The following is a 72,089-nucleotide window of genomic DNA, read 5'->3' as shown; positions in this document are numbered from 1 at the left end:
GTTGAATTATTGGTTATACCTGAATAAGTACTAAAAGCAGACATATATCTCAATGTGAACATTCTAAGTGATTTACTGAATAACATACGGGGGAAATACTATCTACTCAGTGGGAAAATTGTATCATCATAAAACTACAAAAGAAAGGTAACCTTACAGATTGTAACAACAGGCGTGGAATTACTTTATTATCAGTGCCTGGTAAGATACTTTGTAGAATAATTCTAGAAAGAATAAAAAACAAAATAGATTCTATTCTACGGGAAGAACAAAGTTGATTTAGAACAAAACGTGCATGTATAGATAAAATCCTCATACTGAGAAATATTATAGAACAGGCATTAGAATGGAGATCACCAATATATATATATATATTATGTGGACTTCGAAAAAGCATTTGATAGCGTCCATAAAGAGTCACTTTGGTACAGCATGAGTATGTATGGAATTCAACAGAAAATAGTCATGGAAATGTATGATGGTTTTAGATGTGCAGTCAGACATGATGGAAAACAATCAGATTGGTTTTTAATTACATCGGTAGTAAGAAAGGGATTCATAATATCTGCTTTTCTCTTTATCTTGGTGGTTGACTGGGTAATGAAGAAGGCAACAACTAAAAATCATGGTATACAGTGGGCACTAACAACATTTTTAGAGGACTTTGCTGATGATATCAGCCTCTTTTCACATACACATGAACATCAGAGGCAGCGAAAGTAGGATTGAAGATAAATGCAAAGAAAATGACGTGATGGAGATAGCTACAAAGAACAAAAAAAGCAATAACACTGAACGGAAAGAACTGGAACAAGTAAATGCATTCAACTGTCTTGGTAGTAGAGTATAAGTAGAGTAATGCAGAAGTAAATATTGAAGAAGAAGTCAACATCCGTATTGGCAAGGCAGCTGCTACATTCAAGAACCTGAATTACATATGCAAAACAACAAAATTTCTAGAAAGACAAATATTTAATTGTATGTGAGCAATGTTAGATCAGTTCTGCTGTATGGTTAAAACAAGTAGAAACTCGTATTAGAGGATTCGAAGGACGCTGTTTCAGACGAATTATTAACATCAGATGGCCAAATCTAATTTCAAACAGTGAACTATTAAAAAGAACAGGTGTGAAGAATATAGTAAAGAGGATCATGAGAAGGCGATGGACAATTTATGGACATATATTGTCAATGGATAACAACCGGCCTGTGAAAAAGGTGTTGACATAAACACAACAAGGGACAAGAAAGCCTGGTAAACCTAAAGGCACATGGAGAAAAGAAATAGCAGCAGAGATAAAAAAAAAAAAAAAAAAAGACATGGTTACACCTGAAATCAGATAGACAAAATCGTGAAAGATAGAACGAGTTGGAGGTCCCTTGTTGATGCCTTATGTGTTCAAAGAACATGAAGAGGATTAAGTAAAAGTATTGGTTATAAATGCTTAACACGACAAAAAGGTAAATTCCTCACCTTAAAATAGCTCAGCTGCTAAAATCATGTCATCATAAACATATATACATCATATTTATTAGTTTACCTTCATCAATACAGTTAAAATTATATTTCTTTCTGAACGATTGTTTTCCCATATTGATAAATCAGTTTGAACACTTGCTATTTTAAATTGTAAACAACAGAAATGACAGTACTCACCCAACGACAAGTTCTTCCATCTAGTGCACATTTCAATGCAATTTGCACACTCGTCGCATGATTGTTTATCTTTCGAAAGTGCCTGCAAAAGATTTGCTAACCTGCATACATTAATTTCGAAAAGGACCATATTAAGTTCAAATTAACATGAATGCATAGTTGTATATTCAAATTTTAGCTAAGATATTTTTGTATTGCGAAGAGCAGAAACAAATTAGATACAAACACAATAAACTGATGTATTTGTTTTTACAGTATCATAAAGTAAATAAAGGTAATTACCATTAACATGCATTAAATAGTTTTCATTCAAACAGATATTTTTACCAAGCTACAGAAGATGAAATATCAGAGGAAAAAGGCGACAGTAAAAAGTAAAAACTAGGGATGGCAACGAGTACTCGAGTACTCGGGTACTCGCTCGGAAGGCCGAGTACTCGAGTACAGTTTTAGTACTCGGATACTCATTTGCCTGTTATACATTTTGAGATATTTTTTCTTCACATTTCCACTCACTTTAGTTCCGTTGAAATATCCCCTTCGTAATACAAAAACAACTCAATTAAGAACACAAATATGTTAATCTTGAGGCTACTATTTGTTATAGTGATACCAGCAACGTCCGTTCCTTCCGAGGGAATGTTTTTATGTGCACTACTTGTAACAAAAAATAGAAAGTCAAACAGGCTTTCGTTTGTAATTGTTGACCAGATCATATTTCAAACAAGAACAAAATCAAAATGACCTGCGGTGAACCCTTCGCAACTGATTAGAGACATTTTAGCGGTGTTTGTACACGACTCAACACTTTCATGGATTAATAATTAATTCATCACAAGCTGTAAAAACTTACCTTTGTTTGTAAATCAAGACTTTTATGTAAACGTGATTGGTATGAGATGTATATTTACATTAATTCTGTATTTGAAACTTATCTATTTGTTGAATTTACAATTGAAAGATTGGCGAAAGTTCGAGAGCGACATTCTACGGAAGCCGATAAGGGCCATTCAAAAACAAAATGTCGTAATTACGACAAAGCATGTCGTAATTTCGACATAACATGTCGTTATTACGACATCGCTATGTCGTAATTTCGACATAACATGTTGTTATAACGACATCGCTATGTCCTAAATTTGACATAACATGTCGTACTAACGACATCTAAAACGACATAGGGATGTCGTAATAACGACATTGCTATGTATAAAAGAATATGTATTATGATTACCAAGAGACTAAATAACACAGAAATGAACAAAGATAGGTCATCATAATGCGCCCCAAATAATTAGAAAAAGACCCCGCATAGTCAGCTATAAAATAGGGACGAAAGATACCAGAGGGAGAGTCACCGATATGCTGTGTGTTATTAATTAATTATTAGCTCGCTTGGCTAAACTCCAAATTTCAGATTTAATGTATTTTATTGTTAAATAATTTACATGAAGCTTAATAAGTATATATTTGTTAATTGCATAGCTTTTGCTTTTTAAAAGATATTATTAAAGATATTTATTTATATTGTAAAGTTTAATATTTGCATCGTCGTAAAATCTTTGGTTACTTTCTATGGTTACCTTCTGTGAGAAAGTTATATATTTTAAAGATACCCATTTAGCTTAATATGTTACCAGGGAGACGGCTGTGCGGTGGAAGGGCTGTACGGCCTTTCAAAGTCGATATTAATCTGTAGTTATTGGAAGAATAATACGTGGAATGATTTGAGGACTGACATTCAGTCCTACCAAGGCAAGTCAAGCTTTCTACCTCTTATTTAATAAGCGCAAACTACATGCTTTCTTATAATAAGGGTAAATTGAAGTATTAATTGCTCTATTTCTACTTTCAAACGTTTGGCACGATGTTCCTACAACCCCTATGAATTAAACAGAATCTTCAAAATTTCATCCGCAAAACAATATAAAAATGTTAGAAAACACGAACCATTATTAAAACAAATTCAATATATGTTTTTAATTATGTTTGTACAGCTCTTGATCATATACTAAGTAATATCTGGTATATTTGAGGATTACAATAACAAAACTATGTGAAAAAAAACGGATATCCAACGTTACATTTATGAAAAACTGTTATAACTCTTATGTATAGTGATCCTATTTCTTATTCTCTGATCTTCTTGATTCTTGGCAGGAATAACGACATGTGTTGGTTCTTTGTGGCGTTAAAACCGTTATTTTGTCAAATTTCATTTGACTCGGTGGCTGCATATTAAGCTGGAATAAGAAAAATGTCCAACGACTAAAAGGGAATTTTACAAGTAGATATAGCAGAAAATGAATAAAAAGAGTAAGACGATAATAATATTTAACAAAAGTACAACTATTTGCCTCATTGTTCGTGAGTTCAAACATTGCTGATTCAATAAAATCTTCTCTATACACAGTTGTTTTTCAAACGGTAGCCATTTTGTCCAAGTTGATATTTTATTTTTCAAAGCAGTTAACGCATATTTTTTTATAGTTGATCAAATCAAAAGTTAGATACACGAAGAGTAAAACATGCCAAGATTCTTTTCTTATTAACTACATATTTTGGTCTTAAAGGAATAAAATGCTTCCACACATTACAAAACGGTAGCCAATTTGTCCAAACGTCTGAAAACGTCTAAAATACGAAAGACGCTAATTTCCGACGTTACATGTGCTAAAGTTTCAATTAAATGTTCATGATAATTAAAACGAATCTTGTTGTGAAATTTGGAAAAAGAGGTTGATGATTGCTGCCGAAAAAAAAAGAATAGTGCATGTTGCTATAGACTCCGCCCGGGGACATAGGTTCGACACAGGTTAAATTTTGCAATTTTTTTTATTCGTTTATAGCTTTTAAAGATTTATTTAAAAGAATGGGGAAATGGGGAAAAATCTCATTACATAAACTTTGTCCAACTTTTGCAAAGACAAATTGGAGACACCAAGACAGTCCTCTAAATGTAAAATGCAAATTGAAATTGATGTTGTGGAAGTACTCCGAAAAAGATCACTTAAGGGCATACGATACAGTTTTGATTCTGTATTTACAGTTTGATGTAAATTTCCATGTAGGCTAGTTTTTGTCTGCTTAAATCAAATATGTAATAAAAAATATACCTTCATGTGCTACTTTTTGAGTTAAATGAGGTCTAAATTTTGTATATTTGATCAAAATTCGGATTTGTGACCGTATTTTCCCGTTCGAAAGAAAGCCATAACTTTTTTGTTTTAAAAGATAAACACAAATTGTTTTTTGTTAGATAATTTGTAATTTTTGTATTTCATAAGTATTCTAACAAATTATGCATTTTCTATTCAGAAATAACTGATATTTATCAAATGGTCATGAATTAAGAAAATGATATATTTATCGAAATTAAAAAAAATCCTCTATTTACAGTTTTATAAAATTTGGTCCATATAATCTCCCTACAAAATGAAACAAAATGTCGTTTTAAAAAATAGGGCTCCATGCATTCGTTTTCAAATTAAATCAGTTTGAATGATAAAGAATAGTCGCAAAATGCATCTTTTCTCACTATGTCATAGTTTGACGTCGCGAAAATAACATTTTACGTTATCAACGTCATTACCTCCCCTGTAACTGTATCGTATGCCCTTAACGTCGTCACTTCAGTAAGGTGCAATCACCAATATTAAAAGACTTAATACCAGTTCACGGAATGTTTTACTTCGCAATTTGTCCTGCTATTTATGTTATAACTGTCGTGGTGAAAGTAATTCCTGTACTAGCGAAGCCGGAACTTTTCGTCCAATATAAACTTGTGCATGAAATAGAGGTAATTGACAGACGAATCCCAAACAGCGACGAAAACCGTTTCATCGAATTAATGAAAATCCGGGATTATATTAGCCGTTTTCGCGGACGATCCAGGAGTAGATTACTATATTTTAAAATGTATATCAGAAGTAAAACAGTATAGATGACTTTGGAAATAATTCTCAGGCCAAGGTTCAAGTAACTGAAGGGGTGTATTTCGACAACTTACAATGTATGTGCCAGGGAAAATACAATAACTATTCCAATCTAACCAAGGGTAAAAATGTTCGATTTACTTGCAGAGTATCAGATATATTTGTATTGGGGTTGAATTAAGATATAGAAATTTTACAATGACATATGATATGCACCTTGAAAGTTTAACATCCTATGATAAAAGTTTTGTACAATTTTTATGTAAAACCGTATACATGTACTCCCGTCCTATCTTTCCTTCTTACATTACTTGCGACAGTAGTGCGTTTTTAGTTGAAATAACTTAAAGGATAAACATTATTAAATCGATTTCCACAACTTGAGGTAATTTATGATAAAATGACATCACAAAACGAACAGAACCACTGGAAGAATCAACCAACATATATATTTGTTTGTTGGTTTGTTGGTTTGTTTGTTTATATAAAAACCGAATAAAACTTAATCGAAGTCAAAACCCCTCTTCGACGCCGCATTTTTTAAGTGTAACGACGTGTTTTAGGAACATCATGCCCAACGTTTGAAAGTAGAAATATGGAGCAATCAATACTTCAATTCACCTTTATTTTAAGAAGTCATCTAGTTTGCACTTATTTAAAAGGAGGTAGAAAGCTTGGCTTGCTTTGGTAGGACTGAATGTCAGTCCTCACATAAATTCACGTATTATTCTTCCAATAAGTAGTATATATAAGGCTCTACAGCCTTTCCACTGCTGGTAATTTGTTAAGCGTACTACAATTGGAAGTTATTAACCATCTTAATTGGCTATCCAGCCCTTGCACGGTTGGTCTTAAGTTTAAATGAATGGAATCTTTAAAATATATAAGTTTCTCACAGAAAGAAAACCAAAGAAGGTGCATAAGATTTTGCGACGATGCAAATATGAAACTTTCAATATAAAGAAATATCTTTAATAATATCTCTTAAATAGAAAAAGCTATGCAATTAACAAATATTATCAGATTATTACATGGCATTTTTCATATCGCATGTATTATCAGCCCTAGATTCAATATCAGCCCAAGAGCCACATGGCTCGAGGGCTGATGTTGACCGAGGGCTGATCATACATGCGATATGAAAAATGACATATTATGATCTTTTTATCATATGCTTCAACGATGGAGAATAATCACATATTCATATGTTGATCCTTTTACGTGGTTCCCAAATAGAAGTTCAAAGAGTGAAAAGTTCACGGACGTCGGACCCCAAATTTAGTACATTCGATATGAAATCTTTCTATCATATGCCTAAACATAGAAAAAAACATTTAAATTTTGACGAAACGACAAAATAATAATTCAAAAATATACATAATAAACTGCTTGAAAAAAATCAACTTTTTGTAAAGTAACTTTCTAAATTATGTTTGCAACTTTAAAAAAATGCATTTATTTAATAATTTGATGTTTTGTTTTTTTTATTATTTTACAAAACATACTTTCCAGTATCCAAATAATTGTTTTGTACACTACTTTGTAATGTTTTTCAGTGAAAACGTAGCATTGAGGTGTATTTTTGCGGAATTTGCCGAGTTTAACCGGAATGCCATGCGATAACGTTACGGAAAGGCATGTGATAACACTCGAAGCATGTGATAAACCTTTCATATCAGCCCGCTAAGCACCAATTCGAAAAATATGGAATTTACGTTAATTTAATGCTATTATCATACAGTAAAAATCATATGTTATTTAATCTAAGTGTATGATAAATACTTATAAAGCTTCATGTAAATTATTTAACAATTAAATACATTAAACATGAAATTTGGAGTTTTACCAAGGGAGCTAATAATTAATTAACAATACTGTCGGTCACACAGCATTTCGGGACTCTGCCTCTGGTATCTTTCGTCCCTCTTTTAAAGCTGACTATGCGGGGGCTTTTCTAAATATTGGGGACATATAGTTGTTTTAAATTTCTGTGTCATTTAGTCTCTTGGCAATTATAATACATATTCTTTCATATATATAACGATGTCGTTATTACGACATAATATAACAAAATTACGACATGCTATGTCGTAATTACGACATATTTTTTTTTGAATGGCCCTTATCGGCTTCCGTAACATTCAAACCCAAAAGTCGAAAATAAACTGATAACGTCATGGTTAAAAAAAATGAAAATCAGACAAACGATGGTGCTTGTTGTTGACAAATTAATGGACATGTCGTATCATAAAAAATACCAACTCCTCAAGAATAGATGATACATATATTGTCTACTTTGTCGGACTTTATAGGCAAATATTTCTGATTTTAATGGAATTTGGATCATGAACACGTACCCGAACAATAATTGCTATTATGAGATGTTATTTGTAGAAACGGCGACCGGTAAATTAATTCATTATTTAATTGACACAAAAACAGAGGAGCAAGCTATGTTTGTAGTACGTTTGTTTATGAAAGGTAATAAGAATATTATTGATAAATAAATGTGTTCTGAAATTACAAATAAAATTCATTGTAAATGTCAAATTTTTTATCCTCTCTATTGTACAGAAACTTATATACCACATCTGGAGCAGTTCTAATGTCGTGATCACCCCTGATTTCGATTTTCATTAAATTCTAACATACACCCTACCCGGTCACATTTCACTGATTTTGTTATATGTATTTCTATTTGTATCCATCTGATAAGTTTAGCCTTTTTCGATGGATTTTTATAGTTCGTTCTTATGTTGTACTGTCCCATTAATATTGCTGTTACTTTTCTCGTTTGCATTGATTTACATTTGTGATTTCATGGTGGCCTTTTATAGCTGACAATGGGGTATTCTGTGTGGAGAGTTATCTCATTGACAATCCTACTACAATATCATTGTAACATATTTGGTAAACAATGAAGCACATCTTTGTTTGTTTGAATGTTGTGTTAAAATTTTGACACCCATGCTAAACATAGTCGTGGTATACACTGATCTATAACCCTTCGATTCGTTTGTACATCCTGGTTAACTTCTGATTATCAATAACGAACGTTTAAATAAAAAAAAATATACAGTGTGTTTACCGTGATGTACTTGAACATTTTCTATTCATTCTGTGATCAAAATAATTTTAAGAATTTTCTAAACCAAATATGGGATTTCAATTTCGCATCATAGGGACTGAAGATTCCTCATCGAGAACTCCCCCTAAAAATATAAATGAAATTAGTCGAATTCATGTTACGGATTGGTCATGGAATCAAATGGTTATAGGGAGTCAGGATGTTTCGAGATCTGTTTAAATCATTTAATCTTCTGTTGAATTTATGTGATATTTTCTCAAGCGATTGAACATATAACTGCTCACAAAAATATATGTTGATAGAACCCCCCCCCCCCTTTTAACCAATTGCTCATCGTACATAATTATATAATATAAATGCACATTTATCTAGTTTGAGATTTAATGATAATGGTTTGCACATATAGAATATAAATGCACGTTAATTTAAATCCAGATTTAAACATCTACATTACTACCCAAAGCAGAACTTATTAATTTTTTGTCACATTGATCTTGACCTTGAATGCAAACAATATTTTAATTGGAGTTTGCCACACATGTATCATGTTAACAAGATCAGTCTATGGAAGAAGCGAATCTCTAAAAACTTTTCTTATATCAACAAGCGGTATTGTCTTATATCAACGAGTTGCATTGTGGGAAATGTCAGACGAATGTTAGCACTTGTACAAAGAAAGGCAGATTTCTCGGTATAAAGTAATTACTCTTTTCTTAAAACAGGGTGACAATTAACACGACATAATTTCCATGAATTATTTTATGTAATAACAAGCAAGGTGTATTTAAACGATAAAATTGAATTGTTGGATAAATGAAAAATAAATGCACGATTTATCATTTGTAGATGTACACATTCAATAAATATCATGTAGCAAATTCAGTGGAATGCAATTGAGATGAATTCAATTGTTTGCTAAGCCAAAATCACCTATAAGTCAAATATACTGCTATATTTTATTATATCAATGCGATGTTTGTCTTATATCATAGCGATGTTTTTTAAATATAAAAAATTTATGAATACGATACTTTTCTTATATAACTGCAATAGTTTTCTTATATAAAATGAATACGATGACACGTCACAATGCATGTCAAGAAAACCGTTAACATAATTCACAAACTTAGTTCATGAACGGCTTAATGTTTGAGGATCAATATCATTAAAATGTCCTATCTGTTACAAAATTAACGCTTACATGAACTTATCATTTTGAAAATTTTGCTCGACCCTTTTGATAGTCGAAAGTGTCGATGCCACTGCTGGTGGACGTTTCGTCCCCGAGGGTATCATCAGCCCAGTAGTCAACACTTCGATGTTGACATGAACATCAATAATTTGGCCATTTTTATAAATTTCCTGTTTACAAAACTTTGAATTTTTCGAAAAACTAAGGATTTTCTTATCCCAGGCATAGATTACCTTAGATGTATTTGGCACAACTTTTTGGAATTTTGGATCCTCAATGCTCTTCAACTTTGTACTTGTTTGGCTTTATAAATATTTTGATATGAGCGTCACTGATGAGTCTTATGTAGACGAAACGCGCGTCTGGCGTACTATAAATTATAATCTTGGTACCTTTGATAACTATTTACACCACTGGGTCGATGCCATTGCTGGTGGACGTTTCGTCCCCGAGGGTATCATCAGCCCAGTAGTCAACACTTCGGTGTTGACATGAACATCATTAATGTGGCCATTTTTATAAATTTCCTGTTTACAAAACTTTGAATTTTTCGAAAAACTAAGGATTTTCTTATCCAATGCATAGATTACCTTAGATGTATTTGGCACAACTTTTTGGAATTTTGGATCCTCAATGCTCTTCAACTTTGTACTTGTTTGGCTTTATAAATATTTTGATATTAGCGTCACTGATGAGTCTTATGTAGACGAAACGCGCGTCTGGCGTACTATAAATTATAATCCTGGTACCTTTGATAACTATTTACACCACTGGGTCGATGCCACTGCTGGTGGACGTTTCGTCCCCGAGGGTATCATCAGCCTAGTAGTCAACACTTCGGTGTTGACATGAACATCAATAATGTGGCCATTTTTATAAATTTCCTGTTTACAAAACTTTGAATTTTTCGAAAAACTAAGGATTTTCTTATCCCAGGCATAGATTACCTTAGATGTATTTGGCACAACTTTTTGGAATTTTGGATCCTCAATGCTCTTCAACTTTGTATTTGTTTGGCTTTATAAATATTTTGATATGAGCGTCACTGATGAGTCTTATGTAGACGAAACGCGCGTCTGGCGTACTATAAATTATAATCCTGGTACCTTTGATAACTATTAACAACCTGTTCAGTCTATTGTTTTCAATCACATGTTTCAACCGACTAATTCTATTTGAAGTGTTGATGCAATGGCGGAGTTTTAATGCTGTTGTATCTACCGACCTATTAGATTCTAATATAAGTCCAGAGGTGGTTCCAGGGGGTGGGGTCCGGGGGTTGGAAAACCCTTTGTTTTGCATTAGAATGGTAACATATGGTTGAAACACCCCCCTCCTTTATCCTGGGGTTGGAACCCCCTTTTGAAAACGGCTGGATCTGCCCTTGAGTTCACACTGCTTTAGCCTATCCACATGGGTAATATCGAAATAGACAAAAAATATTATTACTCAAAAGAAATAAACCCTTCATTCAAACAACCCAATCCAATACAGCTCCAAATAACACTGAATATTCAAATGGAAAAATAAATATTCCAAACAAATTAAAATGTACAAATGTTGATGTCCCGAACTTTGACTGAGTAGCCTCAGACTATAAATTGAACAACTTCAGATACTACGAAAATCAAAAATCTTGTCAAACAGAAAATGTATTTATTACCAACATATCGAAAAAAAAAAATTGAAAAGGAAAACAGTTGTTTTTGGATATCAAAGACTTTTCCCGTTGGTGAATCTCTATCTCTATGAACATAATCAGCTCGCCGCGTGGACTCTCCTTTACATCGCGATGACCGTGAGGGCATTCCGATGTATTGTTGCCACAGACATTTGACTTTTGTTTTTGACTAGTAACCGATCGTATAAATACGTGAACATTTCTTAGTTCAAAATAACAATCCGTATCGCTTGTTATAAATTCATTTCTTCAATGAATACTAAAAAAAATGTTTAGAAAACAAATAAATAAGATGTTATACTGCCGTCCAACTAGGCCACGATCGCACTACGATCTGTGGATAAAATGCAAATTTATGATGATCGAAGTACATTTACATTTTCATGCCGCTCATACCGTGACCTCACCACGATCTGAATTTATTTTAGATCGCTGTGAGCGCGGTGCGATCGTGGTCTAGTGGGACTGGGGCTTAAATGTCTGTTGACGTTAGAAATGTGTATATATCTTTTCTATATTTATAAATCTAGATCGTTCACTTCTGTTTATTTGGTATTTTTATTGACGTAATCGTTCTTGCACCATCAAAACTGTCGTTACCGTTAAAGTTTTAGAAGTGTGCTAGTTCATATTTCACTTTACAAAAGATTCAGCGCCCAAATGACGTTTTTGGAGGACTGGAAAGCAGTTATTTATAAGGGGAAATTTTATAGATTTATAGATATAATAAGATGGTGCATGAGTTCGAATGAGACAACTTTCCATCAAAGTAATAATTTGTTTCAAGTAAACCATTAGAGATCAAAGTAGGGCCCTTAACATGGAGCCTTGGCTCACAGCGAACACCACGCTATATAGAACCAAAAAAAGTACTAGTGTTAAACCATTCAAACAGGAAAACCAACGGTCTAATTTGTATAAAAAAGGAGATTCAAAAGTACAGGTCAGATTTTGTCGAATCAATGTGAACCAGGACAGGATGATTCATTTTTGTCACAAGTTAGTTTCGTTGTTTTCAATAAAGAAAGTCTTCCATGAGTGCGTTTCGAGCATATCAGATATATATTATTTCGGTGCGTTCATTATAAAATTTGCTAAATGTTATATACGTGAACATAATTTTGATACTTTGCTATTTGATTACGACATTGTTTATTAAACCCCATCGGTACTGGCATTTTCAAATTTTGAAAATGGTGGATTGAACCTGGTTTTATAGCGCTAAACCTCTCACATGTATGACAGTCTCATCAAATACTGTCATATTTACAACGATGCGTGAACAAAACAGACATAATAGGTAAAATTGTCAAAATATGGGTACACATAGCAGTCAAATGTTAAAACTAATTAGTACTAATATTGATATAACAAAAACACCACTATGATATTTTAGAAGTATCTCATTGATATTAGAACTAATAGCATTTGTATATTTATATATATAAGAAACACACAGCACTTCAAATTTTTCACGGACATAAACGTTTGCTTCTAACTAACTTCTGAATGTATATTTAGACTAAATTGTTGTTTATATTTGAACAAAAAGTTTTAAAGTTAGTATTTTTTTAATTTTTCGTTGCCGAAAACAACATTTTCCGCATGGAATGTCTGCATATTTACAATTGATATTAGACAATATCGCTATGTGATATAAGAAAAGTTTTTACCGATTCGCTTCTTCCATAGACTGAATATAAATGAATTTTAGAAATATAGGACTAGTTCGAATACTGGATTAAAAGCATACGTCTGAACTTTAAAATATCATACTTCGATGTACTCCTAGCAAACTAGATCATGGAAATCAAAATGTAAACCTTGTTGTACATTATACACATTTTATTTCTGTTTACTCTTACTGCAGGTAAGTTAACAGTGATTTTTTTATTAAAGATTTAATATTTCTAAAAGTTCTTATTTTACCAAAACATAATTTATAGGAGAAAATACCCTGCAATCTTTGTTATGAATCGTACAAAATAATTGAAATTTTTTATCTGGGTAAAATCTGAGGACGCTTTGCTTTTAACCTTGCCCATAATAAATTTAGTATACTCGTTCCAGTTGAAATAAATGCTTTCAGAGTGAATTTAGAGCTAGTTATTACCTTAAATTGTAGCTGTAATGTTCACACATTACGTGTTTATAAAAGCACAAATTGCATATTTTTAGCTAAATCATTCTATAAGATTATGGGATTTCAGATTTGAAATCCATTTTATAGAGGGAGTCTATCTAAATAGTGATATATGCAAAAATAATATTTATGTCTTATACGTTTAAATGAATAGTTTGAACAAATTCCGATAAGAAAGTATCATGACCTAACTAAGATACATGTATCTTGTCTTAGGGAGGGAAAATCCTACTATATCAAAAATTGACTTGGATTCTAACAAAATTCTCAATATTATTAAGATGCTTGATTAACAACATACATGTGTTTGTTAGGTTTGGATGTCGTGTATTTCAACAAACATTTATTCTGTTCAGTACTTACAAACATAATTTCACGTAAAATTTCATTGCATACAGGAAAATAACCATCACTGGAAGTTAACCTACTTTTTTTCCCTGTGTATAAGCTTTAGTAACCATGTAACCTCAAGTTTCCATTTTTATTTTAAAGAAACACCATGATGCTTTGAAACACCCAAGATATATGTGAACGACTCAGAAATATGTTACTGCATTGTAGAAAAAAATCCGACAACTGTCAAATTCAAATGGAATAATTTTTCGACCCTTTTTCGTATTCAACCGGGTGTGAGGTACTATGATTTGGTGGTATTTAACCTTAATACAGGACCATTTTAGTAAGAAACAAAAGAAGTAAGAAGTGTATCCTCTACCTTTACTTTTCTTTATATAGATGATGTTTTCTCACTAAGTAATTTAAAATTACTGACTTTGTTTTATGCATCTATCCAATCGAACTAAAGATAAGGGATACAACAGATACAATAAAGCATTTCTCAAGTCTTGACTACCATCTAGAAATCGACAATGTGTGTAAGTTGAAAGCAGATCTGTCTATCCCTCCAGATCACCCGAGGTCATCCCAGATTTTGGTTGGTTCATGCTGCCCAGTTTTTAGTTGTCTATGTTGCTTTTTCGTAGTTTTTTTAATTTGTAGGTCTTTTTCCTTTGTAACCATGTCAGTTTATTTTTCGACTTATGAACTTTTCATGTTCCTTTGGTCTCTTTCATCTATCTTTTACAGCTGAAATTTGAACAATGTAGGATTTAGTTGCATGTCTATTTCAAAGTAGAGATATAACGTAATCAAAATGCTCTCACGTGAGTTTTTGTATGGTTTTTGAATCTGCAAATAAAGAACTCATGAATGTACCAACCAAATAATTTAGAATAATGTTCATTTGAAATGAACAATAGTTTTCAGTGTAACGAATCAGATAAATATTTCCCGGTAAAAAAATCATATTGCAAAATTTCAAAAACGAGTGATGCTAATTTGAATAGCGGCCATATTGCCTCATCCGGACGACAGCAATTACAAAAGGATTACATGTCCCTACAATCATGACAATAAACTCCCAAATATACCAATATGTATATGATGAAATCTTATAACAAATTTCGTCAATTATAATTTGAAACATTGAAAAAATTTGGTTTTATTCGTTTTCAAATCGGAAGTTTATATACAATTACTGAAATTCATAAACAGCAAGAATTTGCAAACAGATACAGATAAAAACAAAAGTATTTTCATGATTTGTCCACACATTAGAAGCTTAATTTTCAGGGTAAAAATAATTTAGATAGCCCCTATTGTCATTACTTTTTCGGTCATATCTATTGAAATTAAGGTAATTTTATGTTAACCTTGACACAAAAGGTCGAGTTATTTGCTTCTTCTCAAAATTATACATACTTTGTGTATATATCTGCTAAAGAAAGTATTCAAAGACACGTTAGTATTATATCTTAAACGTAAAAAAATCTTGATTATCGGCAAACTTGATATAGCTTGCATTTTTAGCAAAGGAAGGAAGTTAAAATTAACAGGGCAGGTCAAGACAAAATCCTTGACATATAAGTGTGAAAACTTTTAAATTGTGGTATCTTCAAACTTTAAAATCTTTGAAATATTTTATAAACTCGCACTTGAACATTCTTTTCTATTTTCCACCCAAGAAAAATCAATGAGTTTTTTTTAAATCTTTAGTGGTAGAGGACCTTCAGTCCTACTCTTCTGAATTTCCATGGCTGTAACTTAGCTATAGTTGTATGGCTCATTTTGAAACAGTCTCAGTAAGGATGTCGGAACAATTTTAAGTCTGATTTTGTGAATAAGTTTAACTGATGAAATCTGAAGTTAAAATCATTTTTAGAAATTGATCCCGTATTAACAATTTTTCTAACCAGTGCACAGGTTTGGTTTAAAGATTTAAATCTTCCTTTAAGTTCTTTTTTAAAATTTTTTTTATTTCGATTACTTTTTAACTGTTTTAATTTGTTGTATATATGTCTTGTAAAAAACTACAAAAAATATGCAAAAACACTTGCATATTGTTTAAGTCCTTCAAGTTGATATCTCAACAGCCAATCTTTGTAGAAAACCAAACAGTTAGCAATACCTTATTTAAAATAAAAACCTGAGTCTAGCTGAAAATTACAAATCAACTATAAAGATAAATGATTGTCATTATTAACGAATAGGTTGACTGATATTGTATGTTAACATGATGTCTAAGACCCATTGGTGCCCTTCTGGTATTTTTACTCTTTGGTTAGGTAGTTGTCTCTTTGGCACATTCCCCATTTCCATTCCCTTTTTTATGTTAAAAGAGAAGCGAAATATATCAAAGTGACATTCTATAATGAGTATATTTAAAAGGGACATTCAGTTCTGTGTTTGTATTTTAATTCATGAGATGTATGTTTTCACGATCCTTGTTCTCGAGCCACAATAGTGGTATATTCTTACTCCTAACCGATTGCATTCTATTCTCTTTGGAGACATACAAATGATTATGGACTCTCGTAGAAGAATATGGTTACGTTCTACGGAGACCATATGTATTCGAATTATTAATCGCGCTTCAATTTTGTGCTGATGCAATTTCTTCTAAAAAAATGCAGTTGTTATGTTTATTCCTAATTGTTTAAAACATTGGTAAACTACTAATATAATACATGTCTTAGTTTTTAATGATGTTTATTCAACAACAGTCGACAGGAGATAATATGAAAAATGTTTGAATGTTAACCGTCATAGTGAAAACAAAGATGTCTGTATGGCATTAAACGGACTTAACAAATTGTTAATTTAAAATAAGACATTGCCACAACTATTTTGGAAATAAAGAATAAAGCTTGTTTAAATATTAATTTAATCACTTGGCCATATAATGATAGTATCAAAATGAAAGATATGGTAATGCGTGTACACAACGGTAGCAAACAGATAGGTTTAAACAAAATAGATCACAATCTCATACCTATTGTTAAACTACTAATACTCAAATCAGATAAATCCATAACTGTTGGAATTATATAATCTGTATGAGATATCATGCCGTGTACAGATTAAAACATTAAACTCAACGCTGAGATGGACAAATTTGAAATCAAATGTGCGTAAAGTATCATAACGAAATAATTATTCAAAGATTTTAATTACCTGTGTGTCAATAATTATTGTTGTTATCTCTGTACTGATGTAATGCATTGGCTTTATGAGAATAAAGATATATATCAACCGAATCTAGTGTTTAATCTTCAAAGTGGTAGTATTGACGTATATATGGTCTTAAAGGGGCACTAGGTATGAGATATGTAAAAAAATCTAATTTATCATGTTTTTGCTCAATCATTTAATGAAATGTAGGAGATAATAATTCGCTTTCAGCAGCTAGTATGGTTCAATTTTGTCAAAATAACCTAAAAACATTGATTACGAATAATTCACTTGCAAGTGAGTTTGACAAATCAATAGATATGAAACTATTGACATAAAGAGAGGTTTACTCAAGAATTTTTGTATGTGTTGCAAATAATGAAAATTTGTCTCGTTATATAATATTGATGAAATTCAATCTGGCGGATTAGCTAATAGTTTGTAGGCGAGCTGGAAAAGAAAGTACTGATACTCCTTCCACAGTTTCTTGTGAGAGATTTACAAAATTGCAGTAAATAAGTAAAAGAGGGACGAAAGATACCAGAGGGACAGTCAAACTCAAACTGACAACGCCATGGTTAAAAATGAAAAGGACAAACAGACAAACAATAGTACACATGAGACAACATAGAAAACTAAAGAATAAACAACACGATCCCCACAAAAAAATAGGGGTGATCTCAGGTGCTCCGGAAGGGTAAGCAGATCCTGCTCCACATGTGGCACCCGTCGTGTTGCTTATAAGATATCAAATCCGGAAAATAGTCTTCTCTATGGTCGGGTTGTTGTCTCTTTGACACATTCCCCATTTCCATTCTCAATTTTAATTCGGTAGGTCACATTTATGAAAGGGAATGGGATTGTAGTTACGACGTAAGGAACTTATCCGATTTCAATTGTGAAACGGTCTTATATAGTGTAAATATCTAATCTGTTTTGTCGCTTTGCCTTAACGTCCTGTCATTTCTTATTTATGTTATGTGCAGGTGCCTTTATGTCCTGATACTGCATCTTTGTGCTATGTCAAATTTGTTATTTGTTTGGTCAAACAATTGTATGATATGTCATTGCTGAACTTTGTTGTGTGCAATAGGCATTACATTATGCTGTAACTACTATATATTAAGTGAATACCTCCAAACTTTATAATCAACCACCTTTACATTCTTTCATATCTTTTCTATTTTGTATCTATTCTTCCTTTACGTAAGTCAGTTAATAATTGCGTCCTGTCTCAAATGTGATTGTTATTCTGAATGTTCTAAACGTTTTGTTTTGATACATCTTTGTTCTATGAAAACCTCATGATATTATAGTCTAACGGCTTTATGTTGTGTTTATATATATGTCTCTCCAGTGAAAAACCTAATACATCATGGTATAGTTCATACACGTTTTGCCGAACAACTGATACTCTCTGTTAGCATTCACTACGTAATTTGCACATGCCTTTTACATTATGTTAAAAGATGTGCAAACAGCTTATCATTTTGTGCAAACATCGTTAACGTTATATGCAAACGTTTGTCATTATTTGGACTTTTATAGCTGACTACGCTGTTAGGACCTTGCTCATTGTTGAAGGCTGAACGGTGACATTTAGTGGTTAATTTCAGCGTCATTTTGTCTATTGTGAATATTTGTATAACACAACATTTTTTTGTCTACAATCATTTAAATAATCTTTATTTTGAAAGGATGGATACACTTATTGGCACTGTATGTCATGCATTATTGATATATACAAGTTGTTTCTTTTTAAAGTTATGTATTGATACTTCATTTAGACATGTTTATTCCATGATATACATGTATCTAATTTTATGTGAATTATTATCTCCAGTATGACCTGGTAGACGCGTTATACTATCTCTAATAACTCCGTACACTCTTTTTTTTTTATCTAATTTATGTGCATTATAACATAAGTTTTAAAATGATATGATAAAAAGAATAAATAACACATAGTGACATATATAAATTTATTATCACTGAAGATTAAGAGAAGTATAAAACCATGATAACGAGAGCTTAAAGGAGGCACTCTTACAATAATTTCACAGTGCATTTAGTACTAGATACGAAACAATTCTACACATGCATACAAATTTTTACAGACTGATATGCATATTCAAGTAAATAAATACCTGTGTGACAATTGTAACCAACAAGAATATGTCATTATCTAATATAATACGAAAGAGATCAGCTGTTCTTCATTTCTTGTCATATAATGACATTAGATATACTTCACAGGGAGTAGAAGAATAGTTCCTTAGTGCATAAGCGGGTAACAGACATAAACGTATATATTTTAGTGGCGGATCCAGAACTTTTCATAAAGGGGGGGGGGGGCGCTGACTGACTGACTGTCCTGCTAACGTCATGCTTCAGTGATTCCCTATATAATTACCACAAATTGTTCCACAAAAAGGGCAGGGCAGAGCCCCCTGGTTCCCCCTAAAAGTATGTATTTTTCATTGCAGTATTAAAATAATTAAAAAACAAAACAACCTCTTAGAGAATAAAAGATTTGAAATTTAAAAATCTCCAAAAGTGTTATTGTGTTTTTTTTGTTGTTTTTTTTTCTTTCATGTAAGGAACTTTTTGTAAAGCTCAATTACATAAACAATTTACTTTAAGTATCTGAAGTATCTAAATAGACATGCTAAAGACTGAACGTTTTGGGTTGTAATTAAGACATTTTGGACATGGTTTGTGCATTCAAGCACTAAATACCTGTACTGTTTCAAATAATATAGAAACTTCGAAGGTTTTTTTATTTTTCTGTTGTAACAATGTGTCTTGGCTGATGATAGTGTTTTTATTGACAGATCGTTCTTTTGTTTTCAAACATATTTCTAGAGACTAATTATCGATAAGATATCTAATCACGAGTACAAATGAGAAATAAAACAAAGATCCCGGTACGTCCTTCAAATATACCTATATTGTATAGTCAGCTTTAGTTGATTCCAAATTGAAAAAAAGCAATTCAAATGACATTTGGTTTCCATTCGTTTAATGTGGTTTGGCTCTTGATTTGCATTTTGATGAGGGACTTTCGATTTTGGTTTTAATTGGAGTTTGATTTTTTTTAAATTCATATTTTTTGTTATTTTCAAACATGAAAACATACTGCCTGATTAATAACAATTTACGAAAAACAAATACGAAAATCAAAATTAAATGTAGCTAGTGTATAATGTAGTTGCCGTAATTTTGACTATGGTCGTCCCAGGAATAGATTACCTTAGCCGTATTTGGCACAACTTTTTTGGAATTTTGGATCCTCAATGCTTTTCAACTTTGTACTTGTTTGGCTTTTCAACTAATTTGATTTGAGCGTCACTAATGAGTCTTATATAGACGAAACGCCCGTCTAGCGCAGTAAATTATAATCCTGGTACCTTTGATAACTGTTAAGTGAAACATATGCACACAAAACAATTTCATTATGACCGGCTATATATACACAAATAGATATTTACATAACTTTTAGAGACTTTAAATATTCCAATGAAATCTCCGAAAAAGAGAAATAACAATTTGTTTATCTAATGCATCAACAGCACCTTTATAGAATGATTAACGCCAACAATTGAAAGCCACTCCTGTATAATTACTGAAGCACACCTGAATAGAAGTGTGATCTAAAGTAATCGTAAACTACTAGTAAACTAGCAGAAACTATGTCTATAGCTAGGATTACATTTATACTCACGATTACAGCTGACGAAAAACAAAAGGTCTTCTCAAAATATAAAAAGAATAAACATAATTGAGATTCATAGTAAAATTAAATGATTTTTTTTATCTCGTCAATAATAATTTTCGAAGGCACACTCGTGCAGATTTTTTTTAATTCTCTACTGGAGTGCTCATTACCTACTTAATAGTGTGTGATATGTTTGTTTTTTAATTTTCTACATTTCCTCTGCATATTCCAAGTGTCAATACTGGATATATGTTCGGATATATTTTGTCGCAGAGTAAATAAAGGCTCTGTCGGGAAAGGTAATTCTTATCCTATATTTCCCATCAATAATTGTTGCTGGTGCCTTAGACATCCGCATTCAACATAACATATCCCGTCTTCGTTCAATATTATAACTTCGGTATAAATACAATTACAATGAATGTGTCCTAAGAAATACTGTTCTTGTTGATCCGTTATCGGCCACCAACCATCTGTCGATAACCGTTCTGCAAACGGATATTTTGGTAATTTCTGCCAACTATTCAAAGACGGAAAATGAATAAGTCTGTTATGTTTCATAGAGTCGGTAAATATGTATGTGTTCATAGTTTGTTGTTGAAGTTTGACTAGGATATTTTCCTGATATTTCCATTCGCTTTACAAATGTGGGCGGTATATAGTAGGAGTCATACATAATTATACGATTATACTTTTGTATCCGCAACTACTCCTTACCTGACATAATTATTGTGTGATTTTTTTTCAACAATTACGTTTAAATGTTGCCAAATAATGTTTACAGTATTTTTCTACTGGTTATGTTGTTAACGATACAGGTAGTAAATTTCGTGTTGAATATCACTTCATTATATATTATCCTAATATCCTAATAAAATATAAAAAATACTTCGTTATACGTCTAATGTGTTTAATTAAGATCTTAGTAGTATTCGTGTGCATTCAAATATATATATATACACGGAAAGTGAATTTTTATCTAAAAGGAGGTAATATAGTTGTATTTGATAACATTTAACAACTTTATTTCTTGAGAAATATAAAAAAAATCATCGTTTAATAATATTGTTTGTTTGCTTTTAATCTAAATATGTTCACAAACATCCGTGTACTTGCAAAATGACAAGCTGACTGCTTTAAGAATATTTAAACACAGTTCTTGTGGTCTATACATTAAGTTACGTTTACTTTTTTTAAACAAGGAAACGATGTAAAAGGGCAATTAGAATCAATAAGTCGGACTCCAGCATGATAAAAAAGGGACGAAAAAAAAAAAATCCCAAAAAACTACACAAGGAAATATAGAGTTCATTTCTCCATGACGATTTGAAAATCAACTGATTTTGACGAATCATGTTATATTATAACGGTAACATTGAAATTATTGAGACCTCAGACAATAAAGATAACTTGACAAACCACAATCTAAAATTGAATCAAGTTGACGCTAACGATTGTCAAAAATTAACATTTAGGATCACTTATAACAACAAGGGCCTGTATATGTTAGGAAAAATATATATCTGATTCATATTTCATTGCATTGAGAGATATTAGTTTTTTAGAACAATTTATAGTAACAAAACTAATTGACATGTGTCAATTAGACAAGTTGTCGCAGCAAGCTACAATTGTAAGATGGTCGTTTAGGGGAAACTGATAGGAAGAAAATCTAGACAAAAAATACAGACAGCTATCATTGCAGAATTTGCAAGTCACAGACCTTTCAAACCAGTTCTGATCGGAAAAGATGAGAAGAAAAAAATAACTTTCTTAAATTTTCCTTTGCCAACAAATGTCTCGATGGCGTCAATATCTATCATAAATTAGTTCAATCGAGAATGCAATATCTCCCCATTTTAAAGAGCAGTCTGTCCTTCTTTCTTAATTGTTAACGCCAATTTCATCAGTACTTAAAGTCATGCTTCAAAGTTATTTTGAAACTGCGCATTCTAGAGTTGGCGTGAATTGGATGTGGACACTAAAAAATTCCACAGATCTTTTAGAGTCCTTACAATCTAAGACTCTTTCATCGTGCAATATATTAAAGCGTTTGACAATTCCACACGATACAGTATTCCCATTCTAAACTTAAAAGGTAGTACCTCTGTGTTTCTAAAAGAAAAGGCAAACGCACATACAAGTATCTTGTCTTAGGGAGGGATAAATCCTACTTTGTAACAAATCACACTGATTCAAACAATAAATTCTCTAAAACTGACATTATTTACATTTTTTATTTCTTAATTGACAACATATTTGTTACGTTTGGAAGACTTGTATTGAACAAACTATCGACATTCCAATTGTAACCAATTGTGTTTCTATACTTGCCGACTTGTTCCTTTGTTCCTATGAGGCTGACTTCATACAGAAACTTTTTATGACACGTTAGGAAGAAGTAAGCAATATACTTTAACTTTACTTTCCACTACACAGATGATGTTCTCTCACTAATAAATAAAAAAAATTGGTAACTATGTTAAACACATCTAACCAATCGTGGTACAGATACAGTAAAGTCTGTCGCATATCTTTACTTACATCTAGAAATTGACAGTGTGGGTCGGTTTAAAACAAAACTTTACGACAAGAGAGATGATTTCTGCTTCCCAATTTTGAGCTGTCCATTTCTATGTAACATTCAAGCTGCCCCAGCATACTCCTAATTCATACGATATTCCCTGTCTTGTATTTCTTATCATGATTTCCTTGAGAGAGGGTTGCTGCTCACAAGAAACTCATTGAACCTAGAGTTCAACATGGTGAAGTTGAAATCATCCCTTAGTAAATTTTACGGACGCTATCACGAGTTGATTGACCGTTAAGGAATATCTGTTTTACAGATGATATTGGATATGTTCCTTGTGTCGTGACTACAATCCCGTTCCTTTTCATGGGTGTTACCTATCTATAATACAATTTTTCTGGTTTGTAATATCATGAGTAAAACGACGGGTGCTGTTTAAACAATGGCGTTGTCCATTTATTTCGATCTATGAGTTTGAATGTCCCTCTAGTATATTTCGCCCCTATTTGTTTTAATCCAGACACTTTGTTAAATTAAAACAAAAATATCTTACTTTGGTCTATTTAAGTTGTAAATTTTGAACGATGTATGAAAAAACATGTGCCGAATTAGTTTTCTACCATTTTTTATCAACTTGGAACATTTGTGTTCACTTAAGGTAGATTAATGGTAAACCACCATCTTGGATTGTGCAATCGCAGCACAAAGGCGGTCTAGTCATATGCCCAAATCTGCAAATTTGGAAACAGTTTTGTAATTTATTATATTATCCAAAATATTTATACAAATATCATATTTTGAGATTTTAAGATTCATTTTTTCAAATAAGTCATTAAAGGGAAGACAACTTTTTTTGGAAAAATATATACTAGACTGATATGGAATTTTAAATTTTTATTTTTTGTCGGTGACACCATGTTTTCTTTTGATTTTCTGAAAACATATTGTAAAACCTATACTATCACAATTTATTTCAAAATTCTATCTCATAGAAAAATTTTTATGCACACAAATGTGTATTTCATGAACAATCTAACCAAATTTATGCAATTTTCAACGACTCATGGCTGGGAAAATTGCACAGTGACACATACTTTTCATTATATTTTTGTAAAAAGCATAGTAAAATCTTCATTTAGGCAAAGTATAAGACGATTCTATCTGAGAAAAGTATATACTTATGATCTACCTTAAATCAGTGGTGTTTATGTTCGGAACAAAAATGGACCTACCGAAATTTCTCCTTCTTCTCTATTTACAGTTCAAATAAGTAATGGAATCTGAATCTGCTAAAGGAGTAACCATTGACGGTGATAAAGATAATGAGCAGACTTCTCCGCAAAACAATTATTTATTTGTGGCTGCTATTGACTTTGGTACATCATATTCTGGTTATGCATGGTCATCAAGAAATGATTACAAAAATTACCTGGAAGGAAAAGAAGCGGAGCCTAAAATATACGCCAATCAACCATGGAACTCAGGTGGTAAAGGTTTTTTCTCTGAGAAAACTCCAACTTGTTTGCTGATAGATGCTGATAGAAAGTTGGTTGCTTTTGGATATGATGCTGAAAATAAGTACGCTGATTTGTCGCAAGAAGGAAAACATTCAGATTACTACTTCTTTCAAAGATTTAAGATGAATTTACATGAGGTTAGTTCTACATGTTCTATACAGCGAACCATCCACAATAATTAGTCTTCATATACTAAGACTGGAACAATAACTAACGCTTCCATTGCAGTAATACTTTAACAAACCTTTGAAAGCTCTGTTATTTTGATGTTTGTTTTTTTCTGTTTTAACGTTGATATTCAGATATTTATATATCTTTAAATTGACTTTAAAATTTTTAGATTGAGTGCAAATTTGATGGAGATAAATTCAACAAAGCGCGGCGGAACTAGATATAGAAGTATACATGTAAACAGTTATCTTCAATTTGAAAAATATCCTTTTACTCAGTCTGCGACTCATTAACTTTTTTCTTTCTTGTTAAAACTGATTAAAAATTAAGAAATCACTGGAAAACAACGAAAAAAGTAGGATTCTATGCATACATTTTGAGATATTGAACAGGTTGGTCATTATGTGATGTATATATCAGTCTATTGTATTCAAATTGCAGTGTCACCTAAAAGTTGTATTTAATTCTTTTACAGGGATTTCAAATTGAAACGATTGACAGAATATTAAGGAGTGTATTTTTGAAAGAATTATTACCATTCGCTAATCATGGAAGTACTGATTTCTCGGTAAGCGCTTAAACTTTATACAGCTTCTTACTAGTAAGTAATTTTGTTTGGCGGGACATTGTTTTAATCGTATGCTTTCAAAGAGGTTTGATAAATTACTTCTTAATAAAGAAGATGAGGTATGATTGTCTTTGAGACAAAACACCATAAGAGACCAATAAACTTATCATAGATTCCAGGATTAAAATTTTATGTTTACGCCAGATGTGCGTTTCGTCTACAAAAGACTCATCAGTGACGCTCGAATAAAACATGTTTCAAAGGCCAAATAAAGTGGGGAAAAATTACACAGAAACTAGCAACTCTAGTCCCTGTACGGCTTTCAACAATGAACAAAGCCCATACCGCATAGATAGCTATAAAAAGCCCCAAAAAGACAGATGTAAAACAATTCAAACAAGATAAACTGACGTTAGAACTGATTCTGACATTTCTACATAAAAACAAATGCTGGCAGATCTAACTAATTCTGACAGTACTACATTAGAACTGATCATAAAAGTTCCATTTTTAGAACAATGTTAGACAGTTATATATATATCCATATAGGTATTTGTTTAATGTATTTGATAACATTAGGTAAGTTAAGTAAGTTGCTTATTTTATGAATTGGTCCGTTGTTCTGTATATGTATTTGTTTATCTTTCCTTAAATTTTCTTTTTTTATTTTAATTATATTTTTGTTTCATTATTTTATCTATACAGTTTTAACTAACATATCTTGGTATATCATCTATATGTTTTATCATAACTAAGGGTGTACTTAGATGAGGTTTAGGCATTTGTGTCAGACATTCGTACTTTATGTTGTTTTCTCCATCAATACAGGATAAAACATTTTCCCCATAACCCCCTTTTTCTTTTTGTTTCATGTTAGACTTCAAAAACACATAAAAGTTCAATTGTCAAAACTTAAGCTAATTTTTTATTTCGTTTCTTTCAATTTGAGACCCAAATAATACAAATGCAAATATAAGGTAAAAGTCCAAGTCAGTCTTTTCCAAAATCAAATGTTTAAAAAAGGAGCTCCTTAACATATTAATATGCTTAGTTTACCTTCTTCCTTTTCTAAACTTCTGACTTAAAAATTCTTGATTTTTTTTAATTTCACATAACTGTACTTTATTAGTATTGTTAATTTTATAAATTGATAATTTTCATTTTGATTACAATTTATAAATTGAAATCGCACCATGTTTGCATATTTTCCAACTAATTGAACATTATCATAAGAAAATATGTTTTTGCATTTGTAAAAAAATAGTTGAATTCAGGGAATTATAACAGAATCTAAACATTCATTCATGAATGTAATAAGGTTAGCTATTTATTCCATGATTCAAATGAAATATAACTTACAAGGGAAATCCAGCCAATTGTACCTATTCTAAATTGATCTGTCCCATTCCCCCGCTATATTATCAGATTATTACAGGGCATTTTTCATATCGCATGTATTATCAGCCCTAGGTTCAATATCAGCCCAAGAGCCGCATGGCTCGAGGGCTGATATTGACCGAGGGCTGATAATACAATGCGATATGAAAAAAGACATGTTATGATCTTTTTATCATATGCTTCGACAGTAGAGAAAAATAACAGATTCAGATATTGATCCTTTTACACGGTTTCCGAAAAGAAGTTCAATGAGTAAAAAGTCCACGGACGTCGGACCCAAAATTTGATACATTCAATATCAAATTTTTCTATCATATGCCCCAACAGAGAAAAAAACACATTTCAATATGGACGAATCGACAAAAAAATAATTCAACAATATACATAATGAACATTGTTTGGAAAAGTCAACTTTTTTAAAGTAGCTTTTCAAATTATGTTTCAAAAAAATTTTAAAAAATGCATTTATGTATAATTTGCTTGGGTTTTTTTATTTTATTATTTAACTCAATATACTTTTTAGTATTCAACTAATTGTTTTGTACACTACTTTGTTATGTTTTTCACTGAAAACGTAGCATTGATATGTATTTTCCGGAATTTGCCGAGTATCACCGGAATGCCATGTGATAACGTTACGGAAAGGCATGTGATAACAATCGAAGCATGTGATAAACTTTTCATATCAGTCCTCTAAGCACCAATTCGAAAAATTTGGAATGTACTTTAATTTAATGCTATTATCATACGGTAAAAATCATATATTACTAAGCCTAAGTATATGATAAGAATCAATATCAATAAGAAAAAATGGAACACATAAAATGAAAATGGACAAATGAGTAACTGCAAAAGAATAATTTAGATTTTCTTAATTCTGTTTGACCCTTCATTTCTTTAAGTTTAAAAGCAAAGAAATGATGGCTACCGAGATGAACGGAAAACAGCTTCCTGCTTTTGAAGTATTTGCTATGTCGATTAAAGCACTAGTTGATCATCTGATGACAATGTTTCCAAATAAAGGGAACACGGCATCACTAAAAGTTGACGACATAAAATGGATTTTAACCGTTCCTGCCATATGGAGTGAAAAGTCCAAGCAGTTTATGAGGAGGAGTGCAGTAAAAGTAAGTCGATATCTAGATCTGTAGTGTTGACATGTTACTAGAATAAACATGTACAAATCAAGGTAGGAGACTGGCACAGTGTATATTCAAAGTTGTCATTTTCTTTTAAGCTTGTGACATATTTGTATCTAACTATGGATTTGAAAGAAAAAAATATTTATTTAATATTAATTGACTGTAATTTCGATGTTTGTTCAGGATCATGATACTATAAGAATATTCGCTGTGATTTTTGGAGCTAAGGGAGAGTCTTTATATAAATTTTGAAAATATATCGTCTAATTCTTAATTTTCCGAAAGAGAAATAATCATTGCCTTGCTTTCCATTCATTGTAAATTAATGGAAAAGTTAACGACATATAGAGTTTTTTGTTCCTGTAGATTATTGAATAAAATGAAGAAAAATGTGTGCCAAAGAAAGGAGAAATACAATTCATAACAAACTAGTAGAAGGAATCGAACATTAAAACCTTTTGTCCCTTTATTATCCGGTTCAAAAGAGCTTCAATGTGACTTTGGGATGAAAACAGCGACAAAAGAGTTGTCCCTTTGCTTTTTTTTGTGACCTTATTTTTGTGGCTGTGCATGAACAGATTTTGTGCCATAGGTGGATATTCGTTGTTTATTCAATGGATCGTTGATCTTACTGTAAAATATGATGTTCATTGCACAATCCAGCGTGACCAGTAATTAGGATCCTTCAAGGTGTTACACATCCTAACGATTACTGTCCTGTCTATTTAAATAAATTGTATATTGAATTTAAGTCCATAAGACATGTTGAACGGAAGGATTTTAAAATTATGCATTAACACTTTAAGTATTAAACGAAATGTGAGTATGTCGATGAAGAGCTTAAAGTACCTACTTTACATTTGCAGGCTGGCATCCCAAACAACAATCTCTCGATAGCACTAGAACCAGAATGTGCATCTGTATATTGTCAACATCTAAGTACAGATCATTTGTATGGTGCAAGAAATGAATACTCCATGAAAGAAACAGGACAAAAATATGTAGTCGTCGACCTTGGAGGTTTTCTTTTATAAGTTGAAAAGTCTTTGTGTTCATCTTTCTGATACTAAAAGTGTACATTCGGCTTTGAGTGAAAAATTATAACAACACAATATGAAAGAAATTATACTTTATTGATTAGTTAAGTCCAGTTGATTCATTATTATTGTTGTGATTTCAATTTTCATACATTTCGTGTGAAAAGGTTAACAACGCATTTAAATGTTAAACCAAATAATTATTTTCTATAGGTATGTAAACAGACTTTTTCAAATTCACGAGATCAAATTTACACGAACATGGAATGTTTCCTCAGGCCACACAAATTAGTACCCAAAAAAATAAACGAACCCACAGTAGATGAAAATGATAAATAAAAATAGAAAATTAATAACCTTTATTCCTCTTATATAGCTCTAATTTGGTATCTTGATTTGGCAAAAATGTTGGTCCTTTTTGTTGTTTATTAGTCATGCCAATGTGGAAATACGCATCTTATCCAGTAAAATAAGTTTCGATGTCAGTAGTAGTTTATATGCATCATCTTTTTCCTTTTCTTTTATAGGACAGTTTTTTTTATTCGTGTCATATACTCTAAATTGATGAGGTTGAGATTACAAATAATGAACAGTTATGTTTTAAGGCAACGCAGAAAATGATCATTATAATCATGAGATCGACGATATTTTCTATGAAAATAAAACCTAAAAATAAAAACGTTCATCGGAGGGTACGAAGACCTTGTTGATAAATATTCCTTCTCAACTTCACACATAATACACAACGGTCTTATTCATCGTCTTCATAACGTGTTATAGTACTATTTTATTTGTCTTTATGAATATTACTTTTACATGTTTGTCTGTTTTTGTGTTATCTATTTGACGTGGCTCTGTACTTATAAATCCCGTCATTGTTCTATGATATTTTTGGTATTCTTGTCATTCATTTTTGCTAATGTAATCTGTCTATATGCCTTTTTTGTGTTTCTGTGTAACATATAACATATAACATGGCTCCCTACTTTTATATCCCGGCATTGTTTTATAATAATTTATGTATTTTTTTATTTTATATTTTTGCAAACATGCTTTATCTCTTTGACTATTTGTGCTTCTTTCTTATATATGACGTGGCTTTTTACCTATATTTCTGTCATTGTGTTATTTCGCCATTGTAAATGTTTGTTTATACATTTGTTTGTTTTATGGTGATTGAGATAATTACACAATGTTGACTTTTAACCGCTAATTTTGACATTTTTACCTATTATATCTCTTTGTTTTGTTCACACATCGTTGACAATACAATTGGATTTGATACGACTGTCACACAAGTGAGAGTTTTAGCTAGCTTTTAAACCAGGAATATTCAACTATTTTTTACATTAGAATACACCTGTTCTATGTCAGGAATATGACAGTTATTGTCCATTCATTTGATGTGTTTAAGCTTTTGATATTGCCGTTTGATTAAATACAAAATGACATCTTATTAACATGTTTCAGGTGGAACTGCAGACATTGCAGTGCATGAAAAGATTGAAGGCAACAAACTAAAAGAGATACATCGATCTACAGGAAGCAACTGTGGTGGGACATCTGTTGATGCTGCATTTCTTCAATTCATGGATACAACATTTGGAAAACCGGTGCTAGAGACCATGAAAAAACAATATCCCGAATCTTATCTTGACTTGATGAGAGAATTTGAATCCAAAAAGAGAACCGTTAAATGCGATGAGACCGATACAATCCGAATGTCATTACCAATGGCTGCCCTATCGAAACTGTGTTCACAGATCCATGACAAAAGCATTGAAGATGTTATACTTTCATCCAGACACACGGAAAAGGTTTCCGTTAAAACAGATAAATTAAGGATTAAATCTGAAATATTTGTTGAGTTTTTTTATGCCAACAATAAAAAAAAATCATTAGCCTACTCGATCACATAATGAAGAACAAAAGAGTTGCTGAGGTAGAAGATATATTGTTGGTTGGTGGTTTTGCTGAATGCACCATACTTCAGCATCATGTCCGGGATAAATTTCCGACAAAAAGAGTGATTGTGCCATTTGACTGTGGTTTGTCGGTATTGAAAGGTGCTGTCATTTATGGATTTGATCCCTCTTATATCGCTTTAAGAATTATTGGGCACACGTACGGTGTCGATGTAGCTGTTCGTTATGATGATTCTACACATGATTTGGAACATATGTTTGAATATAATGACATGATGTACAGCAAAAGCGTTTTTAAAACAATAATAGAGCAGGAAACGGAGGTGTCAGCTGATACAAAGGTCACGCGTGAATACCGAACGATTAGAGAATTCCAGGAACGCTTGACAATAGACATATATGTAACACGAAATCCAACTCCACGCTATGTTGACGAACAAGGTTGTCTTCTGCTCGGCAAACTGTTAGTTGATATTCCAAATCCGACGAAGGAGAAACGCATTTTTAACGTTGATTTTATTTTTGGGAATACGGAAATGAGCGTTGCAGCAGTTGATCGTGAATCGGGAGAAAAATTTGAGACACAATTTGAAATATTCACAGATGTTTGAGGACATACAAACCTATATATACGACTAAACGTACATTTTTAATTAGGGAACATAACACTGAGATTTAGTGATAAATGATAAAATATACAAACCTGTCTCATAAAAGTATATATTACTACTCAGATATTATTAAATTATACAAAATAAATATTGTACAGTTTTAAATTATACTCTTGTTTGTTTGAATGCAGATAAGTGTTAATCAATGGATATAATCCGTTTTGGAACAGAGACATATAAGTCGTGGTTAGATAAAATCAGGCGATCCATTGATTGTAGATCCGGCCTAAAAAATGATTGTTGTTTTTGTTTAGAAAGTATGCTCTTTACCGGAACTTCAATAAAGTGCACACACTGTAATTATATTCGTGATTGAATTAAATGTAAAAGGTCATTCAGATCAAGGTGCTATCAAAGGTATCAAATAAGCTTAATATTATCAATGAAGCCTGAAAATAATCTAAAAGTTGAATGAATTCTGCCAGATAGACATGTTCTCTTCACAATGTGTTAATATATCACGTAGAATTGAATCTTTGTTTATGGTATCTTCATCAGTTAAACTAACTGATGATAACTGATCTATTATACGAAATCAATTCCAAAAGGACCCTATGCATCATAAAATCAGTTCAGATTCCTCACAAAGTTATACATGTTGCTTTTAGAATCTATGAAACTGATATCATTACAAAAAAACTACTTTATTCTACGAACCCAATTAAAAATACTGTTGTTAAAGCAATTACTGAACCATGCATGATACATGTAATGAGAACAACGGTCGTATGGGTAGGTGGTAAATTCAGTACATTATGCATAAGTTAACAAGATATGAAGTTTTTAAGTCTTGTATCTTATTAAATATGTAGTTTTGTACAAATAAATGACGCCACCGATACCCACAGTTTAGCAAGCATATAATTCGTATTCTGTTAATATTTGTAATGTCGAAGTCATGCCAAAATATGTATATGTTAGGTAAGATGCACCTATTATCACAGCTAAATCATTTTCAAATAAACACATGGATGTAATGCGGTAGTATACAGCCATGTTTAAAGGTTTTTGATTGATCCAATTTTGCACCAAGTCACAGCGAAGTTTTGAAACATACAGGAATAACAATTCTAAAGTATTACTGTAAGCTCTAACGGCTAATTCAAAAACGATAGAGTTTTTGTGTTTTTTTAACTTAAAGAATTCACGGAATATTTTTTACTGCACAAATTGTTAGATTTTGTAAATATTTTATTAAAAAAACAGTTTTGTGTGAAGAAAACTATAGGGAAAACGGTACTTTTTATTCTGCCATAGGCGCCAATATTAACATTTTCTAAATTTAACACTTTTTCCGATAAAAACCTGGATAAAACAGTTACATGTTGTGTTAGTACTTTATTATTGTGTTTTAAAAATTAAAGCCAAATATTATCATGACCAACTTCCGACGGAGCTTGTTTATGTTACCCATGCCCCACGTTATTTTGCACCAAATTTATGAAATTTTGCAAGTCTTTTCGAATAATTCTCTAGAAAATATTTCAAAAGGTTTCAAAATTTATATTGTAAATATACACACTGCAGTTATTCATAGATAAATTTAAAAAATATATATTGTAACCTTACATCGAATCACAGCGCTCCTAATTTGACTTCCTTCACCTGCCTTGGGTACACAAAAGGCCATCCTAATGCAGGGAAAATTAAATACTACCGTTTTCCCTATACAATAAAGTTTCATAAAAGATGACAAGAGTTGTCCCTCTTGTATAATGTTTTAACAAACGTCCAACTACGGAATCCGGTTAATGTCAGGTAATTCAATTCGTTTTAACGACTAAGTAGCTCGTGAGAACGACATACCTAACTTGTTTTATTGACCTAACTAACTCGTTATAACAACTTAGATTACTCGTTATAACAAAAAGGCTAACTTTTTATACCGCTTAATGGGTGACGAATGAAAATCAGCATCATTAGCAATCATAAAATTACCAAGTAATATTTGAAAAAAGTTGAAATTGATTAGTACGTGTCTTATGGTCAAACGTACGGAAGCCGTAAAGGGACACACAAAAAAATTAGAAAATATTTTTTTTTAATTCGAGATCACGATAAAACATCACCGTTTTACCGAGATCTCCATATAAAATATATCGTCATCTCGATAAAAAGAAATTGTTATATCGAGATCTCGGATTATTATATCTTTATCTCGATTTATCATATCGAGATCTCGGATTATTATATCGTTATTTCGATTTATTGAAACGATATTTCGGATTATTAAATCGTTATCTCGTTTAGATATATCGATATATCGATAAAAATCTATCGTTATCTCGATAAAACGAAACTGTATTTCTGAATTCGTCATTTTGATGTTATCTAACAAATATTCAAATTAATATCAGAAAAAAATGCAAAGCACTACCAAAACATATATAAGTATTAAAATACTCAACGTTACTTTTTTCACAGAACATTTGCTATTCTTCATCCAATATTTATAGATGTAACATGTCCCTTGTGCCGCAATGACCATCAGAGGGGTTACAGAGGACCTAAATGCCAAAATACGCGTGAAAATTATGAACATATCCAATTTTGAATAATGGAAGGGATATTTTGAATAATTGAATGGACTGCTGCGACCCTTCAGTCCCTATACAGATATACATAATACCTCATTCGAAAGTTTATTAATAGAGAAACAAAAGGAATACAGTCAATATGTCCTGCTACGCATATTAGAGGAGAACCAAGTACCTAAAATGGAAATACGGGTGAACATTATATTAAAATAGCTTATTTTGAATAATGGAGTGTACTTCTGCGACCCGTCAGCCCATAATTAAGGAAAAATTTATGCACCATTTGAAAGCTTATTAATAGAAAAACAAAATGGTTATGAATAATATGTGCCGCAATGACGATTAGAGTGGGTTACGTAGGACCTAAATGCCAAAATACGCGTGAACGTTAAGAAATAGCCAATTTTGAATAATGGAAGGGATATTTTGAATAATGGAATGGAATTATCTCCTAATTACATACATACCCTATATCTCATTCGAAAGCTTCTTTATAGAGAACAAAAGACATATAGTCAATCTGTTCCGCAACGCATATTAGAGGATTGACAGAGAACCTACATGTCGAAAAACGCGTGAATATTAAGAAATAGCTTATTTTGAATAATGAAATTGAGAATGGAAATGGGGAATGTGTCAAAGAGACAACAACCCGACCATAGAAAAAACAACAGCAGACGGTCACTAACAGGTCTTCAATGTAGCGAGACATTCCCGTAACCGGAGGCGTCCTTCAGCTGGCCCCTAAACAAATATATACTAGTTCAGTGATAATGAACGCCATACTAATTTCCGAATTGTACACAAGAAACTAAAATAAAAAAAAATACAAGACTAACAAAGGCCAGAGGCTCCTGACTTGGGACAGGCGCAAAAATGCGGCGGGGTTAAACATGTTTATGAGATCTCAACCCTCCCCCTATACCTCTAGCCAATGTAGAAAAGTAAATGCATAACAATACGCACATTTAAAATTCAATTCAATACAATGGAATGGATATTTTGAAAAATGGAATGGACTGCTGCAACTTTTCAGCCCCAAATTACATACATACCTTATACCTCATTCGAAAGCTTATTTATAGAAAAATAAAGACAAAGTCAATATGTTTCGCAACGCTTATTAGAGGAGTAACACAGACCCATCGGCCCCTTTATATACTAATTAAAAGCTTATATAAAGAGGGATACAATGGTATATTAATAAGCTTTCGAATAAGGTATAATGTATATTTGGAAATAGGGGGTTGAAGAGTCGCAACATTCTATTCCAATATTCAAAATATCCATTCCATTATTCAAAATTGGCTATTTCTTAATTTTTACGTGTATTTTGGCATTTAGGTCCTCGGTAAACTCTTTTATTGTCATTGCGGCACATACTATTTATAACATGTTGTTCCTCCTTTAATAAGCTTTCAAATGGTGTATAAAGTTTTCCTTAATTCGGGTCGCTGAAGTACATTCCATTATTTAAAATAAGCTTTTTCATAATGTTCACCCATACTTCTATTTTTGGTCCTTCGTTACTCCTCTAATATGCGTTGCGGAACATATTGACTATATAACTTTTGTTTCTCTATTAATAGGCTTAATCAGGTATAATAACAGCAAAGGTAACGTGAAAATAAAAAGAAAAAGATAACGTTGAGTATTTTAATACTTAGATATATATGTTTTGGTATTCAGGTCGTCCATACATTGAACAAAGGAAATTCTGTTAAAAATGGTTGGGGAAATCCACTAGTTTATTCTCCGAAGCTAAATAAATGAATGAAGAGTGCTTTGCATTTTTTTCTGATATTAATTTGAACATTTGTTAGATAACAACAAAATGACGAATTCAGAAATACAGTTTCATTTTATTGAGATAACGATAAATTTTTATCGATATCTCGATATATTTAACCGAGATAACGATTTAATAAACCGAGATCTCGTTTTAATAAATCGAGATAACAATATTATAATCCGAGATCCCGTTTTGATAAATCGAAATAACAATATGATAATCCGAGATCTCGATTTAATAAATAATCGAGATAACGATATAATAATCCGAGATCTCGATATAAGAGTTTTGTTTTATCGAGATAAAGATATTCTTATCCGAGATCTCGATATAATAAATCGAAATAACGATATAATAATCCGAGATCTCGATATAACAATTTCGTTTTGTCGATAATGTTTTATCGTGATCTCGAATTAAAACAAATATTTTCTATTTTTTTGTGTGTCCCCTTACGGCTTCTGTACAGACGCAATATATATCAAAACGAAGAAGAAGAAAAATGTGCTTTGTAGAAATAGAAGTTTGCTACTCGCACAAGAACTGCTTCAACAGACTAATGAAGACCAACAGAAATCGATACTCCAATAGTTTGAGGGTCAACATCAAAAATTGCGTGACCGGTTAAATATGTCGGTGTCTCAACTCACTATCGACATGTGTTCTCTGTCTTAGATATTTATATTCCAGTAACATTTAGTCGTTTCATATCCATGATAACGATTTATCTATTCAGTTTGAATGTGCATGCATATCCAGAAATCAACGCCACTTTGCTTATTTGAATATTATACTAAAGAAATCGGATACGGGTCACGGAAATTACATTAAAATGATAGGGAATTTTGAAAAAATGTCTGTTTTACTTTTAATTTAAGTGATAGACAGGTTGCCGGGGCAGAAAATGAATATACACACCAATATACACCATTTAAACGAAACATAGTGACTGTTGTTGCAAAAATGCAGGTTCCTGAGCTATTTTAAAAATCGAAACGAGAGGCTTTTAACATTGCAGTGAAAATACAGGCTAAAATGGCTGAAATGTCAAATTTGCAAACTTCGTGTTGAAAATTGGCTTACAAGGTCATTACAAAAACAGGTTGCCGGGGTGAAATATGAAACTTGAATTTCCAAAGAATAAGCAAGTCCAAACCTTGTATGTGTAGTCTAGGTTCCCACGTAAAATTAAAATGTCACTATTTCAAGAAGAATAAACTCACGAAAGCACGAAAAATTCACTAAATTCGCATTCATTGTTTTGATTTTGACCACCTGACAACTTTACGGAAATATCAAAGTGATTGTAAAGAAGGACTCTGTGACGGGCAACTTATAATATCCGTGTTTTAAAGACTTTACTGATATCAAGCCTATCAAGCCAGTCCAGTTCAAAGCACTATCACGTGGTACATTAGCAAAACCACTACTAATTTCTGGCTATGGGAAGTTGATGTATGCAGAGCAAGCGTCGATTCACCAGGTCAAACTACTTTTGTCTTGCAATAACGCGTCCCCATTAAATTCAGATGCATTTAACCTTTGATATAACCATGTAGATGATAACACATGAAAAAGTTACGAAAAACATATCCTCAATCAACACCAACGGTAAATTTCTCAAAGAATAAATAGCGTCGATGTTCAACCTAGAAATATCAGCAATAAACCGGGAAAACAAGTTTGTATAAAGATTATATATATTTGTCTTATCAATTAAATATTTAATAAAAATAACGAGTGAATACTTTTGGTAATATAAAACATGCCTAGATTCAATTAAAATATAACTATATGTTGATGACGACATGAAAGAGGGACGAAAGATACCAGAGGGATAATAAAACTCATAAATCGAAAATAAACTGACAACGCCATGGCTAAAAATGAAAAGGACAAACAACCAAACAATAGTACACACAACACAACATAGAAAAATAAAGAATAAACAACACGAACCCAACCACAAACTAGGGGTGATCTCAGGTGCTGCAGACCCTGCTTCACATGTGGCACCCGTCGTGTTGCTTATGAGATATAAAATCCGGTAAATAGTGTAATTCGGTAGGTCAGATTTTTTAAAGAGAAGATTGTAGTTACGACGTAGAGAACATATCCGATATCATTTGTGAAACGGTTGTTCCATAACGGTCAACCAACTCGTGATGGCGTCCGTAAAATTTACGAAGAGATGATTTCAACTTCACCATTTGGAACTCTTGATTTAAAAGCTTCCTTGTGAGCATGAAAGTTACGTTATAGATTATGCATATTTAAGGGTTTTTTTTGTCGTAGAACACACCGAGGGGTGACAGGATTGATAAATTGAAAGACCGACCGTAACATACCGTCAATAGTTATCAAAAGTACCAGGATTATAATTTTATAAGCCAGACGCGCGTTTCGTCTACATAAGACTCATCAGTGACGCTCATGATCAGATCAAAATAGTTAAAAAGCCAAACAAATACAAAGTTGAAGAGCATTGAGGACCCAAAATTCCAAAAAGTTGAGCCAAATACGGCTAGGGTAATCTACTCCTGGGGTAAAAAAATCCTTAGTTTTTCAAAAAATTCAAAGTTTTGTAAACAGAACATTTATAAAATGACCATATAATTGATATTCATGTCAACACCGAAGTGCTGACTACTGGGCTGGTGATACCCTCGGGGACGAAACGTCCACCAGCAGTGGCATCGACCCAGTGGTGTAAATAGTTATCAAAAGTATCAGGATTATAATTTTATACGCCAGACGCGCGTTTCGTCTACATAAGACTCATCAGTGACGCTCAGATCAAAATAGTTAAAAAGCCAAACAAATACAAAGTTGAAGAGCATTGAGGACCCAAAATTCCATAAATTTGTGCCAAATACGGCTAAGGTAATCTACTTCTGGGGTAAAAAAACCCTTAGTTTTTCGAAAAATTCAAAGTTTTGTAAACAGAACATTTATAAAATGACCATATAATTGATATTCATGTCAACACTGAAGTGCTGACTACTGGGCTGGTGATACCCTCGGGGACGAAACGTCCACCAGCAGTGGCATCGACCCAGTATGTGTAAATAGTTATCAAAAGTACCAGGATTATAATATCATACGCCAGACGCGCGTTTCGTCTACATAAGACTCATCAGTGACGCTCAGATCAAAATAGTTAAAAAGCCAAACAAATACAAAGTTGAAGAGCATTGAGGACCCAAAATTCCAAAAAGTTGTGCCAAATACGGCTAAGGTAATCTACTCCTGTGGTAAGAAAATCCTTAGTTTTTCAAAAAATATAATTTTTTGAAAACAGAACATTTATAAAATGACCATATAATTGATATTCATGTCAACACCGAAGTGCTGACTACTGGGCTGGTGATACCCTCGGGGACGAAACATCCACCAGCAGTGGCATCGACCCAGTGGTGTGAATAGTTATCAAAAGTACCAGGATTATAATTTTATACGCCAGACGCGCGTTTCGTCTACATAAGACTCATCAGTGACGCTCAGATCAAAATAGTTAAAAAGCCAAACAAATACAAATTTGAAGAGCATTGAGGACCCAAAATTCCAAAAAGTTGTGCCAAATACGGCTATGGTAATCTACTCCTGGGGTAAGAAAATTCTTAGTTTTTCAAAAATTATTATTTTTCATAAAGATTTGCAGAATTTTATTTTTAGCATCTTATTATATCGACCATACCAAAGTAGGATATTCCTTTCTAATACGTTCAGGTTTTAACGCAACCTACGGCTTATTTAGAATATGAAATAAAACTCACGAACTTTTTAAGATATGAATCTTAAAAATTATTATCCATGCACAAAAAGATATGACTGCAACGGCATCAGGTATAAAGACAACCATGAATTGTACCCTCCGGTAACGGTGTAGGAAAAATACAATACACTTTATTAGTTATTTATTGTACAAACTTAGTTTCTCTAAAGGGGGTTGCTATGTTGTTGTTTTTTTTGTAATGCATTTCTATCGCGAAAAGTGATTATTTTTTCAACATTTTCAATTAAATCGAATGAAATATTCTTAATTATTTCTTTTGAATAGCAATTATTTTTAAACAGATGATCAAAATTTAATTTTATACCATCTCTCCGGACAGGCACATGCATACATAATGTGGCGGTGTTAACCATGTTAGCGGGATCCCAACCCTCCCTAACCTGGGACAGTGGAATAACAGTACAGCATAAGAATTCAATTCATTTCATGAATGGACAAGCAAAAAGAAATCAAAGAAACAAATAAATTTGTACTGATTAAATTAAAAAGTAAACTTGTCGAAAGGTAAATACGTAGAAATAATATGATGTTCGTAAGATGCTACAGTTAAAAACAGCGTTAAAGGACGTTTTGTAAAAGGTGATGCGAACAGTCAATGCATTATCACCCTCAATACTAGTGTTTTATTATGGGAATAACAGTACACCATAAGAATGGACCAGCAAAAAAAAAAAGAAACAAACATATAAATAAATGTGTACTGATAAAATTAAAAAGTAAAGTTTTATCACTGGCAATCATACCACATCTTCTTTTTTTGGTCAATTGATGCCATGAATATGTTAATTAAAATATAACAAAATTAACAGCTTTTAATTCATGTAATTTGAAAGTTGGAAATTTTTTGTAACAAGTAAAAGTGCCGAAAAATCATTTTACGAAAGAATGCGATTTAGGAGATAACTGTGTATTGTATTTTAGGCTACGACTTAATCAATTGGTGATTTGATGGTTGTTAATTAAGTTTATTGACGACGCGTTAGCGGAGACAGTAAACGGGTATTTACGACTATCAGATCACAAATTGATGCCGTCTGAATTTAATATATAATATTGGTATCTCCATTCTAATAAAATTGACAGAAGACAGCGTTAGAACATGTATTTAAAATCTGTCATAAATCGTCTGAGCTTGCGCGTGCGTCAATTGTTAATGCCATGAAAATAAGTGAGTATTTGCATCACTATACTTCAAATAATACATGATATGATAGTAAAATTGATTTCCATAATAAAACACTAGTATTGAGCGTGATAATGCATTGACTGTTTTACAAGGCGTCCTTTTACACTGCTTTACATCAAATCATGTGTTTAGGAATCAATGAACCATGTATGTATATATGTATGCAAAACGAATTTTCAGCTATAAGTGGCATAAACATTATGCATTCTTTCCTACATTGATATTTCTTAAAGTTTTTTTTTTACTTTTGTATAAGGATCAATAATTGCATCAATTTTAGTTGATAAATGTTCATGTTAAACACCGAATCAAAGAGAAATTATGATAAACCGGTGTATGCGTTATAATGTCGCTAATGTTTGCTATCTAATAAATTCCAAAAGCAAGAGAACGTAGTCCCCTTTTCAAAACTAAACTGGCAATACGTGCTACATTTGATCAACTTCTGTTCTTTAATAGAGTAAAACTATAATTGGAGAATGATTTTTTTCTTGAAATCAATACATTCATCCGCTCCATTTTCCGAATGGCAAAAAATGTATTGAAATCATGATATATATATATATATATATATATATATATATATCGCTTTATATCACGATATGATGATGTGGGTCACATTATACAACCGAGTTTGTTTTCCTTTTTGCTGAAAAAAGTAAAATCACAAAAATACTTAACTCTGAGGAAAATTCAATCGGAGAGTCCCTAATCACATGGCAAAATCAAAAATCATAAAACACATCAGACGAATGGACAACAACTGTCATATTCCAGACTTGGTACAGTCAAGATTTCACTAAAGAGAAAACTTACCGTTAGATAAGATGAAAATCGCCGCGAAGTAAGAACAAACATCTAAAGTTAAAGGCGTTTTTTTCACTTTAAAGATAAGTGTTGATCACATATGAAAAATACATTGAGAAAACTTCAAAAGATGTGGATTGATAGAAAATGGAAAACACGGTAACGCAATTGAAGTCCCAGCACTATTTAGAGCTTTTCAGGAAATATATAACATATGTATTATATGAATCAAAATTATGTTTTTAAATACGCATACTCTTTGTCTCAAACTTCTTTGAAACATTTGTATTTTAAAAAAAAATCAGAACTTTATGTAAACACTCATGCCGATAAACACTAAGGGAAGAGGTAAAAAAAAACAATTCAAATACTAAAAGGGTATATTACATGATAAGGTCTTTTTAAATTCGTAATTGAAGAAATATCATGATTTCCAAACAATGAAATTTCTAATACGCTTGTTTAATAAAACTCAGACGTGTTTAATTTTCCCATTCAATTGATTCAATATGATTATAACAATTGCTGTCATTTGTCATTTATCGTGGCTTAGCATATACTTTCAATTTTTCGTCCTTGTAATTGCTTGAATTTGCCATCTATTTTTAAAGTAGATATGAGAAGTGTGGTATGAATGCAAATGAGACAACTCTCCATCCAAGTTACAATTTATAAAAATCAACTGTTGTGCCAGGATTATTTGCATTATTCTTTTAATAGTAACGTTTATTCATTCGTATTTCCCGGCGAATATTTTCCGCGAAACTAGGTCATACATGTTTTCACTTTTTGTACACTTGCTTGTTATGCGGAATGATTTCCTATAGTTACAACATAATAACCTTATTCAGAAGTTATTAATGCATCCTATTTAATCCATAATTATCCTTTTATAATGTTAGAATTATCCCAAATCGAACTTGTCAACTTTATGGTCATTTTGGTTACTTTCATTTTGTGTACACACGTACTATTTTTAGGTGTTTTGATTAACTTGATCTTTTAAACGTTTAGAGAAAAGTATAGTCAGTTTCAAATTAGATCGCTGACAGATCAGCTGTTTTTAGTAAGTGACCTAGATTTTACTATTCATGTATTTTCACTATTGTAGCACACACTGCAATTCTATTTAGATATATTGTAATTGATTCATAATTATTATTTATGATATTAGCTTTTAATAAAGCTGCTTTTATTTAATTCCAACAAATCTTATTCTTGATTATTCAAAGTTTGGACTTCAAAACACTTTTATTCCTTCGACTTTAAAATTGATATTTATATAATATCTGCCAACCATTTACAATAACGGTTGGCGCTTCAATTGGTGGCAGCTGTAAAAAGAACATTTAAAAAAAAAGAGAGGAAAAAAGTAATACATAAAAAAAAACAACAACATACAAATCAGCATATATTGAAACTCAAACTGTGGTTTACATATGATATTATTGAACACCAAGAGTTATTGAAATTCAAGGTGTATTTTCCATAAATAAATTATTGAACACCAAGAGTTATTGAAATTCAAGGTGTATTTTTCCATAAATGATATTATTGAACACCAAGAGTTATTGAAATTCAAGGTGTATTTTCCATAAATTATTGAGCACCAAGAGTTATTGAAATTCAAGGTGTTTGTTTTTTCCATATAAATTATTGAGCACCAAGAGTTATTGAAATTCAAGGTGTTTGTTTTCCATATAAATTATTGAGCACCAAGAGTTATTGAAATTCAAGGTGTATTTTTCCATATAAAATTATTGAGCACCAAGAGTTATTGAAACTCAAGGTGTATTTTTCCATATAAATTATTGAGCACCAAGAGTTATTGAAATTCAAGGTGTATTTTTTCCATATAAATTATTGAGCACCAAGAGTTATTGAAATTCAAGGTGTATTTTTCCATATAAATTATTGAGCACCAAGAGTTATTGAAATTCAAGGTGTATTTTTCCATATAAAATTATTGAGCACCAAGAGTTATTGAAATTCAAGGTGTATTTTTCCATATAAATTATTTAACACCAAGAGTTATTGAAATTCAAGGTGTATTTTCCCATAAATAAATTGTTGAACACCGAGAGTTATTGAAATTCAAGGTGTATTTTTCCATATAAAATAATTGAGCACTAAGAGTTATTGAAACTCAAGGTGTATTTTTCCTTAAAATATTTTAATAATATAAGGGTAACTGAAATTAAGTATTAATTCAGTCTGGCATATTAAATATGAATTTAAGACACAGACAACTACCTCCTCCTATGTTTTTAAATAATGGAGGGTCCCCAAGAGCTCCCTTATGTAGTGTTAATTCCAATTTTTCGGGTTTAACAAGAGAAAACGAGACACAAATTGTTTCGAATAGTGCACCAGGGGCTAGTGGTATTATTTCTGATACTTACCCTTCAATTACAAGTGTTAATAATTTTAATAGTTCAATGGCTGGTCCCAGCATTTCAAACTTTAATACTATAAGTTCACCTAGTACTAGGTTAAACAGTCAGTCATATCCTGCTTGGGGGTTACATACAAATATTAGTACTAATAGTATAAATGTAAGTTCTTATTCAAATCCAATGAATAGTACTACTAATTTGACCCAAACAATGACAGCAAATCAGACAAATTCCATGACAAACCTATCACGGCCCAGAACATCTTCTTTGAGTGACAGCAATCTGAACAGATCAACATATGTTAATCATCAACCAGATGAGGTGATGGAACTTAGACGAAGGATACAAGAACTTGAAAGAGAGAAAGAATTTAATACAAGGCAAACAATGACTACTAAGTCCCAACCTTCAGCACACAGTATGCAGTCACAATATAGAAATTATGGTAACCATGGTAACGGTGAACAACAACCATATAGATGGAATCAACAAAATTCCACATACTACCCTGAGACAAGATTTAGTGAGACGGCCTATCCAATGCGAAATCGAACAGAATCATTTGCAAGTCAAGATTCCTATAAGTCAAGACTTCCATTTTTTAATGGTAAAGGAGACTGGAAAACTTTTATGGTACAGTTCCAGAAAATTGCAGAACGTAATAACTGGAGTCCACGACAGCAAACAGAAGAAATCCTTCTAGTCCTTAAAGATGAGGCCCTTACTTTTGCCACAGAGTTAGCTCCAGAAGTTCGCACTTCCTTTATGCTGTTTAACTCAGAAATGGAAAAACGTTTTGGAAACTACAATTTTCCAGAGACCTACAGACGTGAATTACAGACCATCAAGAAACAATATAAAGAAAGCATCCATCAATATGCTGCTAGGATAGAAGGCATGGTTAGAAAGGCTTACCCTGGAATGGACAAACAGCTGTTCAATAATATCAGTATTGAATATATGTTGTCTGGATTACCTGATCAGAGTCTGGCATATGATGTGTTGACCAAGCGACCAAAAACCATGGAAGAAACGATAAACCTGGTGACTTGGCATCTAACATGTAAGAATGGCATGAAAGGAAAAACTCAGATCCGTCAAGTGGAGACAATGGAAGAAGAAGAAGAATATGACTATGAAGACCTCAACTGCAGAAAAGCAGGTCCCCAGAGAGGAGAGATTGAATCAGTTTGGTAGGGACATGAAAGAGTCTATGACCAGAGATATATTAAAGGCAGTTGGAGAAATAGTGGAGGAAAAGTTGATGAATCTAACCACAGAGAAGAGAGCAGTTAGTGAAAAACAACAGAAACCCAACTCCAAATGCTATTCATGCAATCAAGCAGGGCATTACAACAGGGACTGCCCAAATAAGGAAAATGATAAACAACAGTATAAGAATAGCACTGAAGAGAATTCTTTAAACAAGTAGAGGCTGGGACTGTCGGTCAAGTGTCAGCCTTAGAGATGAAAAATGAAGATGCTGAGTCAGCAGCTTTCTTAGAGATGAGAAATCAAGATGCTGAGTCAGCAGCTTTCTTAGAGATGAGAAAAGAAGATGCTGAGTCAGCAGATTTTGATATTGATATTCTTTTCAAAGAATCCAAGATGCAGAAGGAAAATAAAGAACAAGAAAAGGATTTAACTCCTTTGTCACCTGTGAGAGAAACAAAGATTGTAGAGGTAATGTCTGAGTTGACGTCAGAACAAAGTACCTCGACAGCTGTAATGACTCCTATGATGAAAACGGAGAAGATAGACAGTAGACGGCAATCAAGTTGTGTTATCCGGATAGACAGAGTGAGGTCAGCAACAATTAAAGTTCCCATAAGTATAAATGGGCAGGTGACCAAAGCTGTTTTGGATACAGGAGCAGAAGTGACGGTTCTTAATAGCAGTCTGTATTTTGGGATTCCGGAGGAAAAGAGACCAATATTAAAGAAAGCAACCAGAAATTTAGTAGTAGCTGAGGCAGGGAAAAGTATGGAGACCCATGGAATAGCTATGATGAATGTTAAACTTGGGAAGCATGAATTTTCTTGGGATATGTATATTGCCCCTATTGGTGATAGTATTCTTCTTGGATGTGATATTGTAAATGAACTTGACATTACAATAAACTCTAGGGATTACATGTGGACGGCAAGTGGATAGAGTGTTACACTGAGAGGAAGGTGGATGACAAGATAGCAAGAGTGATTTTAACTGAAAATGTAACCGTTCCAGCCAATTCTGAGAAGATATTATTTGGTTATAATACTGATGCTATAGGTACCAGATATACCATGCTAAAATCAGTGGTTGAAGATAATCGGAAAATTATGGTTACACAAATCCTTGTTGACCCTTTTGAGAAAGTCATTCCTTTTAGACTGGTGAATATGGAGGACCACCCTGTACAGTTAAATTTGAAGATGAATATAAACCTTACAGATGAACCAGTACGTATTCCTGATGAATGGAATAGTACCATTCGGAACTGTAAAGCAGAAAATTCCTGGGAGATGAATGATAAATGCAGACATGAGGCCGAAATTCCTGCATTACCAGATCATCTAAAGGATTTATTGAAACTAGACAGGGTACAACAGAGGTATAGTGTCACAAGACGAGAATTACTTGCAGTTGTCACATTTATGCAGCAATTTCGACACTATTTGCTTGGAAGAAAATGTTTGCTGAGAACAGACCATGGATCATTACGATGGATATTTGCATTTAAAGACCCTCAGGGACAGTTAGCACGGTGGATTGAAAGTCTTAGTCAATACAATTTTGACATTCAACACCGTCCAGGAACAAAACATTCTAATGCTGATGCAATGTCTAGATATTCTAATGAAAATGATCTTTGTATACATTTGAAAGAGGGAAATCTTGATTCCAGTTGCGCTGAATGCATTGAATGGAAACAAGAATGGTCAGAATTTAGAAAAAAGGTTGATAATGTAAAGAACTTAACAGAAAAACCTATGATAAGGAATGTAACACAGTCAAGTGATGGTAATTGTTCCAGTTGGTTAACTAAATACACAGAAAAAGAGATGAGTACATTCCAGAAAGAAGACCCAGATTACAGCTTTTTACATAAATGGATGGATGCAGGAGAAACACCAGACAGAGATAAATGTGCCAGTTTCAGCCCAGCAGTAAGACATTATTGGCTGAATTGGAGTAATCTTGTCCGTATTGGTGGAGTAATATACAAAAAATGGAGAGAAGTTAAAAGTGAACTAGATCATTTACAACTTCTGGTATAACGTATCAGCTGTTATAAAGAAAGTGTTTTGGGCGCGAACGGACCTGATACCAATATTAATCAGCTGTCGCGATACTGCATATTCTGGTCATTTTGGTATAAAGAAGATCAGAAGTTCCGTTTGTGTTGTGAATTCAAGAAAATAGGAAAGAACTTTGTATTCATATTGAACATTTTAATTTTATGAGATTTATATATATAATATTTATTGTTTTACTGTTATGCTTTTTATGTTGAAATTTGAATATTCATTCATTTTATATCAATTCTGGGGACAGAATTCTTTTTTCTTTAAGAGGAGCAGTGGTGTGCCAGGATTATTTGCATTATTCTTTTAATAGTAACGTTCATTCATTCGTATTTCCCGGCATATATTTTCCGCGAAACTAGGTCATATATGTTTTCACTTTTTGTACACTTGCTTGTTATGCGGAATGATTTCCTATAGTTACAACATAATAACCTTATTCAGAAGTTATTAATGCATCCTATTTAATCCATAATTATCCTTTTATAATGTTAGAATTATCCCAAATCGAACTTTTCAACTTTATGGTCATTTTGTTTACTTTCATTTTGTGTACACACGTTCTATTTTTAGGTGTATTGATTAACTTGATCTTTTAAACGTTTAGAGAAAAGTATAGTCAGTTTCAAATTAGATCGCAGACAGATCAGCTGTTTTAAGTAAGTGACCTAGATTTTACTATTCATGTATTTTCACTATTGTAGCACACACTGCAATTCTATTTAGATATATTGTAATTGATTCATAATTATTATTTATGATATTAGCTTTTAATAAAGCTGCTTTTATTTAATTCCAACAAATCTTATTCTTGATTATTCAAAGTTTGTACTTCAAAACAGTTTTATTCCTTCGACTTTAAAATTGATATTTATATAATATCTGCCAATCATTTACAATAACGGTTGGCGCTTCATCAACCATTATAGGTCAAAGTACATTTGTACAGTCTTCAATACGGAGTCTTGGCTCACACCGACCAGCAAGTTATAAAGGGCCTAAAAATACTAGTGTATAAAACCATTCAGACAGGAAAACCAACGGTCAAAACTATATAAAAACGAGGAAGTGCATACTTTTTTTCACGTACACTAAGTAACTACACATGAATTACAAGGGAAAATTTGATTTTCATAATCAAGATTTTAAAACAAACATGGCAACTGGCTTTTTTGAAGAAAAAAGAGTGTTACAAATCAAAATAAATATTTGTTTTACTATTGCAAGTTTCTTTTGTTTAAAAAAACAAGTTTCAAATAATCATGATTCTATATACCTTGATTAAAGTAAAATTTCGATTTACCATTCATGCAATTTGTTTGTACACTAAATACGTGTTAACTTTTAAACCATTTGAAATAAAATTAAGGTATGAACGACTGTAATCTCAAAGTAACACTTTGTAGTACCGGGTTAGGTTTGAATCCTTGTTCTGTCTATCTTGTTCATTTTCTCTAGTTTTTCCGTATTTCTTATTATGTATGTTTTATATGGAAGGACGTCGTGATGTGCATTTTTATTTTTTTTGGGGGGGGAGGTTCTTGCTTGTCTTCGATACAATCGTTTGAAAACAAAACATGTCATATGCCATCCACTGCCTGGTTTTTCCATGGTCTCGAATTATTGGGTTAAAAGTAAAATTAAAAAGAATACTGAACTTCGGGGAAAATTCAAAACGGAAGTCCCTAATCAAATGGCAAAATCAAAACATCAAACACATCAAACAAATGGGTAACAACTGTCATATTCCTGACTTGGTACAGCCATTTTCATATGTAGAAAATAGTGGATTGCACCTGGTTTTATAGCTAGCTAAACCTCTCACTTTTATAATTGGTTGTATATTCTGTCTTAAGATGGGTAACCAAACCTCTATTGATGCCAATGAAAATTGCTGCTCAATCAAATGCACGTACTGTGTTGGTAGCTTTGTTGATGAGAGACTTTTTGAACAGACATGTGTACCATATGCTATGTTTAAAGATATGATAAAGTTTAAAAAAGAACTAAAAAAATGAAAGAAGATAAAATTTATCGAGTAAAAGTGTCAAAGGTAAATTTCATAGTCCAGGCCGACGAAATTTTGGACGCAAATGAGTTTCCGATAGGTTTATTTGAATGGTTATATTATTTGTTCATAAAATGTGGCATTAGAAAGAAGAAAAGCATTTACTTATGTTGTAATGCAAATATGTTTGGTAATTGTTTACAAAGCCAGATAAATTATGAATGGTATAAACTGTTGCGTTTACTAGTTCGTATAATTGAATTGGTTGTTTTTTGCTCACCTTGAATCATACGTATTTTCATATTCTATCGTTATGAAAATGAAATACGTGAAGCGAGACACAAAGCAGCAGCTAATCAAAACTTACTTGTACATATAAAAATCAATTTAGCCTATTACAGAACACCAGTGCACATTCTTTTCTTTTTGTCTTATGGATGTATGTGTTTCAGATACCTCTTTCTAGAACTTAGTCAAAAATGTCAAATGTTTAGTCTTTGAAATCTTATCAATGTTTTCAAGATATCTCAGCATCATGTTATTCGATTAGTTATAGAAATTTATTGAATCCCTTCAGTAAATCGGGTATTTTTGGGGTATTTTATTTAGTTTCATACTGGATATGTGCTGTGCCTTTCAGTATTGTAGTTTCTGCCTACTATTTTTTCCAAGTAATATTTATAGGAGTTGATTTTTTATGCTTATTATTGAGCATTTTCCGTGCGTGCACCTGTAACATAGATCTTTCCATTAAAACGATTAAATAAAAAAAAAGTAATAAACGGTTTCATGTCCTAGATATCAGATCAGACGAAAAACAAGAAAATTTAGCTTCACACTAAAAAGCAATCTCAAGCATTGAAATTGGACTAATGTTTGTTCTACTTTGGTTAATGTTGTCATCTCTGTTATTGACAGTCGACCTGGTTATTTTTCTAATTATGGTAGTTATCTACACAATGGTTGGATTAATTTTAAATTCCTCTCATGCCATGCAGTTCTACTACCGAAAATGTTTTAGTGGCATTAATAAGATTTACACTGACTATAAAAAAGCGGTTCACAAGATCATGTATAGAGTAAATAAACAACAGTTCAATAAGATAGCACAAAAAGAAACATAAAACCAAAAAAAATACAGCGTTTAAAGTTATAATTGAAGGAGGAAAAGATGGTTATCAAGTGAAAAAACAAGCTAAAAGAAAGAAAATTGAAATCTTTAATGGAGCTCCAACATTTATGACAAACAGCGTGATTTCATTACTAGATAGGTTTGATAAACAGTACATTACTAAAAATTTCTTCTTCAAAATTTGTAAGATAGAATCAGACGGACCAGGACCGTTAAGTAAACACTTCATAATAGCTGTAAGGCGATTTGGGATGATTTTGATATTCTTAATTTTCGTGACGCTTGTTGTATTAGGGTTTGGAGATTCATACAGCCTAACTCTTTCAAACCAGTTGTTAGCAACGCTTGCTGGGGGAGTCGTGCCCTTCATTTTATTGAAATGTAATATTTTATTTGCAAGTGCTGACAAAATAGATGCAAATGAACTAGTAGAGAGATATTTTAGCGATAAAGATATAACAAATGAAATTATTATCACAAAAATTGAAGAACTAAAAATATCACTGTCAAAACTGGAAGAAGGAGAAGGAAATGAAAAGAATATAAAAATAGCCGATGAAACAAAAAATACAAACTCCCCAGAAGCTGAAACTCCGCATCAACTAAAAAATGGGGAAATAATTGTGAAAGGAGTATTCAAGAAGAAATACTCTCGTTGGCTAAGGTGAATTGAGACTATTGTACCCCAAATTCATTTTAAAATATTTTAAAATCAATATTTACGACCCTGATTCCGCGCCAATATTTCTGTATAAGCTGAATATTTCAGTATATGCTAAATTAATTTTAGGGTAATCCTAAAATGATTTTAATATATACGTAAATCATTTTAGTTTATACTGAATTGACTTTATGATACCCTAAAATGATTTTAGTATATGCTAAAATCATTTTAGGATACCCTAAAATCAATTTAGAGTGCCAAAATGTAATTTAGTATATACTGAAATTATTTTAGGTTATAGTAAAATCAATATTTATGACCCTGATTCCGCGCCACAGACTGTATTATACACGAAATTAAAGAAACAAATGACATACCTAAATAAATCTTATTAATAGACCATCTCGTTGGAAAAAAAGAATGTAAATGGTCTTTGTTAGCCAGGGGAGATATTTTTTTTAAATACATTGAATAGAGATAATGTTTCCTATTGTACAAACAATTTTCACACTTTTGACTGATTTGGATTCCTTTAAAATTCGTATCATGATTTGTGATAAATTTTTTTCCAAATGATATATATAATAATTAAGTGCATCAGTTTTTATATAAAACATGTACATGATGTAGATGAGAAACTAAATGTGCAAAGGTCCTCTAGATCTATGCTTGGTAGTTTTGGTGCTAACTTTCTCTATTTTTGTGTGCTAATTAATCCAAAAATGACACAAGTAATTTTCAAAACAATTCAAACTTTCACCACAGAGTGAAAGTTATGTAAACAGCCAAAACAAAAGTCCACTTATAAGTTAAATACTGATAAACAGGATATTTATTTTACAAAACTAACTTCTGGATACTCTTTTATGATTATAAACAAGCTTCTGTCAAAGTTTGGTAAAAAATCCAGGATTAAAGTTAAAGAGAGTTATTAAAATTTTAAAAACACAACACAGTGAATATTTGTGGACGCCGCAGACGACGACGACTACGACGAAATAATTAAGGATCGCTATATCTCACTTTTGCAACAAAAGTCGCAGGCTTTACATATGCAATCTGCTTTTTTAGGTTTTGATAGTTATCATAAATGAACTTTAACCGCCCCTCAATTTAATAAAGGATTCAACTCAATACAGTGGACATTTTTCTGTCTGAGATAGTCTTTCAAAAGAGTAGAAGTGACATAATTCTAGTGTTACAATTTATCATTTCAAACTAGACACTTCTCATTTCTATGTTTACATTTCTCTGTTCAAAATTTACTTATCACTTTCACGTTGTAACTTAAATATATTAACCATGTAACTGAGAAATGTCAACGTGAAAGTTAAACTGACCAATGTCAGCATGAAGTTAGAAATGTTAAAAACTGTCAACATGGAATGGGACATTTTTTTTGGTCCCTATTGTCTTTCAAATTATTGTTGTTTTGTAATCGTCCGGTCAGATAGTGGATGAATGTGACATGAATGAGACATTCCCTTTTCAAATAGAACTCATTTGAGAAATTATATCTATTGTTTTTGTTAACAATTATTTTGCTGTAAATACATTTATATGTTTGTATTGACTGCTGTATCCCAATTTGTGTCTGTTTGTTTTGTTCACATATTGTCGTCAATATAATGACATTTGATGCGACTGTCATACAAGTTTTACAGAACCTGGTTTTATCAACCATTTTCGACATAAAAATGCCTGTACCAAGTCAGGATTACGACAGTTGTTATCGATTCGTTTTATGTGTTTGAGTTTTTAATAATGCCGTTTGACTAGGGTTATTCTGTGATGAATTTTGAGTTCGGTATTATTGTGATTTTACTTTTTTTTAATGTATATTTTAAGTGTTTCATGTTCTTCTGTTTTTAAACAAAAAAGTAAATCTTAATGAAAAGAGAACTTTAATTTTAAAGGAGTAGGTCCAGTAAGACCCCTTTTTGGCTCCAAAATATAGCAGTTTTACAAAAATGTTAAAATGTAAACTTTTAGTTACTTATTTGACAGTAGAATGCTTCTGCTACATAAATATGGGCTGTTTTTGACAATACAATGCACATATATCGGGTACTATCACCATAAAGTCATGCTAAATTACTGAAATCTTCACAATTCTAGCATTTTAGTTAAATTTTAGACGCTTTTCGTGTAAAACGAATGTGGCCGCATTCGTGTTCATCCTTAATATTGGAATGTAAGTTGTATTTTATTATAATACATAACATAAATAAAGGTTGAGGATGAACACGAATGCGGCCACGTTCATTTTTGACAAAAAACAAACTGAAAAGTGACATTTTCCGGCGTAATTGATAGATTTTTCATATTTGAACTTAAATCGGATCGTTTTTAATGACTAAATCAGTTAAAATCTTTCACATAAACTGAATGATTCAAATGAAATAGACACTTAAGTGTTTAAACAGTGGTCAAAATCTTTCGTCAGATGAACCTGAAATTTGAGGCCAAAATCGGTCCTTACCGGACCTACTCCTTTTCTTTTGACGATGAACATATGAATGTCTTGTTTTTGTATTCGGATAAATCAGTTTGTATATAACACTAATGTAAAATATATTGACCCTACGACTTCTTTTGAAGTGATACAAATCAAAAAAGCATTCGTTATATGATTTAAGGCATTTTAAATAACTTATTGAAGAGCATGAATAGTCATAAACAATTATAATATTTAAATGTACGAACAAAATATATTTACAAAACCAAACTGACATACTCTTAGTGATTGGGAGTGATTATTACATTTTATTGTGAAATTCAGTATAGTTCTAACTGAGTATGACGTTTTCGTTTTGTATACAAAGAATGAAGTCTTTTATTTTCTTAAAGAGGTATATTGATTTGCTTAATTGTGTTATATTTCAAGATATGATTTATTTGGTATTAACAATATTCCCACTATCTCATTCAACACTTATTACAAAACAATAAAAATGATAAAGAAGTACTTAAACGTATATAGTACTTATCTTAGAATATCTGTATTACTTTATTTTACCTTTCCAGAAAAAAAAAAATATTACTTGGAATTAGTTAATCATGTATAATACCCACGGATGTTTTGTATTCTTGGAATACACTTACTCATGGTTTAAACGAATACTAGTATTCCTAGTGCATAGACAGACATATCATTGTTTATGTTGTTTGTATTCCTGGAATAAATCCATTCATGGTTTAGACATATATCTGAGGCGTATTTACCAAACGGCGTTACTTCCTCTGAAAACCAAATTAAAGCATGGAGGTGCATTCATTTACAATGTTGAATATTACCTTGTTTTGTCTTATATTTTTAACATTGGGTAAGTACACACTGCATATATTATTATTCAAGCTTTCTAAAGTTTTATTACAGAGGAATATTTGTAAGGGTAATGCAGTTCTTTTTATCGATCGTGAAAAAAAATACATTGTTCCAATTCCTGTCGTTTTCTTAATATTTTGTTTATCATTCCTGAGCTCACATTAATCATAGATATTTCCCATTAAAGTCCTGCCGATCGGTGAAAAAAATGCTCAAATAATGAGGAAAGCACCAAATTTTGCATGATGGTACATTTTTGTGTATTGAGCAATACTAGCTATGGACCCACCCTCAACATTCAATATGGCGGCTTATTTCAAGATGGCTGCCATACATTTTAAAATATTTACCAGTATTGAACAAACCACAGTGGATTTGATGCTGGAAGCACAAAAATCAACATATTTGAACGAATTGGTGTACTTAGCAAGATTTTGTTTAGATCATTATCTTTGAAATTCAAAGTGGCGGCTATTTTCAAAATGGCCGCCTTGAAAAAAAAAGCAAATATTCATTATTAAGAAAAGACCTAAATTTAAGCATTTTATTGATCTATAGTGTCATTTAGTCTCTGTCGTAGTTCTGTCCTTTTTGATTTTGCCTAAATTGTCATTTTAAACACAAAGTAGTAGCTTTCTTAAAAAGCCGCAGTAGTAGCTTTCATTTAAAGCTGCAGTAGTAGCTTTCATTAAAAGCTGCACTATTTGTTGTCTTGGGTCAGACATAAAAGCTGGGATTTGGGATTTATTTGCGCTAAGATATTATTCAGTGCCCATCTTATTTCGTTGGTCGCAATATTTTTCAATTTGAGATATTATACTGTGAATTGATGAAATGGCAGTAATTGAGAACAACAAGGACAAGAACATTGAAATGGAAGAAACTGCTGAGATTTACCGCAATATAAAACAGAGCGAAGCGCGAATTGATGAAATATGTGTCGGTCTAATTACGATGCAAGCTGAACAAAAAGAGGTAATTAATATAAATAACGAACAGATGGGAGAAAAATATCCCAACAACTTCAGCAGTCTGAAGACGGAATAGACCACAAGGCTAGTGTTAATTGCTTGGCGGAATTAATGGTCAGACCAATAAGATCTTCAATTTTGTGGTGAAACGGATGAACAAATTGACAACAACTGAGGAAGGAGACACAGTTCAATTTAAAAGTGCATTTGTACAGCAGGGGACCTTCTGTTGCCTGTTGTAAGTGAATCAGTGGATAATTATGACAACCTCGTCAGCTTCTGGAGCTCTAACAGGCTTCCCATTACAGCAAGGCTGACTCCACTGACCGATCAAGGATAGGGCAGAGGAAACTAAAAGAGTGTGTCAACAGTTCTTCTCCAGACTCCTCATTTGAGAGAGAATATACCCGATGGCAATAAAATCTTGGTGCAAGGAAACGGAGACTAAGCCCACAGCTCCCAAAAACGCAAATACTCAATTGGAGAGGATCCTTGAATTGGGAGGCGTTCATTTACCAATTTGAACGAACTGCCGGTAGATGACAATTGGAAAACATGGAAAATGTGTGTAGGCTCCCAGATTGGCTTTGAGTACGCTCGCAAGGTAAAGACAGGTGATGATTCCAAGGCATTCAGAAAAGCATTTGAGCAGCGCTTCAGCAAGAAAGAAAGACGATCAAACCGATTGGAACCGAAGCATTCCTCCCAGGATGTAAAGACAAAGATTCTGCAAGGCATGTAATATAGAAGAACCCAGAAACATCCAACAAAGCGTTAAAACAATTAAAAAAACCTCCATAGCCAATCAGATAGGGATATATTGATTAAATAGTGCCAATTATGCACATCGGCAAGTCTACTTTGCTATTGGCGAAGTATCACCGACCTGTAAAGAAAATATCAGCAGTCCTGAGGAAAATGAGGTGCATAACCTCACACAAATTGTCAAAAAAAAGCTGATGTAATGCTTTCAACTTATTAGCATAATCCTAGATTGGCCGATCAATATAACCTTGGTCCTTCTGATCAAATAATCATTGAAGATCACCTGATCAATATACACGTGGCAGATCTCCTGATAAATACAATCGCGGTAGATCGCCAGATAAATATACAACCAATTTTAATGACTATCGACCAGCAACACCCCTACTAAGCCAGATATCATATAGCCACTAAGACAACGGTTAGCATCTCCACGGACAAACTCCAGAAATCCCGGTTATTTCAGACAACGATCACCTTTACCAGGATACAGAGCAAATAAATCTGCAACCCCAAAAATGGAGTCTTTAAACAGCAAAGGGTCGGGCCAGTAGGCCATCGCTCGACTCCCATGTCTATTGGCCATGAAACATCACCTCATCACAACATCGAACAGAGGCTCGCGGCTTCGTCCGATATTGTCATCAGACAAACCATTTGAAAGAGCTTAGCAGAACGAAGTACTATACATGACCAGAATATGAGCATGATTGTGGACACTGCTGCAATTATAACATCAGTTAATGAGAAATTATTTCCGGCAGATAATTGAGATTTGGAGACTGTAACGCTACGTGGTTTGGGTGAACAGCTTGTTTTTGGGAAGATTATAAAGAACGGCTCTCAACATTGATAGAGTAAACATAAGATGGGATGTGTGCAAAGAGCCATTTACAGATGTTATACTTACGCTAGATATTTTGGACACACTGAGCGCAGTGATAAATCTCAGTACTCCCACACTTACCATCAACAATTAAGTGATAAATGCGGCATTTGTTAACAGTGGAAACGAGATTTCAACTCAGCATGTTTGCATAAAACGAACCATCATAGTTCCGCCAAACTCAGAAATGACTGTTACCATTAAAACTAATAAAAGTGCTGACCAGGAGTGCATTTTAGGACCATGCTCGCTGATTAGTTGCGAATTGGTTTCGCACGTAGTTGGAAAATGAAATAGTTGCCCCTTAACCATTTTAAACCATGGCAATCGTCTAATCCGCCCGCAGAAAGGTACACCTATTGATTACATAGAATAATTTGACGATGTAGTTAGTACGGCAGATGAAAACGCGATAACTGACGTCAGAGGTGATATTGAAGAGACACGAGACAAGGTGCCCTCGGTACTGCCTCAAAGTTCAGATAAGTTACCTACAATGTAATATTCCACCACATTTAACCGACCTATATCAACGTTCAATCGACTCGCTTCAACCTATTTCATTCCAACCATTAAAACTTAAAGCGTTTAAAAAACGATTACAATAACATGTAACATATTGATTAACTTTTTGAATTTCATTATTTGTTTTTGTATATGCAGCCATATTTGCAAATGTATGTGTTATAGATACTAGTATAACCAAATTTTTTTTTTATATTTTAAAATTAATTGATAACAAATTCAAGAACATAAAGACCATTTTTAAAGAATCCTTACTTTAATTTCCGAAATTATATAAAATACCTTGCGGACAATCTTTATATTAAGAACGTTTTTCCGCCATCTTGAAAATGGCAGCCATATTGGATTTTTTAGAGTGGGTCCATAGCTGAAATCAAAGGGTATATAACAAAGAACTACTGAGCAAAGTTTCATGCTTTCCTCATCAAGTGAACAATTTTGCTCTATATCTGATATATTGATGATGTTCTATCATTTAATAACCCATATTGCAGCCAATACCTACATCTCATATATCCCAGTGAACTTGAAATTAAGGATACTACTGATACTAGAAGGACTGCTTCATACCTTGATCTTTTCCTCAATATTGACGTAGATGGACGACTTCACACAAAAATCTATGATAAACGGGACGATTTCAACTTCCCAATTATCAATTTCCCATTTCTCAGCAGTAACATACCCTCTGCCCCTTCGTATGGTGTTTACATATCACAATTGATACGTTATTCTCGTGCTTGTTCACACTATACGGACTTCATATACAGGAGTGTGCTCCTTACGCAGAAACTGCTCCAACAAAGTTATGAGGAGGACAGATTAAAATTGACACTCCGTAAATTTTATGGACACCATCACGAATTGGTGGATCCATACGATGTGTCTTTGACCAAACTAGCTAAGGACATTTTTACCACATGGTAGATTGTGGATTGTCATTATGTCGTCTTATCTTTTAATTACCAAACGTGACTTATTCCCGATTGTGACTGTTTTGCTGAGTGTGAATTTGCATTACTATAAGACGTGTTACGGTACTTGTCTATCCCAAATTCATGTATTTAGTTTAAATGTTTAATGTTATATTTGTAATACTCATCGGATTTTGTCAAATATGTTAACGTCTTTTCTATTATATTTATGTGTTATGGTAAAGGAAATTAATCACCGCATTCATTTATTAGATTTGATTTTGTTCAACGTAATCAGTACGATATTTTACGTTTGAAGTTAGATTCAACACAAATCGGACATAGCTTTATAATATAGTTAGTTGCTACCTTAGTTTGCTATTTATAAGTATTAAAATGTGCATTGTTATTAAATGCAATATCAGTATTTAGTTCAAATATAATCTTCAAATCAATCCTAATTCTATCTTATTCATTCAAATGTGACGTCATTTTTCATTTTTTGATGATCTGTTTTCAAATTTCATAAATTCAAATGTGACGTAATTTTTGTGCTTTTTCACCATCGTATGTGACGTCATTTTTATGATTTATTACGTTGAGGCCTGGACTGAGTCGGGTGTGTCTATTCTGTATTGGTCTTTGCATTATGTATTCGTGTTTGTTTTCTGTAATTAGTTAATACTTCAGTTTCATTGTGTATATCTTTTATATTCATTTAATAAAATTTACTGTTTGCAATGGCATTAATTGTTCTAAATGATAAGGATGTTCTTATCCCAAGCATAAAAACATAGCCGTATTTGACACAACCTTTCTCAACTTTTGATCTTCAGTGCTGTACAACTTTGTACTTTTTTTCACTTTCGATCTTTTATATCTGGGCGTCACTGGTGAGTCTTGTGTGGACGAGGCGCGCTTTTGGCGTATTGAATTTTAAACCTGATGCTTTTTGTTATCCATTAATCATGTGTTTCTTTGTCTAATACGTTCTCCTATTTATTTGTATTGTAGTCCTGTAATATTATGTTGTCATTTCAATGTTATATTTAACATTGCCATTAAAGTGCGAGGTTTGGCATGCCACAGAACCAGGTTCAACCCACCATTTTTTCCTTTAAAAATGTCCTGTACCAAGTCAGGAATATGGCCATATTATAGTTCGTTTCTGTGTGTGTTACATTTTAACGTTGCATCGTTGCGTCGTTTGTTTTCTCTTATTTTTTAGTGTAAATTCATATTGCGATAAGACGTGTCACGGTACTTGTCTATCCCAAATTCATGTATTTAGTTTGTATGTTATATTTGTTATTCTCGTGGGATTTTGTCTGATGCTTGGTCCGTTTCTGTGTGTGTTACATTGTAGTGTTGTGTCGTTGTTCTCCTCTTATGTTTGGTGCGTTTCCCTTAGTTTTAGTTTGTTACCCCGATTTTGTTTTTTGTCCATGGATTTATGAGTTTGAACAGCGGTATACTACTGTTGCCTTTATCTGCACCAATCGGCAGGACTATTATAGCAATGATCGCATTTTCTTTCCGTTTATCAGTTTCCTCAGACATTGTTACATTTTTGTGCGGTCAGGGATCTCTTCATCAAAACTTTGAAGAGATGTTTATCTTGCATTCGTATATGCCGATTTGTTTCGCTTTATCCTTCTCTAATACTTTAAGTTCCACACGGTCGTAATAGTTCCACGGAACCCAGTGTCTTGCCTACTATAGCAGTTAGTAACAGGCTCAACGAAAATGAGTAAAAACATATTAAAATGTTTCCTCCAGGTAGAAACTTCTGTCCAAGGTTGGTAAAAATCCAGTAATCTAATAAATATCTTAAAAATTTAACTGCACACTAAAATTGAGAATGGAAATGGCGAATTTATCAAAGAGACACCAACCCGACCATAGGGCAGACAACGTTTTTAATACATACAGTTACTATTACTTTTTGTAATAGTAATTGGAAGAAAAACTAAGTCCATTTATAAGTAATGGACGATAAAAAACAGTAAATAAACTTTACCAAATTTCCTTCTAGATACTAGCTTTTAACCATAAACAAGCTTATGTTCAAGTGTGGTACAAATCCAAGATAGTTCAGAAAGTTATTACTTGTGTTAAAAATTTAACTACAGAATGAGTGCTATGTTAACTGGCAAAAATAAAACTAAGCCCATTTATGAGTAAAATACGGATAAACAGAATGACTTTATATAGGATCGCTATATTTTGCTTTTGTGACTTTATCATTTCAAACTAAACACTAATCCCTATTGTCTTTCAAAAAAATGTTGTTTGTAATTGTTCGATGGAATCGCAGATGAATGTGACATGTATGAGACAGTCCCTATTATAATAGAACTCATTTGAGAAAGGATGTCTATTTGTTTTTATAACTGTTTTGTATACAATTGTTGTGCTGTAAAACTGAGTACAGCAGTGTTTATGTTGACTGTTGTAACCCAATTTTTGACATTTATACCTATTGTATTTGTTTGTATTGTTCACACATCGTTGTCAATATATTTGAATGTGATGTGACTGTTATAACAATGAGCGGTTTAGCTATCAAACCTGGTTTATACACCATTTTGGACATAAGAAGGTGCCTATATCTATATAACTTCTTGAAGAGGTATATTGATTTGCTTTACTGTGTAATATTTCACATTTGAATACTGATTTGATCTATTTGGTATTATAAAATTAATTAAACACAAATTTCAAAACGATTAAAACGATAAAGAAGTACATATTAAGCGTATCTTTTATTTGTTTGAGAACATCTGTTTTTCTTTGTGTTACCATTCCCCAAAAAAATAAACCAAAGATACTTGGAATTTGTTAATCATATATAACTGTTTTGTATGCAATTGTTGTGTTGTAAAACTGAGTATTTGTGTGTTTATGTTGACTGCTGTAACCCAATTTTTTACATTTGTACCTATTGTATCTGTTTGTATTGTTCACACATCGTTGTCAATATATTTGAATGTGATGTGACTGTCATAACAATGAGAGGTTTAGCTATCAAACCTGGTTTAAACACCATTTTGGACATAAGAAGATGCCTATATCAAGTAAGAAATACGGCAGTTGTTACCATTCGTTTGATGTGTTTGATTATGCCACTTTTCAGAGACTTTCCGTGATGAATACTGAGTTTGGTATTTTTGTGATTTTACTTTTAATAGATATATGAAGATGTGGAATGAGTGCCAATGAGACAACTCTCAATCCAAATAACAATTTATAAAAGTAAACCATTATAGGTCATTGTACGGCCTTCAACAAGGAGCCTTGGCTCACACCGAACAACAAGCTGTAAAGGGTCCCAAAATTACTAATGTTAAACCATTCAAACGGGAAAACCAACGGTCTAATCTATATATAAAAAAAAAACGAGAAACGAGAAACACGTTTAAATTACATAAACATACGACGACTACTGTAAATCAGATTCCTTACTTAGGACAGGTGCACCGTTTTTTAAACGTTTTAATGATACAAAACATTCTCCCTTTTCTCAAACAATAGTATAGCATCACAACATAGAAAAACACACGATAAAATATCAATTGGAAGGCTTAACTCATCAAAAAATGTATAATACAAGGTATGAATAGTGTTATTGTAATAACTTGCCAAACGGGTGTCTTTTACTTTGCTGCCACCACCTGTGTTGACAGGTACACAGGGAACCTCAATAGACTAGAATAAGCTAGTCTAAAACAGAGAATGGTTTAAACACGGGTGTTCTTTATATTACCAGACCAACAGGGTTAAAATACTTCTGACACATTAACTTCACTTTATATTTAACAAGAAACTCAAATTGCGAGAACAATATGGGTAAAGAAATTTTCAAATACGTACTAGTCTGTGTATCTAAACGCACTTTCTATCGTGTAGTTTATAGAACAGCATTACACTGTAAAATAGAGGCTGCACCTCTATAACCTGGAATCGCATATAAACTAACACTCAAGAAGTGGAAACTTCCAGGGCAGTACCATCAGACTATTCCACAAATGAATATTATCTATCTGACAATCGAATAGTCTCTTGTCTCGGTCTAACAAGAAGATCTATTCTCTCACGAGACAGTGTAATGACAACAATCAGAGACCAGTTGGACAACTATGGTGTATTATGTGTTTCAGCAAGGAAACGTAAGATAATTGTGAGCATAAAGATGTTTTATCAGTTAATTCACGAATTGTTCAGTAAACAATATTACACAGTTTTTATCTAAATTATTTGCTACAGTGTTCAACCAACTATTAAATATGCTATAACATTACCATATATTATATCTACGCCATCTTCTAATAAATTATACTTTAAAAATAACAGTACTTTGTTATATTATCTAATAGACTTCAGCCTCCTGGAGTAAGCACAGGAAGACAAACTTCAATCACTGAGATTGAGAGTAGTTAAACAGTAATTATTCTAGCTTCTTACAATCCTTAGCCTAACAAATATACAGAATTTACAAATATTCTCTCCGAATGCTGGAAAATCTCAGCAAACAGGATACTTAACAAAATGTCCTTAACAAAATGGGAGGGGAAAAGGGGAAAGGGGAAGGCATGTAACTTTAATCTGTTTACCTCAAAGAAACAGGTTAGCAAATGAAAGCTAGCCTGAATAAATAGACCCGCTATTTGTATGTACATGTACAATTATATTAAATCCATTTTTGATTCTGATCTAAGTACTAGAAAACTAGACTTATAGTGAACAGAAAACGTCCAAAAAGTTCTAAACTGCAGTAAAACTGCTTAGAATCTCATGAAATACATGATAAAAATATGCTAAACTTCAGCGAATATTGAATATTCGACAGTATCAACTAACCGAAAATCTGGCAGCATATCTGTAGGTCTGACTAAGGAGGAAGAGCCCCTAACAAACAGGTGCAAGCTTTTTATACCTCGATGAAGCTATCGGGGTAACGAACGGTTCTTAACGGGGGAACGAACGGGGAACTGGGAACGGGCCTGACAAGAACGAAAATAATCCCCGATTGCTAAAATTAAGTACATAAAAACGTAAACAACATGTTTACGGAACATAAAAATCATCTTAATACAATTTACAATCCTAATAAATAATGTTTTAATACAATAATCATGTAATAATCGATCTACAACCGCTATAGTATTCATACACTGTTTTACGCTTGTGGTACATAAAGTTCACCTGAGGTTTCACACAGTTCACTTCATTTGCATAATCAATACACAAAAATCATTGTGCCGGTAATGGCGAACGAAGTGAAAGTGAAAGTTAACTACATAAGTTATCTCAATTATACAACAATAAAAATGGTTTTACACTTGGAAAACGGATTACATAGAACACTGAAAGCATAATGAATTGAATTAAAAAGGTGAGAACCGGTGTCAAACTTTGAAATAGCCCAAAATCGAATCATAGCCGATAACAGGTGCCTGAATGAAAATACACATGTTTTCCAAGGAATTTTGCTTGGCCAAGTCATTACATTATCTTCTCTTTTTTTTTTTTAACAAAATGGTAAATCTTAATTAAATGAGTTCTTTGAATAACTGTTATTTTCAATTTTCTTTTGACGATGACCCTAATAAGGTCTTGTTTTTGTATTCGGATCTATTATAAGATGAACATTATGTGATTAAATCATTTTCCATAACACTAATGAAAAATATAGTGTTATGGACCCTACGACTTCTTTTGAAATTATACAACTATAAAAAGCATTCATTATATGATTTGAGGCATTTAATCTCAGTGTCTAATTCTGTGTAAATATCAAACTACTATAAGTTTGAATAACTTGTTAAATGACATGAATATTTATAAACAATTATACTTCTTAAATGTACAAAATTTACATATTAACAAAACCAATCTGACATACTCTCATTGATTATTGCATTTTATTGTGCACTATAGATCTAACTAACGATCTGTCTCTGATCTAACTAAATATGACAATTTAGTATTATATACACAGAATAAAGTCTTTTAACTTCTTGAAGAGGTATATTGATTTGCTTTATTGTGTAATATTTCAACGTACGAATACTGATTTGATCTATTTGGTATTAATAATACTCCCAGAATTTAGTTAAACACAAATTACAAAACGATTAAAATGATAAAGAAGTACATATTAAGCGTATCTTTTATTTGTTTGAGAACATCTGTTTTTCTTTGTGTTACCATGCCACAAAAAATAACCAAAGATACTTGGAATTTGTTAATCATATATAATACCCACTGTTGTTTTGTATTCTTGGAATACACTGACTGATGGTTTAAATACATAGTCATACCCCATATACAAACATATCATTGTTCATGTTGTTTGTATTCTTGGAATAAACCCATGTATGGTTTAAATATATGACTAAGGCGTATCTACCCAATTAGGTCAATTCCTCTGAAAATCAAATTAAAGCATGGAGGTGCATTCATTTATAGTGTTGAATATTACCTTGTTTTTTCTGATATTTTTAACAGTGGGTAAGTACACACTGAGTGTTCATTATTCAATCTTTCTAAAGTTTCATTACTGAAGAATATTTGTAGGGGTAATGAAGTTCGAAATATGCATTTCACAGTTATCGATCGTTAAAAAGCGTACAATGTTCCAATGACTTTATTTGTCAAAAATTAAAAACGGTTGTCTCTCTAAACAAAAAATATGCGTTGTCAGATATATAACTTTTTAAAAAGAAAGCGTTGGATATGTACACAGCAACATTAAGTTTTTTTTTTGTCTTAAAGTTTTGATATCGTGTTTTGTGGACTTGTTCGTGGTATAGACGGGTTTTTTCTTTATTTTATTTATCGTCGAATTTAAAGGTCTTCTTAGTATCTATCATATCTTTTCCTTTATTAGTATAATCACCATTCTACTTAAACAGTCTATGGAAGAAGCGTATCGATAAAAACTTTTCTTATATCACATAGCGATATTGTCTAATATCAATTGTAAATATGCAGACATTCCATGCGGAAAATGTTGTTTTCGGCAACGAAAAATTAAGAAAAAACTAACAGATATAATGCAACAACGAACAAATATACATATACATATAACACACCTGTTCCGGATTGTACATACTGACAACACCTTTAAAGCCTGTCATCTTAACTTTTGTAAATACATGTATTATATATCTTCATCCATCTTGTTTTAAAAAAGAGACAAACATGACGAACATTTTAGTAACAATAGGTCAACATTTGACCGCCATCAATGAGGAAAACACATACTGCTTATCAAGTTATTATAAAAGGTCTCGAAATGAAAAAAAAATGAAAATCAAGAAAACAAGAAAACTAACTGCCTGATTTATAAACAAATATTAAACAATAAACAATAAATAATTATGATACATAGAATAATATGTTTAGTGATAAAAAAATGTAGCATGTTATATTCATTGAACAGATTTCTCACATACAAACATGCTACAATCAAAACAAAACAGAGAAAAACAGAAAACCAAAGATTGTTCAAGAGAAACCCTACCAAAAACTGTAATTTTCAGTTGGATATAACCCGATTGATTGATACATATTTTACACACACAAAGAAATAGACAAGTTTTCTCAGATCTTTTCGCAGTGTCTTTTTTTGTTGTTGTGATGTATGTAGTTTTTGCCACGTCCAGTGTGTGTTTTTGTTAGATGTTTCTGCTTTGTATCAATCTGTTGAGATGAACCGTTTTCACTGATTTTCATAGTATACTCTTATTGTGTACTGTTACACCACTAGGGTAAGGAAGGGTTTGACGCAATCAAACTAGTGTAATGTGTAACCAGATGTAAAAGGATTGTTGACGTAAACGATTCATTTCCGTTATTAATTGAATTTAAGCTGTCCATAAACAAACCGACTATAAAACAAAATTATATTACAACTATAGATCAATGTTTTGTACAATAACTAAACTATAAAAACTATCTCTTTGCAGATAAAACGAAACAACGAACAATTATATATGTACACATATAAAACACCTGATTACACATCCTGACATCACTTGAATATATAGTCTATCACTACCATGCAATTCAGAATGGAACAGTCAGTCCTCCTAATATGTTTGTCTTATCTGTTAATTTAACTGGTTCAAACCTTCTTGTACGTTTATTTTGTACCAACCGGACAAAGTGTCATCACATTTTTAAAGACTTACTAACATTAAATATATTCGCACACTCTGTTATCCCGCCAACCTTCCTTATAAAAACCCGGCCACTAACGGCTTTCTCCCCAAATGTCTTCATCAACATTATGCTTTCAATAGCGTAAAACATGTACTTATCTTCTCCGTATGGTTAGAATATTAGTTGTTATTAAAGTGTTCGTATGTTTGCCAGTTCTTTCCACTGGTTTTGTTTATGAATGTCAATTCGTACAGGGTCACTGTAGTGTCAAAAGTGCAATAGTAAGTTTGAATGTAAGAGATGGTTTGAGCTATGTGTATCTATTCATATTTGAATATTCCAATTTGTTCAATTTTGATGGAAATCTGATATTTTGATTGGCCTCCTTACTTTGCTCATATTTTACAGGTTGTGATATTTCTTACAAAGTATTTTTGTATACACATTTTTAGAGGTAAAACAAACTATGCCGTTGTCTGCAGTGAAGTTTTGGATTTTAAAAAACGTTATCTATGTAGTGATATTAATTATTGAGTCAAAGATTCGTTACCTCAAGTTACATACAATTTTTTTTAATAGATTTGTTTGGTTTTGATGAACATTTTACAAACGGGATTCAACATCGTATATGTTACGAAGATGTTTTACTTTTAGCTACTACTATATAGTTTTTGATTAATTAGTCATTGTTGAAGGTGGTAATTTGGCATATAATTGTTATAACTCTCCGTCGTTAGGGCTCTGTTGGAGAAATGTCTCATTGGCAATCATACCAAATCTTCTCGATTATCAATTCATATCAAACATCAGAATGACCAATATCAACATCAAATCAAATGCAGTTTCATTATAGAAAGCAGTATGTCAAACTGTAGTTGTTTACCTCTTATCCTTTGATCATTCGCGTACATGCCTTAAACTAAATAAGACCCCTTTCTTGAAAGGATAATACAGAAACTTTGGTTTCTTCTTTCAAAAATCTAGATTAACTTTTTCGTCATAGAGAGTAACTTTTATATTTTTTAAGACAGAATATTTATGCAATTTGTGTAAATTAATCATGTTAGTTATTTCATGAGCACTTCACTTTGTATATATAATGCATCGAACTAGCTAATTTGCACGCACAACGTACATTCCAACTAAATGCGCACATTTTGAAATAAACGATAGTCATCGGTATATTTTTAATATGCTTTACTTTGCTGTACTTTCAGGTTGCACTTTGTAAATACAGCTCTTTCTCAAACCACACCTCTTTTGTGGAGATTTTTAGAATAGTCATAGATAATCAATTTTGTTTACATACTGGGTCCCATTTCTGATCTGTAGGTTGCATCTCATAGAGACATAACTTGGGAATGTTACCAGTAAATATACATGTGAATATTGTTTATATTGAAATCTGTGATAACCCTACATTCGAGGTAGGGGTAGTTAAGAAATTTAGTGTTAGTTTAAACCCTTAGAAGTTCGGGGCATATAAACGTTGAAAATATGCCGCACATCCCTAGCTATATTTTGAGAAGTGCATATGTACTTTTCATTCTAGGATATGATTATTTTCAAAACTTCATAGTACAAGTGGTACAGTTTTAGCCGTAAAGGGAGTTCCTATGGGAAAACGCACTGTCAATATTTACAGAAATGCAACCTTCAATAGTTTGCCTTGTTCAGGTTATTCGGTATAGATTTCTATTAACATTTGTTTACAAACTTTACGTATCCACTACTAAGAAACGTTTAAAAGGAGTTACGCACATATATGATACTAGGTTCATATACATTGAACCTAATGTGTTGGTATTGACAATTGTGTACTTGCAAAGTAGGATTCGCCTCAATAAAATATATATGTATGCTTAAATTTGCGCGCTATATAACCGCATTATGTGAGTCGATATTTTGAAGAGGGAAAATTGTCGTCGATTTTATGTACCTATTTTTTGGCATTGCATAAGGTCATGCCTTTCGAACACTGTTTATAATGTCTTTTCACATAACCATTGTGATTGTACTTTGTACACAGATTTGAGCTACCTCGAAGTTTTTGTTATCAATGTGACGTCTAAATTTTTATGTTTGTTTTATTTATATGAAATTGAAAATAAAACTATTTCAAATAACTGAAAGGAATATAAATTTGTTATTATAATTATCAGATTCACTTAATCTACTTTCACATACAAAAACTAAAACTTAAAGGGAAACTCCGCAAAAAAATCAAAAATTGATATTATGTCCATTCTGTATAAAAATGCTCAAATTCATAGATATTAAAGTTTATTCCGCTAGATATTAAATTTAGAGTATCAATTCTCTGCGTGCCGCCATTTTGACATCTTCTACGATCAAAAAGAACATTCCCTCATTCCTCAAGAACAATGCTTACACCACTTGAATAACAAAGATATTTCATTTATGTTATATCGTCCTTACAGTCATATCCTGTTTTTAAATCTCCATTCACATAGATGAGAATGTGATTTTTAGTCTTCACTTCAATTTTCAAATCAAAGGGATGGTCGAAGTACACACTTTTCACATTCTTGTCTTTAATGTATATTTCAGTTTGCCATTTTTTATCAGTGCGTTTATTCAATACAACTCTTGATGTTGGTGCTCTTGGGTTGAAATGAAATGCAACATTTTCGTAGTCATCATGGTCTGCCTGAACATTAACAGCAAATCCACTGAAATGAAGAATAATTGTAGAAGAGCAAACACACAAATCAATAAAACTAAGAAAATGTTTAAATATGACACAAGAATTATTTAGAAATTGAAATCGTTGAAATTATGCTTTTTATTATTAGAAGTACTGTTATTATAATGGTTTCATTGCATGGGTTCAATTTTACTACTCTATATATATGCAAATAATAATAATAATAATAATAATAATAAATCATAAATCATATCTAACGAGTCTTGATACTGAACTAAACTACCATGCAGTTGGTCTCGAGGTAATTTACTCATCCCGATCACGTAGGATTGTTTGATCGTAACAAGATACTTTGCAATTGATATTTGCTCCTCTCCACCAGAACTGAGTTATTAAGGGTAACACAAAACAAAAAAGAAAACAATTAGTTTTTTACTCAACGATGTTAACAAATTGAAACCAGGTATAATGACATGTGTTCATGGGGGTTATTTCTCTGAGAAAGCGGCCAGTAAGCGTGTTTCACTAAATAATGCATGTAATTTTTATTACTGATGACCATCTTCAATATTTTTATCAAATTTATCATTTAATTTCACCTATTGACCGTTCATGTGAACTCCTTGTGCAATCTGCCTAAACGACAATACGGCAATGACCTGTTACGCAACCAAGCACAAATCTATATTGATATGTCTCCCTAGCAGGAGTTAGAATTAAGACTGTCGATACTAACCCTTTAACAGAAATAAGACTTTTATCGTCACAGTTCACTTTAAAGGAAACAGATTTTCCAACCTCTAGCGCCTTTTCTACTGCTGATAAGTCAAGCTGTGAATAAGACAATACAGTTTATTATGAAATCATATTCATTGTTCATTGTGAAAGAGTTCATATCATCACAAATAAATCGAATACGAAATCACACAATATTAAAGTAATGAATGTTGATATGATTGAACATGTATGAACCCACTCTCTCATAACCTTGGACTGTAATGTCCAACTGCAACATAAGAACAATCTATATAATTAGTTGAAAAAGTATAAACTCATCAAGTCGACCCAAAACAGAAAAAAGCATATAAAAAACAGACGGATGTGGCAAGGTATTTATTCATCCCTTATGACTAACAAAAAAGACACAAAGTACAGATTTGAGAGTACTTGCAGTTACTGACAGAGTGTTCAAAGCCTCTACTTACTGACAAAACATGTATCTTAGACTACAAAATGTTTGAGTTTTGATACATTCTCTTACATGTCATTTAATATTCTTCGTTTTAAGAAGTTTGTGTATTGAAATAGTATATAGTCCAACCAAATAATTTGCCCTGTTTCCTGCCTTACTTCACCTACGTTAACTAGCATATATATATACATGTATATATATACACACAGCCATGTATCACCATCATTGATGGCGATCCGATGGATACATCTGTTGTAGGGTTGTCACTGACTCAGACGTACTTATGAATATAATTATTTTCTGTGACTGTATCTTACATTAATTTGTAGGATCCTTTACTATAGATAATTTAGCTGATCTGTAACAATAACATCTTCATGCCTTATATATCATGTACTGTAGTACGCCGCTAGATTAAAACTGACGTGGAAAGGTAACACATGCCCACCGAAAGCTCTTTTTTTGAGAGCCCAGGTGGTCGTGTGGTCTAGCGGGACGGCTGCAGTGCAGGCGATTTGGTGTCACGATATCACAGTAGCATGGGTTCGAATCCCGGCGAGGGAAGAACCAAAAATTTGCGAAAGCAAATTTACAGATCTAACATTGTTGGGTTGATGTTTAGACGAGTTGTATATACATTATGTACACAGCCATATATCACCATCATTGATGGCGATCCGATGATTACATCTGTTGTAGGGTTGTCACTGACTCAGACGTACTTATGCATATAATTATTTTCTGTGACTGTATCTTACATTAATTTGTAGGATCCTTTACTATAGATAATTTAGCTGATCTGTAACAGTAACATCTTCATGCCTTATATATCATGTACTGTAGTACGCCGCTAGATTAAAACTGACGTGGAAAGGTAACACATGCCCACCGAAAGCTCTTTTTTTGAGAGCCCAGGTGGTCGTGTGGTCTAGCGGGACGGCTGCAGTGCAGGCGATTTGGTGTCACGATATCACAGTAGCATGGGTTCGAATCCCGGCGAGGGAAGAACCAAAAATTTGCGAAAGCAAATTTACAGATCTAACATTGTTGGGTTGATGTTTAGACGAGTTGTATATACATTATGTACACAGCCATGTATCACCATCATTGATGGCGATCCGATGGATACATCTGTTGTAGGGTTGTCACTGACTCAGACGTACTTATGAATATAATTATTTTC

The 72,089-nt window shown here is 32.3% G+C and overlaps 1 protein-coding gene and 1 long non-coding RNA gene across 2 annotated transcripts; one reads left to right on the top strand and one right to left on the bottom strand.

Annotated features, from left to right (window-relative positions):
• Window positions 1-24,694: 24,694 nt before the first annotated feature.
• On the top strand, window positions 24,695-31,958 carry LOC143047738 (heat shock 70 kDa protein 12B-like). Its single transcript, XM_076220969.1, has 5 exons — window positions 24,695-25,108; window positions 25,618-25,710; window positions 28,011-28,235; window positions 29,117-29,270; window positions 30,758-31,958. The coding sequence occupies exons 1-5, from the start codon at window positions 24,728-24,730 to the stop codon at window positions 31,204-31,206; spliced, it is 1,302 nt and encodes a 433-aa protein (XP_076077084.1). The 5' UTR covers window positions 24,695-24,727; the 3' UTR covers window positions 31,207-31,958.
• A 37,215-nt stretch (window positions 31,959-69,173) lies between these two features.
• On the bottom strand, window positions 69,174-70,545 carry LOC143049213 (uncharacterized). Its single transcript, XR_012970128.1, has 2 exons — window positions 70,451-70,545; window positions 69,174-69,739 (listed from the first exon to the last, which is right to left on the bottom strand). It is a non-coding gene; the product is annotated as an uncharacterized LOC143049213 (long non-coding RNA).
• Window positions 70,546-72,089: the final 1,544 nt, after the last annotated feature.

This window comes from Mytilus galloprovincialis, chromosome 10 (genome assembly GCF_965363235.1).
Source record: "Mytilus galloprovincialis chromosome 10, xbMytGall1.hap1.1, whole genome shotgun sequence".
Lineage (NCBI taxonomy): Eukaryota > Metazoa > Mollusca > Bivalvia > Mytilida > Mytilidae > Mytilus > Mytilus galloprovincialis.
Note: the sequence above shows the minus strand (reverse complement) of the source record. Positions and strands in the feature narration are given on the sequence as shown.

Bases quoted from the DNA above. Each gene is read 5' to 3' on its own strand.
- LOC143047738 (XM_076220969.1), top strand. From the start codon at position 24,728: ATGGAATCTGAATCTGCTAAAGGAGTAACCATTGACGGTGATAAAGAT. The intron at 25,109-25,617 runs GTTAGTTCTACA...ATTCTTTTACAG, and splicing joins TTAAGATGAATTTACATGAG to GGATTTCAAATTGAAACGAT. The intron at 29,271-30,757 runs GTTTTCTTTTAT...AACATGTTTCAG, and splicing joins TGTAGTCGTCGACCTTGGAG to GTGGAACTGCAGACATTGCA.